Consider the following 60,948-nt stretch of genomic DNA (forward strand, 5'->3'; position numbering starts at 1 on the left):
ACATTTGAAAAGGACAGACCAATTAGTAAAAGGAAAGAAGCGTGGTTATACGAGAAGCTGGCTGGCTGGGGGAAAGCCAGGCATTAAGAGTCTCTTTTATCATTATGTACAGTGAGCCTTGAACTGCAGGCATTCTGCAGAGTCTACTGTGGTGACTTCGTAGCAATGGCTCAAGATTGTTTGTTCTGCTTCATAATGATAATAACCAATATCAACTAAGGAGGGAAATTGCATGTGGTTTGCCAAACAGAATGTGCAATATCCCTAGGAGGAAAGAGTGGAGAGACTGGAAATAACACATGCCTGTATGTTGTAGCCTACAGAGGAGAACCAGCATCATAACTATTAGGGCCCAATTCTAAAAGAAAAGGTGGCATTGGAGACCCCAAAGTGCTTCTATAGAGGATCAACATTGATTCAACCCTAAACGTGTAAACAACTTTCTATTTCTTTCCAATGGCTCCCCTTCCTTCTACTTCCCTCAACCACTTTCCAGATCTGTGACTCAAAGGGCATTTTTACAAAGAGGTTGTCTGCCGAGGTCCCAGAATCTCCAGCTCTCTCTTTTCACACAACGGCTTAAGCGTTTTTCTCAAGCTAGGAGCAGTGCTTTCTAACCAAGCATGGCTAACTTAAACGGAATCCACACATTCCACACTGTGTGTTCCAATCACTAGTCCCTTTCATTTTTTATACAGTCAGCTGAGTGCACTCACATAGCCTACCTCCTCTTCCCTCACTGTCAGTCAACACAAATGACAATATCAAATCAAATTGTATTAGTCACATGTTTCAAAAAACACGGATAAGAATAAGAGATAAAAGTAACAAGTAATTAAAGAACAGCAGTCAAAAATAACAATATATACAGGGGGTGCTGGTACAGAGTCAATGTGCGGAGGCATCAGTTAGTTGAGGTAGTATGTACATGTAGGTAGATAATTAAAGTGACTATGCTTAGATGACAACAGAGAGTGGCAGTGGTGTGGAGGGGGGGGATGTTCAGGAGTCTTATGGCTTGGGGGTAGAAGCTGTTTTGCAGCCTCTTGGACCTAGACTTGGCTCTCCGATACTGCTTGCCGTGTGGTAGCAGAGAGAACAGTCTATGACTAGGGTGGCTGGCTGGAGTCTTTGACAATTTTTAGGGCCTTCCTCTGACACCGCCTGGTATAGAGGTCTTGGATGGCAGGAAGCTTGGCCCAGTGATATACTGGGCCGTTCGCACTATCCTCTGTAGTGTCCTGCGGATGGAGGCCAAGCAGTTGCCATTCCAGGCAGTGATGCAACCAGTCAGGATGCTCTCAATGATGTAGCTGTAGAACCTTTTGAGGATCTGAGGACCCATGCCAAATATTTTTAGTCTCCTGGGGGGGAATAGGTTTTGTCGTGCTCTCTTCACCACTGTCATGGTGTGCTTGGACCATGTTAGTTTGTTGGTGATGTGGACACCAATGAACTTGAAGCTCTCAACCTGCTCCACTGCAGCCTCCGTAGATGAGAATGGGGGCGTGCTCAGTCTTCTTTTTCCTGTAGTCCACAATCATCTCCTTTGTCTTGATCACGTTGAGAGAGAGGTTGTTGTCCTGGCACCACATGGCCAGGTCTCTGACCTCCTCCCAATAGGCTGTCTCGTTGTTGTCGGTGATCAGGCCTACCACTGCTGTGCCATCGGCAAATTTAATGAAGGTGTTGGAGTCGTGCCTGGCTGTGCAGTCATGAGTGAACAGGGAGATCAGGAGGGGGTTGAGCACGCACCCCTGAGGGGTCCCTGTGTTGCAGATTAGCATATACAAGCTGGATTTCTGATGCTATGTATTGGACAATGAGAGGCTTTGAAGCCACCGGTCGGCCATATTGGCACTCCCCAGAAGGAGAAGGGTGTAGCTGCATCCAAATATGGCGACCAGAGTATCAGCGAGTGGGTGTGTCGAAAGGATAGTAGTGGGTGTGTGGAAAGGAGTGGGTGTGTCGAAAGAGCTCTGCTTAGATGGTTTTGATTGAGCTGTTTTTTTCCCGTCCGTTTCTTAACTTGCAACTTTGAGCTACTGTACTGCGAGAGTTTGGACTTCTATTTTTAAGACAGAGGATGAATCTGAGTCGTATTTCACTGTTAGTTTTACACAAATCATTTTAAATGTTCAGTTGTAAAACTGACCATTATTTTTTTTTTCTAAAAATACTGATGATGGGTGTACTGTTGCTTCATGCATTGTATCCCACACTGTTGCCGGACAGTAGTGCTTGTCAAGCACTACTGTCCCGGTGTTGTTGCTGTACATGCCCCCCCATTGAGTAGTAGATAGTATGTACAGTGCATTCAGAAAGTATTTAGACCCCTTGAATTTTTATTTTTGTTTACATTACAGCCTTATTCTAAAATGTATTAAATAAAAACTAATTCTCATCAATCTACACACAATATACAAATGATATACGATCATGACCATCCTACGAACAGGACATTAAAAATTGTAATGTCTTATGTTTCACTGAGTCGTGGCTGAATGACAACACGGATAATACATCTATTTGTCGAAAACAGCTGGTGCCTAATGTCTAATATTAAAGAAGTCTCGAGGTATTGCTCGCTTGAGGTAGAGTACCTTATGATATGTTGTAGACCACACTATCTATATTATCCGTAGCCATCTATTTACCACCACAAACCGAGGCTGGCACTAAGACCGCACTCAACCAGCTGTATAAGGTCATAAGCAAACAAGAAAATGCTCATCCAGAAGCAGCGCTCCTGGTGGCTGGAGACTTTAATGCAGGCAAACTTAAATCAATTTTACCTGATTTCTACCAGCATGTCACATGTGCAACCAGAGGGGAAAAAAACTCTAGACCACCTTTACTCCACACACAGAGATGCACACAAAGCTCTCCCTAGCCCTCAATTTGGCAAATCTGACCATAATTGTATCGTCCTGATTCCTGCTTACAAACAAAAAACTAAAGCAGGAAGTACCAGTGACTGTTTTGCTAGCACAGACTGAATATGTTCCGGGATTCATCCAATGGCATTGAGGAGTATACCACCTCAGTGATCGGCTTCATCAATAAGTGCAGCGACGACGTTGTCCCCACAGTGTCCATACGTACATATCCCAACCAGAAGCCATGGATTACAGGCAACATCCATATCGAGCTAAAGGCTAGAGCTGCCGCTTTCAATGAGCGGGAGACTAATCCAGATGTTTATAAGAAATCCCGCTACGCCCTCAGATGAACCATCAAACAGGTAAAGAGTTAATACAGGATTAAGACTGAATCATACTACACCAGCTCCGACACTCGCCGGATGTGGCAGGGCTTGAAAACAATTACGGACTACAAAGGGAAAGCCAGAAACTCGCTTCGAGGCAAGCTACACTGAAGCATGCATGAAAGCACCAGCTATTCCACATGACTGTGTGATAACGCTCTCCGTAGCAAGACCTTTAAACAGGTCAACATTCATAAAGCCGCAGGGCCAAACGGTTTACCAGGATGTTTACTCAAAGCATGCACGGACCACCTGGCAAGTGTCTTCACTGCCATTTTCAACCTCTCCCTGACCGAGTCTGTAATACCTACATGTTTCAAGCAGACCACCATAGTTCCTGTGCCCAAGGAAGTGAAGGTAACCTGCCTAAATGATTACCGCCTCAGAGCACTCACGTCGGTAGCCATGAAGTGCTTTAAAAGGCTGGTCATGGCTCACGTCAATAGCATCATCCCGGATACCCTAGACCAGGGCTGCCCAACCCTCTTCCTGGAGATCTACTGTCCTGTAGGTTTTCAGTCCAACCCTAATTTAGCATATCTGATTCAACTACTTAAGGTCTTGTTGAGCAGCTAATTAGTAGAATCAGGTGTGTTAAATTAGGGTTGGACTGAAAACTCACAGGACGGTAGATCTTCAGGAAGAGGGTTGGGCAGTCCTGGCCTATACCCACTCCAATTCACATACCGCCCCAACAGATCCACAGATGACGCAATCTCAATCGAACTCCACACTGCCCTTTCCAACCTGGACAAAAGGAACACCTATGTGAGCACCTCCCTCTGCAACTGGATCCTGGACTTCCTGACAGGCCGCCCCCCAGGTGGTAAGGGTAGGCAACAACACTTCTCCCACGCTGATACTCAACACTGGGGCCCCTCAGGGGTGTGTACTTAGTCCCCTCCTGTACTCGCCGTTCACCCACGACTGCGTTTTCACACATGACTCCAACGCCATCATCAAGTTTTCTGATGACACAATAGTGGTAGGCCTGATTATTGACAACGATGAGACAGCCTATAGAGAGGAGGTCAGAGACCTGGCAGTGTGGTGCCAGGACAAAAACTCTCCCTCAATGTGAGCAAGACAAAGGAGCTGATCGTGAAAAGGAAAAGGCGGGCCGAACAGGCCCCCATTAACATCAACAGGGCTGTAGTGGAGCAGGTTGAGAGTTTCAAGTGTCCACACCACCAACCAACTATCATGGTCCAAACACACCAAGAGGGTACGACAACACCTTTTCATCTGTCGGGAAAATAAAAAGACTTGGCATGGGTCCCCAAATCCTCAAAAAGTTATACAGCTACATCATCGAGAGCATCCTAAAGAGGGTAGTGCGTCAGGCTCAGTACATCACTGGGGCCATCCAGGACCTACCTATAGGCAGTGTCAAAATTGTCAAAGACTCCATTCACCCAAGTCATAGACTGTTCTCTCTGCTACCGCACGGCAAGCTGTACCAAGTCAACAGCTTCTACCCACATAAGACTGCTGAACAATTAATCAAAAGGCCACACAGATTATCCCCCCCCCCCCCCATTTGTTTTTACATTGCTGCTACTCACAGTTTATTATCTAGGCATAGTTACTTTACCCCTACCTACATGTACAAATTACCTCCACTAACCTGTACCCCCGCACATTGACTCGGTACCGGTACCCCCTGTATTTAGCCTCTGTCATGCCCTGACCTTAGAGAGACGTTTTATTTCTCTAGTTGGTTAGGTCAGGGTGTAATGTGGGTTGGGCATTCTATGTTTTGTTTTATAGGTTTCTTTATTTCTAGGTTTTGGCCGGGTATGGTTCTCAATCAGGGACAGCTGTCTATCGTTGTCTCTGATTGGGAATCATACTTAGGTAGCCCTTTTTCCCTCCTTTCAGTGTGGGTAGTTAACCTTGTTAGAGGCATCAGAGCCCTGTTAAGCTTCACTGTCGTTTGTATTGGTTCTTGTTGGCGACATTCTAATAAAAAGGAATATGTACGCTCACCATGCTGCGCCTTGGTCCGCTTCTTACGACGCCCGTGACAGCCTCGTTATTGTTGTTTTATTGTGTTACTTTTTACAATGTTTTACTTTCTGAAATTGAGCTCAGGGGCATCCTGTTTCCATTGATCATCCTTGAGATGTTTCTACAACTTGATTGGAGTCCACCTGTGGTAAATTCAATTAATTGGACATGATTTGGAAAGGCACACACCTGTCTATATAAGGTCTCACAGAGCAAAAACCAAGCCATGAGGTCGAAGGAATTGTCCATAGAGCTCAGAGACAGGATTGTGTCGAGGCACAGACCTGCGGAAGGGTACCAAAAAATGTCTGCAGCATTGAAGGTCCCCAAGAACACAGTGGCCTCCATCACTCTGAAATGGAAGAAGTTTGGAACCACCAATACTGCACCTAGAGCTGGCCGCCCGGCCAAACTGAGCACTCTGACAGAGCTAAAGAGTTCCTCAGTCGAGATCGGAGAACCTTCCAGAAGAACAACCAGAGATTGCAGCACTCCACCAATCAGGCTTTTATGGTAGAGTGGGCAGACAAAAGCCACTCCTCAGTAAAAGGCACATGACAGTCCGCTTGGGAGTTTGACAAAATGCCCCTAAAGGACTCTCAGACCATGAGAAACAAAATGATCTGGTCTGTTGAAACCAAGATTGAACTCTTTGGACTGAATACCAAGCGTCACATCTGGAGGAAACCTGACACTATCCCAGTGGAGACCCTTCATTCAGGGCAAGTGTGGCAGAGCCCCACGTGTATAGTTAAACTATATATATACATGTTTTTTTGTTGTTGCCTGTTTTGCATGTTATTTTAGTATTAATACATGACACATGTCAGTTTTCAAGCCATGTAAAATATATATTTTTGTTAATAAAGCAGCATACAAACATGTTCTCTTTTTTTGCTTTCTCGGGTAAGGCAGCTCCAAAATGCAGTTATTTCAGCATAGCTCAGTGCTTTCTGTGGTGGTGGGGCATCCAGCTGAAAATACAAAGCGTAGGGGTTGGCAGTTGGTTCTCTAGTTGCGCTGTGATTGTCTCAGTGTTCTGTCACTCATGGGGACACTACGTCACCACAAAATCTAAGGGGAGAGCTAAAGAATTCAAGCCCCTTTGGTGCTGCCATAGTTACATAGTGCCAATCCAAGAAGGCTCAAGGCCATTGGCCACAGATAAAATGACATCAAATCCCATTATATCTACCGTAGCTTTGATTGTACTGATCATGCCAACATCATACTTTCAAAATCTTAGCTAGCAAGCTAGATAAGCAGTCATCATCATGAATCGGCCATTGGAAACAAACATCACACAAGTTGGAAATCGCAAATTCAATCAATGAGTGATTTGGAAGAAATCAGTGGCTAGCTGCAAGAGTTGCAAAGCAGTCACTGGCCTGCTATTTAGTGGAGTGTGTGTGGTCCAAGTCTGGGTTTAAGGGTCTCTTTTCCAAGCTTAAAAGGATAAACATTCAGCACCATGGGCCATGACTTCTTCCATGTTCAAAACAGTGAGTTCAAGACAACTGGGAACTCCGGAAAAAAACAAGCTGGGAAAAAATGGGAAAATACGTTTTGTATGGCCAAGTCCGGAACATGGACCTCTTTCTAGAGCTCCGACCGGAAGATCACTGACGTCATGATTCAACCTTGTTTTTTTTTTAGTTCCCAGTTGTCTTGAAAGCACCATAAATCCAGAGAATGACAGACTCTGATTACAAAGTCAGATGACAAAATTTGTCCACAAGGACTGCCGCGCCACCTTCCTGTTCAAGTGAGCACAGCAAAACAAGGTGAGTCCAAACATGTATTGTATGCTGCTGCATAAATGATGTAATATGTCAGGGAGATATGTATACTGTAGCTATGAAAGTAATACTAAGTGTATGTTGTGTATTAAGCTGTTAGAAGCCCATGTTCAGAATTCTGTCGCTGTACATTTCAAAAGAGCTGAACAAATAGTTATATTGACTATGTCCGTCCGAGCTCGCTCATTAATGTCTTCATCGAAATAATGGATTATGTCTTTTCCACTCGTCGTCCCCTTATGCCATAGTTTATACATCTCAATTATCAGTAGAAACCACGTTTGTTTAAGAAAGTCAGCCATATCAGCTATGTTTTTTATAAAGGCAGTAAATGAGGCTGAATGAACTGTTTCGCTGCCAGACGAGGCACCGGCAGATGTAGTGGTGGTAAAGACTCCATGGTGCTGAAGGAAAGCTCTGCTGCTGGGACAGCTTTATGTAGACCCTAACAGTTCGTGGGCACCTTTTGTCACCGTTATAGTGCAATTAATGTATTGTTTAGTGTTGTGTTGTGTAGTGTAGTGGCTTGAGGGCATGCATCTAAAAAAAGGTGGAGTAGTTTTCCCGCCCAAGATTTACATGCTAAAATTGCCAATGTACCGTCCCTATGGTGAAGCATGGTGGTGGCAGCATCATGCTATGCTGTGGGGATGTTTTGAGAGGCAGGGACAGGGAGAGTAGTTAGGATCAAGGGAAATATTGACGAAGCAAAGTACAGAGATCCTTGATGAAAACCTGCTACAGAGCACTTACGACCTCAGACTGGGGTGCAGGTTCACCTTCCAATACGACAACGACCCTAAGCACACAGCCAAGACAACAAGGGAGTGGCTTCAGGACAAGTATTTGAATGACCTTGAGTGGCCCAGCCAAAGCCCAGGCTTGAACCTGACCAAACATCTCTGGAGAGACCTGAAAAAAGATGCGCAGAAACTATCCCCATCCAACCTGACAGAGCTTGAGAGGATCTGCAGAGAAGAATGGGAGAAACTCCCCAAATACAGGTGTGCCAAGCATCTAGCTTCATACACAACAAGAATTGAGTCAGTTTCACCATAGCGCTTGATAGTTTTTAGTACTGCACTTAAATAAACTTTCAAAGTTCTTGAAATTTTCTGGATTGACTGACCTTCATGTCTTAAAAAATGATGGATTGTTGTTTCTCTTTGCTTACTTGAGCCGTTCTTGCCATAATATGGACTCTGCTGTTTACCAAATAGGGCTATCTTGTGTATACCACCCTTATCTTGTCACAACACAACTGATTGGCTCAAACGCATTAAGGAAAGAAATTCCACAAATTAACTTTTAACAAGACACACCTTGTTGGGCTCTCGAGTGGCACAGTCTAAGGCACTGCATCTCAGTGCAAAAGATGTCACTGCAGTCCCTGGTTCAAATCCAGACTGCATCACATCCAGCTGTGATTGGGAGTCCCAAAGGGCAGTACACAATTGGCCCAGTGTTGTCTGGGTTTGGCTGGGGTAGGCTGTCATTGTAAATAATAATTTGTTCTTAACTGTAATGTAATTTTTTGGGCAAAAAGTCAAGTGTCTATGGTTTCAATATTAGGTATTTATTGTGCTGGCTGCTATCCTACTTGAAAGAAAATCATGTGAGAAAGAAAAAATGGCCAGGTATCTACCGCCAGCTATATGTCCATGATACCTAGTAGGAAGCACTTCTAGTCGGCAGGCACAACACCGGAGCACTGGTAGCCTGCTTACTATCCACTCGTAGTGCAGCCCAATCAGCTACGCAAAATGCTCTTGAGAAGCAACAAATCTGCCCAATTAGTTGATTCACTTTCCATACACACACTCCTTTTGACACACCCAATCGCTTATACTCCGGTCGCCATATTGGGCTGCAGCTACTTGAAAATAAGCAGTCCTCCAAAGGAATGAATTGAATTCTACAGTATTTTAATTAAATGTTCCAATGACAAAATTACATGTATTTAATATATTATTTTTTTGTAGTTGGGGAGAGTAACATTTGAACATTAAAAAAAATATACTTTAAGGAAAATTGTATTCTATATTTTGTCATTTATTTGTATGTTTAGCTCACATAATATAATTTGAAAGCATACATTAAGGTGTCTGAAATAGAATAAACATGGGAAAATATGCATTTTTATAGCTTCCCAAAAATGTTTTAAGAATGGTGGGGAGAGTGCCAAGATGGAGGCGTGATGGCTTAAAATTAGCATGCCCTATCAATGTATATTTAAGTCATTGATCAATATTGGTTTCCACTCTGGTTTTCACTCTGTCTAACATGACAAAATTAAAAAAGTCAGTCATTGTATAAGTCTACCTTACACCCAAAAACATTAGATGGTAAGAATTGTTATTATACAAGTAGCAGGGTTCTAAATTAAAATTGTATTACTATATCATAAAGAGTCCAAAATGAAGCTGTATCTGCACCAAAGCAAATTGTAAGGTGATTTGCATACACCAGTATCATTGCCTTTTCATATGCATGAGCCACCTTCACTTATTAAGTACTGACATAGGCCTACTGATCTGCAAATAATAGATGTTTACAATCATGCATTGCTAATTTGCCTCCAGTGTGGCACTGATAATCGTCAGGCAGATCCCTGTGCAGTCAGTCACTTTAAAGCGGCAATCAACAATAACAAAGCGTCTTCCCCACCTCTATTTTCGGCAGGTAGCCTAGTGGTTAAGAGTGTTGGGCCAGTAACAGAAAGATCACTGGTTCGATTCCCCGAGCCAGCAAGGTTATGCCCTTGAGAAAGGCAGTTAACCCCCAACAACAACTACACCCTAGGACCTAGGTGCTGAGGATGTCGATTATAGCAGCCCCCTCACCTCTCTGATTCAAAGGAGTTGGGTTAAATGCGGAAGACATATTTCGGTTGGATGCTTTCATTTGTGCAGCTGACTAGGTATCGCCTTTCCCCGGTTCTGTAAAAAAGTGGCAGGTTGGGGCACGATAAATTGAACCACTCTCAAATTCAAAGACAGAGCTATGGATGCAAGGACTGACCATCTATGATATCAACATGATAGTTTTAATCATTTTTGGAAGATATACATTGTTTGTTTACATTTGCTTTGTTTACAAACATTGGAGTAAAAAAGCTTATAGTTTGGCTTTTGATAGAGTATGTCAGTTCAACTAAGCTCATGAGGTATTTATAAGCTAGGCTACATTCTTCAAGAATCAACTTAACTCAATAAGTTACAAGTAGAAAAATAGATGTAACAACTGCTGATTGCCCCTTTAAGAGCCAAGCATAATATGGAGTTGGCTTTGTAGCACTTGCGCGGACAATAAACTGGATCACTTCTACTCCAACTTCCGAGACATATACAAGGCCCTCCCCTGCCCTCCCTTCGGCAAATCCGACCACGACTCAATTTTGCTCCTACCGTCCTATAGGCAGAAACTCAAACAGGATGTACCCGTGGCAAGAAGCATTCAATGCTGGTCTGACCAATCGGAATCCATGCTTCAGGATAGTTTTGATCACACGGACTGGGAAATGTTCCAGGCAGCCTCAGAGAATAACATTGATTTATATGCTGATTCAGTGAGTGAGTTTATAAGGAAGTGCATTGGAGATGTTGTACACAATGTGACTATTAAAACCTACCCTAACCAGAAACCATGGATAGATGGCGGCATTCGCACAGAACTGAAAGTGCCCCATGAACTAAATTACTATCGCCCCGTAGCACTCACTTCTGTCATCATGAAGTGCTTTGAGAGACAGGTCAAGGATCATATCACCTCCATCTAACCTGCCACCCTAGACCCACTTCAGTTTGCATACCGCCCCAACAGGTCCACATCACACTGCACACTGCCCTATTCGCCATCTGGACAAGAGGAATACCTATGTAAGAATGGTGTTCATTGACAACAGCTCAGCATTCAACACCATAGTTCCCTACAAGCTCATCATTAAGCTTGAGGCCCTGGGTCTCAACCCTGCCCTGTGCAATTGGGTCCTGGACTTTCTGATCGGGCCGCCTCCAGGTGGTGAAGATAGGAAACAACATCTCCACCTCGATGATCCTCAACACTGGGTCCCCACAAGGGTGCGTGCTCAGCCCCCTCCTGTACTCCTTGTTCACCCATGACTGCATGGCCATGCAAGCCTCAAACTCAATCATCAAGTTTTCAGACGACACAACAGTAGTGGGCTTGATTACCAACAACAACAAGACAGCCTACAGTTAGGAAGTGAGGGCACTCAGAGTGTGGGGTCAGGAAAACAACCTCTCACTCAACGTCAATAAAACAAAGGAGATGATCGTGAACTTCAGGAAACAGCAGAGGGAGCACCCCCTATCCACATCGATGGGACAACATTGGAGAAGGTGGATAGTTCCTTGGCGTACACATCACGGACAAACTGAAATGGTCCACCCACACAGACAGTGTGTTGAAGAAGGCACAACAGCGCCTCTTCAACCTCAAGAGGCTGAAGAAATTTGGCTTGTCACCTAAAACCCTCACAAACTTTTACAGATGCACAATTGAGAGCATCCAGTAGGGCTGTATCGCCGCCTGGTACGGCAGCTGCACCACCCTCAACCGCAAGGCTCTCCAGAGGGTGGTGCGGTCTGTACAACGCATCACCGGGGGCAAACTACTTGCCCTCCAGGACACCTACACCACCCAATGTCACAGGAAGGCCAAAAAGATCATCAAGGACAACAACCATCCGAGGCACTGCCTGTTCACCCTGCTACCATCCAGAAGGCAAGGTCAGTACAGGTGCATCAAAGCTGGGACCGAGAGATTGAAGAACAGCTTCTATCTCAAGGCCATCAGACTGTTAAACAGCCATCACTAACAAAGAGAGGCTGCTGCCTACACACAGGCCTGAAATCATTGCCACTTTAATAAATGGATCACTAGTCACTTTAAATAATGCCACTTTAATAATGTTTACATATCTTAAACTACTCATCTCATATGTATATACTGTATTTTATACCATCTATTGCATCTTGTCTATGCCACTTGGTCATCGCTGATCCATATATTTATATGTACATATTCTTATTCCATCCCTTTAGATTTGTGTGTATTAGGTAGTTGTTGTGGAATTGTTAGATTACTTGTTAGATATTACTGCACTGTCAGAACAAGAAGCACAAGCATTTCGCTACAGTCACATTAACATCTGCTAACCATGTGTATGTACATGACCAATAAAATTTGATTTGAATTGTACCACCGGAGGTTGGTGGCACCTTAATTGGGGAGGACGAGCTCGTGGTAATGCCTGGAGCCGAATCAAGGGAATGGTATAAAATATATCAAACACATTGTTTCCATGTGTTTGATGCCATTCCATTTGCTCCATTCCAGCCATTATTATGAGCTGTCCTCCACTCAGCAGCCGCATGTGCTTTGTACCCTCAGGAGAAGCAACAGGATATGTTTTTGTGCACAGCAGTGAGCATAGTCAGGTTTGAGGCAAAACAGTACATTGGTTGAGGTGATCAGGTTTGTTTACAGAGCACTGAGCATGAGTTTGGCTGATCAAAACATCGGTGACAACCGCTAGGAGCAGGGCGCACGTACCGCACGCCTGCAGAGGCGTTTGGATATTCATAAAACATGGAACCAGCAAAGGCTCCAAAAGCATTGGATTGTTTCCACTCTTACAACTGTATTCGTGTGTCTCTCAACATGTCAGAAATGTCAAATACTGATATAAAAACGCTTATTAATACAAATTAAATCTACACTGTTAAAGTGTTGTATTCTGTATACTTATAGCCTACCTTAACAGGGCATCTCATTGTCATTCTTAACATTATGATTCAGGATAGTTGATTCTGTAATTATAATTATGAAGGTTGATAAACTCGTGGATAACACATCCACGCGTATCCTAATGATATAGTTTTATGAATTGGTACATGTATAGATCCTGGACAGTTTTAGGAGTCAATAGATAGCCTAATAATCTGTGCATTTGGTCATTTTCTCACCTCTTTGCGCAAAATTGGGGAACAGCTTCTATGCATGTTGAACTTTCCAAAGCTGTGAAAAGTGAGTTCATGTTTTCCCACTCTTGCCTTAAACAAAAATAGCTGCAATGAGGTAATGTGCCTCGATGTTTCTGCTGTGAACGCGGAAGGCGATTGGGGCGGGAGGGTGGCGAAGGCTCTGCTCCACATTTTTTGCGATCCTGAATCCAGACTTTCGTCTCGTCAGATTCAAGATTTGGCTCGCTCCGCCCATGACTGGTTGTATAGTATATCAGCACTGGGCGAGGGCGCTTGAAACAGTTTTTTATTTTTTTCTGAGCTTAGGTTGAAAGTACGCTATCTTGGTTTTCAGAATGCACAGTGTTCACTGAGTTGGGACTACATATCGCATAAACTGGACTGATATAGTTACTCGTGTTGTGCTGACAGCGGAACCACATCCAAGGGATCCAGTCAAGTTTTGTGTATGGACAACAGCCTAGGAGTGACCTGCGGGAAATTTATACACTGAAAAAAAGTAATTACAATATCACGGGAGACATTTGATACAACCTTGCAGCTCTGTTATTATTGTGAACCAGTCTGCAGTTACGTTTTATACATAGTGTTTAATATTAATGTTTTGCATGGGAAGTATGCTTGTAAATACTTTGTAATTTGATCATTTGAAGGCTTTAACAGCAAGACTATTTACTGGGTGATAATCCTTTCCACTTTCATTGTGCGTAATTTATTGGATAAACTAATGATGTGTGTCTTATCCTGTCGATGCAAATGTAATTTTATTTTTTAATTTGTGACAGCTTGGGGAATGGTAGACCGCATGATGGCAATGAACCATGGACGATTCCCTGAAGCTATTAATGGTCTCCACCATCACCACCCAGCACGCAGAATGGGCATGGGGCAGTTCTCGAACCCATTACACCATCAGCAACAACAACAGCAGCAACAGCAGCATGGCTACACTACTGGTATTATGGGAGATCATTTGCACTACGGAGGGGGAAGTGTAACATCTAACCACGGAATTCGACATTCTGTGGGTTCGGGGAATGCAAATGTAAACGCTGGACACCCAAACGGAAACATGCCTCCCGGTGCGCGCTATAGCTCTCAATTTGTGGGACCCACCGCCGCCGTCCCCACTCAAGGACAGCTCGCGGCAAGTATGCAGTTACAAAAGCTCAACACGCAGTACTACAGCCACCATACACATCCGTCTCATCATCATTATATGCATGAGTTGCATCCTGCGAATCATCAGCTTAACGGGACAGGACAACAGTTCAGAGATGGCAACGCGAAACACAGCACGTCCAGTTTGCCTCCACAGGCGCACCATTTGCCTGCTGCAATACTGCCCCCCAACGTCATTGACACGGACTTTATTGATGAGGAGGTCTTGATGTCTCTGGTCATTGAGATGGGCCTGGACCGAATAAAGGAGCTACCTGAGCTGTGGTTAGGACAGAACGAGTTTGATTTCATGACAGACTTCGTATGTAAGCAACAGCCAAGCCGAGTGAGTTGTTAAATCTCAGCAAGTGGACTTATCCAGTCATCTACTCAAACAGACTTTAAATCATTCCTGTTTGTCTCTTAAACTCAAGCATTGGAGAGAGATCTGCAATATACCAATGGAGAACCATTCAAACATGTAGGCTATACTTCAATACATTCCTCTAATATTTGGAAGGTAACAGGCGTACACTGCAGACATCATGGAAATGAGTCTGTTTGAGTAGGAATGCACTACAATCTCAATCGAGTCTGTCAGAAGGAAAATCTTCAAATCCATGAAATGCATCCTTACCTAATTTAACAACTGAACATGGGAAATCAAGAAAACCTACCCGAGTAGAGCTGTCTGCTTATTTGAATAGTCCTCAAAGAAAATAGAGATGTACAATGGTGTGCTTGGTATATTTATTTTCCTGCCTCATTCAAACATTTTGGATGACAGAAGATGTTGAATTATTATGAATTGCAAATGAACCATATTCTAAATGATCTAAGTGGTTAAGAAACATGCTTCTAGACAAGTGCTGTGTCATTGTTCCCTACAATAATATACTGTAAAATTTTGTTGCGATATACTTATCAGATATCTGTAATGTAAAATGATTTGTCTATCATGGAAGAGAACTGCAACTTGTTTTTTTTCTCTTCTCCCCTGCAAATGTCTTTCTAACATTGCTTGTATCCCAGCCAGGATGCGGTGTGAGTGAACTTGGCTGTCTTGGTTATTGTAAAGGTTAATTGTAGGAGAGATGTGGATCCTTCAATAACAGAGGGAGTGATGTGTTGAGGTGTGCGTATTGTCCACATGCTTAAATGGGACCTGTCTGGTAGAAAGAGTGAGACAAAATATTGTCTTTGGAAAAAGGATACTTCTTGCCTGAATACCCGGCCCCCTCCCCCCTGCTCTTTCCTTTGTGGACAATAAATGGTGTGGAATGTTATCAAGGTAGAGAGTATAATTTCACAGGATGTTTTCTTCCTCATCAGTTCTGAGAATTGACACCACTGTGCTTATTTAGTGTATGCGATACATGGCAATACTACTGTGTTGAAGCTTTCCAGGAAAGTTGGACAGTATTTTTGTAATTTATTCTATTTTAATTTGCAAACATTAATAAAGCAGGTGAAGTGCAATACTGAAGTGAACATGGTGTGATTGTGGGTGTTGGCATCCGTTCCATGTGTTTTCAATTTGTGGGGTTTGTTGTTGCATACTTTTGCATAGTGGCAGGACAAAAACAACTATCCTTTTACATTCAGATTTCAGTTTGGTTCACATGGGCCCAAAGTTGTAGTTAAGGAAAGGGGGAGACCTAGTCAGTTGTGCAACTGAATGCATTCAACTGAGATGTGCCTTCTGCATTTAACCCAACTCCTCTGAATCAGAGAAGTGCGGGGGGCTGCCTTAATCGACATCCACGTCTTTGGTGCCTGGTTAGTGTTGTTGTGAGGAAATACTACACTCTTAGGTTCTAGATAGCACCTTTTTGTTCTACGAGTGTAGTTCTGAGACTAACCACTAATGATGCATACAGCCTAAAAATGCCCAACCACCAAACAATTCTAGTACTTATTAAATAGGTATTACAAAGAAGTCTAGTGTTTTGCATCCCTGAGATTGAAACTATGCATGCATAGAAATACAGTGCAATGAGAGTTTCACTTTGTCCTTGAAACCAAGATAACACACCTGTGTTATTTATTATTTACAATGATACGACTGCAGATATTGGACAATGATCTAATGTGATACTGTTTTTAGTTATGCTTGATATGCCATGTAAGAAGGCACTGCCATTGAATGCTGATTGTAAAAGGTCGGTCTTATTTTCAAGCTAGTTAATAAGTACACTCTTATTGTTTTCACCAAACTGTAAATAAGATTTAAAAATTAAAAGATTTAACACTTTCCTTGGATGACAATGAACTATGAAATGACATTTAGACTTTTCAGTCCATAATACCTGTTTCTATGGATCCTTAATGGTGCGAGAGAGAGAGGAACCAAACACATACAAACGTCCTCCAGTGATTTGTAAACATTCACTGTTGAAAAGCGATATAAATACAGTAAAGCACACACACACACACTACAGGGTAAAAAACTATATATATTTTGAGCAAAATGGTCTTTTAGACACAACTGCAAACTTCAAGGAGTTGGTTTGATGGGAAGTGCTTGAGGAACAATTTAGGAGCAACAGAGAACCCCCCCCACACACACACACACACTTGTGCTATGTCATGACTTACCTGGACCACCTATTGAGATGTGCCTTTTGTTAAGTAAATCAGGTGTTAAATGAGGTGAAAATGAGACTGGAGTGCCACTAGGAAGTACTCAATGAGATTATGGAATGATCCCTGAGATGTTACACTGCAGGCGTCTAACCTTTACCATGCTAATGTTCGGTGGCTTCATCTGTTGAGCTCTCTCTCACTGTCTGATGAGACCTGAACCGTTTCTCAGCTAAGGCAATTATACTACTGACTGTTCACTCCTAATTTATGTATCTATTACAGGGAGTTAATTTGAAGAGAATTTTAAACATGGCTTAAATCAATAATTGAGACTAATAAAAGTGCAGGGAGATGAGTCCCAGGTGAGATTTTTACAGAATATTGAAGTGGAGACTCATTCATCCCAGAGGCAATCTACCCTGTATTGTCCTTGAGTTTTTTCCCCCATTTCCAAATCAGTCATCCCTTTCATAACAAAGAAAGGATTAGATTCAGAGGACACACTTTTAAAAGAAGCTTGAATTGTTAGCAGGGAGAGACTGAATAGTTGAAGGGTTATCAGTAAATTGCATTGCAGTAATTCCTGAAATTGGTGTCAGACTATAAAAAACTAAATTGACACATCAATACACTAGGTTAGCAATAGACACTTGTCTTTGTGAAGTGTGCTGTGCAATCCCTTTAATTATACTGAACGAAAATGTAAACACAACATGCAACAATTTCAAAGATTTTACTGAGTTACAGTTCATAGAAGGAAATCAGTAAATTTAAAATGAATTCATTAGGCCCTAATATATGGATTTCACAGGGGCGCAGCCATGGCTGGGCCTGGGGGGGGCATAGGCCCACCCACTGGGGAGCCAGGCCCAGCCAATCAGAGGGAGTTTTTCCCCACAAAAGGGCTTTAATACAAACAAAAATACTCCTCAGCAACCCCCCACCTCCACCCCACACCCCTCCTTAGATGATCCTGCAGGTGAAGAAGCCGGATGTGGAGGTCCTGGGCTGGCGTGGTTACACATGACCTGTTGTTGTGAGGTCGGTTGGATGTACTGCCAATGACGGATGCGGCTTATGGTTGAGAAATGAACATTCAATTATCTGGCAACAGCTCTGTTAGACATTCCTGCAGTCAGCATGCCAATTGCATGCTCACTGAAAACTGCAGACATCTGTGGCATTGTGCTGTGTGACAAAACCACACATTTTAGAGTGGCCTTTTATTGACCCCCCAGCACAAGGTGCACCTGTGTAATGATCATGATGTTTAATCAGCTTTTTGATATGCGACGCCTGATAGGTGGGTGGATTATCTTGGCAAAAGAGAAATGCTCGCGAACAGGGATGTAAACAAATTTGTGCACAACATTTGAGAGAAATATACTTTTTGTGCATATGGAACATTTCTGGGCTCTTTTATTTCAGCTCATGAAACATGGGACCAACACCAACAACTACAAGTTGCGTTTATATTTTTGTTAAGTATACAGTGCATTTGGAAAGTATTCTGACCTCTTGACTTTTTCCACATTTTGTTACGTTACAGCCTTATTCTAAAATTGATTAAATCGTTTTTAGCAAATGTATTACTAATAAAAAACTGAAATATTACATTTACATAAGTATTCAGACCCTTTACTCAGTACTTTGTTGAAGAACCTTTGGCAGCAATTACAGTCTTGATTATTCTTGGGTAGGACACTACAAGCTTGGCACACCTGTATTTAGTGAGTTTCTCCCATTCTTCTCTGCAGATCTGCTCAAGCTCTGTCAGGTTGGATGGGCAGCGTTGCTGCTCAGCTATTTTCAGTTGTTTTCTCCAGAGATGTTCGATCGGGTTCAAGTCTGAGCTCTGGCTGGGCCACTCAAGGACATTCAGAGACTTGTCCCGAAGCCATTCCTGCATTGTCTTGGCTGTGTGCTTAGGGTTGTTGTGCTGTTGGAAGGTGAACATTTACCCCAGTCTGAGGAGCATTTTCATCAAGGATCTCTCTGTACTTTGCTCCATTCATCTTTCTCTCAATCCTGACTCGTCTCCCCGTCCCTGCAGCTGAAAAACATCCCCAAAGCTTGATGCTGCCACCACCATTCTTTACTGTAAGGATGGTTCCAGGTATCCTCCAGACGTGACGCTTGGCATTCAGGCCAAATAGTTCAATCTTGGTTTCATCAAACCAGAGAATCTTGTTTCTCATGGTCTGAGAGTCTTTATGTGCCTTTTACTGAGGAGTGGCTTCAGTCTGGCCACTCTACCATAAAGGCCTGATTGGTGGAGTGCTCCAGAGATGGTTGTCCTTCTGGAAGGTCCTCCCACCTACACAGAGGGACTCTGGAGCTCTGTCAGAGTGACCTTTGGGTTCTTGGTCTCCTCCCTGACTAAGGCCCTTCTCCCCTGATTGCTCAATTTGGCCGGGCAGCCAGTTCTAGGAAGAGTCTCCCACTCTGCAGAAATGGAATTTGAACTTCTTCCATTTAAGAATGATGGAGGCCACTGCGTTCTTGGGGAGCTTCAATGCTGCAGACATTTTTTGGTATACTTCTCCAGATCTGTGCTTCGACAAAAATCTTGTCTCGGAGCTCTATGGACAATTCCTTCGACCTCATGGCTTGGTTTTTGCACTGACATACACTGTCAACTGTGGGACCTTAAATAGACAGGTGTGTGCCTTTCCACATCATGTCCAATCAATAGAATTTACCAAAGGTGGACTCTAATCAAGTTGTAGAAACATCTGAAGAATGATCAATGGAAACAGGATGCACCAGAGCTCAGTTTTGAGTCTCATAGCAAAGGGTCTGAATACTTATCTAAATAAGATATATCTGTTTTTTATATTAATACATTTGCAAAACATTCTAAAAACCTGTTTTCACTTTGTCATTATGGGGTATTGTGTGTAGATTGATGGGAATTTTATTTTATTTGATCCATTTTAGAATAGGCTGTAAAGTAACAAAATGTGGAAAAAGTCAAGGGGTCTGAAAACATTTTCCGAATGCACTGTATATTAATTTCACTTAGACAAAATGAGAAGCTCTATTGGCTCCCAACATTCCAGATTTACCTCAATATACCTCAGCTTCAGACCGACCATGATTCTTCATATAGACAAAGAACTGTCTTAGGGACAGTTGGCAGGGATGTATTACAGTGAAGAGGAGTATCATTATGCCAAAACCCATAGCTATTGCTCTGCTGGTCAGTCTGTGTGCCATTAACACCTTGTCGAGTGTGCAAACAAGCCCTGATTTGTATGTTTACAGTTTCTAGTAGAAGGAATACAATTACCTGTCCTTAAAAAAGGCTAAATGGTTTGTGATTAATTTTGCTCACAGGTGTGCACAGATTTTTTGTTGAAGACTTAATCCCCACCATTTAAAGAACCAATCTGTACTTTCAACACCCTAACCCTGCCACTGTTTGGAAACTGATGGGTTATGCTGGGTACAAATAGAATTAAAGGCAACCCGGAGGGATCTGCACTATCCAAGGTACTCTCTCTCACCCTGGAGGCATAGTGCTCAGGAGGAGCACTATGCCTCTTCTTCTTTCCATCCCAAGGTGAGAGAGAGTACCTTGGATAGTGCAGATCCCTCTGGTTTGCCTTCAATTCTATTTGTACCCAGCACCAGCAATATTTAATGTATTGTATCTCCACTGGTCTTAGATGTGGCAGATATGTACATGCTTTTTCATCTTTGGGATTTTTATACTGTGTATCTCTCTTGATCAATGTCAATCTACATTCTGTTTCTGAGGCATCATGTTGGAGAGGAGTCACGTTGCAGAGGAGTTATACATTCAAAATACACATGGAGAACTGCATAACAGTGCCACTTTCATCTTGCACATACAAGATACACTGTCAAGGAAGTCAGTGGAGTGTATCTCTCCAACTTATCTTTCTTTAATGACATGTTCAGGTTCTCTGGAGTGTTAAAGCAGGAGAGTGTCTTGGTTCCCAATGAATCTGATATGAGAGGAGGAGGAGAGGAGCAGCTAGGGCCTGTAATGCTGTAGGAGACAGAAACAGAATGTAGATTGACATTGATCAAGAGAAATACACAGTTAATATCCCCAAAGATGAAAAAGCATGTACATATTTGCCACATCTAAGACCAGTGGAGATAAAATACATGAAATACCAGATCAAACATATAGTCAGCTTTCATGGTCGGATCATCTGATTGTTGGTCTACATTATGTTTGATTTAAACAAGCAATTGCTTTCTGTCCCAAAGTTTTTCTGAAATCATACCACAAAGCTTTCTTTGCGCTTCATTTACAAATTCACTGCACATACTGCAGGACTCCAACTCAACTCCATGAAAAGGAAAGAGTCACCTTGGGTCAAATTAAAGCACTGCTTTAGATCTCTGTTGCTTATGTAACATGCACTCAGGGTATCCTACCTTTTATAACAGCTACTGCAGCACTGGAATATGAGTTGGCAAGACGGAGCAGGTCCACAGTTGACTACGGAATGTTTGATTGTGCCAATTATACTGGTGCCGAGCAGTAAGTAATGTTGTCATATAGTGTCAGTCGGAGCAAAGCGAATATGAAAGCAACCTTCTGAAAAGTACATGGAAGACATAATGGATTTTGTTAATGAATAAACTAACCACAGATACTTAATAGTTTCTGGTCTATTACAGACTTTTGACATAGATAAATAAATGTATAATATTTATTTATAGCACATTATTTTGTTTCTGGGCTCCCTATACATTGAATCAGTTTAATATGACAAACGCCTTTGATCAATCTAACAGAAAGATGGTTAAGTGTGACGTTAAATCTAGACTGAACAAAAATATAAATGCAACAATTTCAACGATTTTACTGAGTTACAGTTCACAAGGAAATCAGTCAATTACATTTACATTTCATTTAATCTAACAGAAAGATGGTTACAAATTGTGAATGTTAAATCTGACACTTAACAAAAGTATAAAGGGATAAACAATATGTACATAAAGATATTGAATGAGTGATTACAGTTCACAAATGCAGTAGAATCAGTCAGTATATACATATGAGATGAGTAAAGGGTATGTAAACAAAGTGGAATAGATATATTAGGCCTTAATCTATGGGCCGGGGAGCCAGGCCCAGACAAGCAGAATGAGTTTTTCCCCAAAAAAGGGCTTTATAACAGACAGAAATACTCCACAATTTCATCAGCTGTTTGGGTGACTGGTCTCAGACAATCCTGCTGGTGAAGAAGCCGGAATCAGAGGTCCTGGTCTGCGGTTGTGAGGCCAGTGTCTAACGACATTAGAGGCAGCTTATGGTAGAGAAATTAACATTCAATTCTCTGGCAACAGCTGTGGTGGACATTCCTGATGTCAGCATGCCAATTGCACACTCCCTCAAATTGAAACGTCTGTGGTATTGTGTTGTGTGACAAAACGGCACATTTTAAAGTGGATTGTCCCTAGTACAAAGTGCAACTGTGGAATGATCATGTGTAACAATATTGCTTCCGTCCCTCTCCTCGCCCCTACCTGGGCTCCTCTGCACACATCGACAACAGTCACCCTCGAAGCATCGTTACCTATCGCTCCACAAAAGCCACGGATCTTGCAGAGCAAGGGAAACAACTATTTCAAGGTCTCAGAGCGAGTGATGTCACTGATTGAAACACTATTAGCACGCACCCCGCTAACTAGTTAGTCATTTCACACTGGTTACACATGCTGTTAATCAGCTATTTGATATTCCACCCCTGTCAGGTGGATGGATTATCTTGGCAAAGGAGAAATGCTCATTAACAGCGATGTAAACAAATTTGTGCACAACATTTGAGAGAAATAAGCTTTTTTGTGCACATGGGCAATTTCTGGGATCTTTTATTTCAGCTTATGAAACATGGGACCAACACTTTACATATTGAATTATAATTGTGTTCAGTATAGATGAAAAGCTACAACCAAGGTTAATTTGCTGTCTACCAATACATCATCCAATACATCTTTTCTTTGAGGTGGAGGACATTATAAACAATTGAGCTGCAAGCACTCATTGATATAATTAAGCCTTGAGCGCAATGTAAAAATCTCTCTCTCTCTCTCTGTGTTGTAATTAGTGAGACATTTATAAAGTACTCAATCCATGGAGGACATTGAGAGTTATATTTCCCATTATACAGACTGATGGCCTCCCTAAGATCAGTATTGCTATCGCAATTATCTCGCATTAGCAAGTACATGTGAATGCTGGCTTGGTAGATTTTCTGATGCTCTCTGCTGATGGCTACAGTGCATTCAGAAAGTATTCAGATCCTTCCACATTTTGTTACGTTACAGCCTTATTCTAAAATGGATTAAATTGTTTTTTTGTCCCTCATCAATCTACACACGATACCCCATAATGACAAAGCAAAAACAGGTTTTTAGAAATCTTTGCCAATAATAAAACAAATCTGAAATATCACATTTTCATAAGTATTCAGACCCTTTACTCAGTACATTGTTGAAGCTTCTTTGGCAGAAATTACAGCCTTGAGTCTTCTTGGGTATGATGGAGGTGTCATAACTTTCCCTCCTAAGTAAGGATCATAGAGAGCCCCGACTCCACCACCAGAGAGGAAGGGGGGGAAGTTGGCCAGTTTTATGACTGTCATAAATACCTTGCAGGAACTCTCTCTCCCACTCTGCAGAAATGGAATTTAAAAATCCCTTTGTTACAACAGAGAGAGACTTTGCAGTACTGTAACATCAAAAGGCTGAACTTTGAGACAATATTCCCAACACAAATAATGTGGGAATTGGTCGGGAGGGAGTTAAAGAACAATTATGTCAGATCAGTTGTTGTTGTGTGATATTATTAAGGACAGTATAACCAAATAACGGTAAATCTACAAATGTATATGTCCCAGTTACATCTAAATGTTGTGGAACTTATATGATTAAATATGAAACTATTTGTGAAAAGATGAAATGTGATTTTAGCCTTCTAAATGAGATAATTGTTTTTCATGTAAAGTTTTACCCAGTCAGTAAGCACGCACATGTGAGCACAGACCTTGTGGCAGCGTGATGGAACCGCCCTCCAAGACAAGGGCATAAAAGGACAGCTAACAAAATTTACATTAGACCAGAGAACGTGAGGACCATCCACACGTAGAAATGGTTGGAATCTCTATAGACCAGTATACGGACGGTAAGCCGGACGTTTAAAATGGTTAGACTCTACATTAGACAAGCGTGCCCGATGAAAGGTACGAATGGTTAGAAACTCTGAAACTTTCAACAGAGAAGAAGAACATTTCTACCAGACCAGATAGTGTGAAGAGGTGGCTACACTGCTGAGAAAAGGTTTAAAACTAAAGACCAGTCGAACTACAGCGCGAGCGGAATATGGCAAAATGGTTTGAAACTACAATACCAGAAAATGGTAAGACCCTCTGAAACTCTCTCTCAAAGAAGAAGGCTACACAGGAACATTCAGTCTGCAGCTGTTAGCCTAGGAAACTCGATCTAAGACGAGAGACAAAGAACAATTTCCTCTCACCATTATAGGTCTCTCTAGGGTATCTATTCTAAACAAACAGAGTGAAGGACGAGACCAGCTGAATACCACGTGGTACACCTCTGGAAGATCTGTTCTAACAGACACTCATAGACCAACCTACTACAACTACAAAGGACATGGTGACCTCTGGTGGACAACCAGAGACTTACACAACCAGAGAAGTTCTATTGACTGACTCCACAGACTGATCGGGCATTTTCAACAGAGAGAGACGACAAAGACATACAAGCATAAATATGTGTTGCAATCCTAAATCCAAATGAGCGGTTGTTAGGGTGCTAAATATCCACATTTACGATGAGCATATTATACAACTGCATGTATGACAGCTGAATTCCTTTGTCTCTCCTTCTCCTGCACTTTTGTTCCCCACCCCCTTTTGTTGTGTAACCAGACATCATATTGGGTTAGTCCACTAGGGACTTTTCGTTGCATTATGTTAATATTCAATACTATACTGTGTGTGTGTTTATGTATTCCTGTGTGATTATTTCATTAGTTAGTAAATAAACAATTAAGCCAATTTCTGTAAGCTGATTCATCATGGAGACTCGGGTTCATGCAGATTTATAGGATATTACAACGTTCAGACTGAAATAGGAGCAAATGATTGATGGATGACGGGAGAGTATATCGTGATATTCTAATATTTTAGTTAATTGGGGAAACGGTAACTCGTTAAAAAAAACTTTCCCCGTGGTGCCGCAGATTACTACTTAATTAATTGTTATATGATTAATTTAATTGCGTAATAATTGAACGTGGTATGTAATTATTCAATGAATAGCCATCATCGCATTAATGATAGCAACGTCACGACAGAGGCCACATGCCTAGTTAAATAAAGGTTGAAGAAAATAAATAAATAAATGGCGCTACAAGCTTGGTATTTGGGGAGTTTCTCCCATTCTTCTTTGCTTCACAGTACCCGCTGTTCCATAAGGTGTATTTTTATATTCTTTTTAAATCTAATTGCACTGCTTGAATGAGTTACTTGATGTGGAATAGAGTTCCATGTAGTCATGGTTCTATTTAGTTCTGTGCGCCTACCATAGTCTGTTTAGGACTTGGGGACTGTGAAGAGACCTCTGTTGGTATGTATTGTGGGGTATGCATGGGTGTCTGAGCTGTGTGCCAGTAGTTCAAACAGACAGCTCGGTGCATTCAACATGTCAAAACCTCTCACAAATACAAGTAGTGATGAAGTCAATCTCTCCTCCACTTTGAGCCAGGAGAGACTGACATGCATATTATTAATGTTAGCTCTCTAAGGGCCAGCTGTGCTGCCCTGTTCTGAGCCAATTGCAATTTTCCTAAGTCTCTCTTTGTGGCACCTGGCCACACAACTGAACAGTAGTCCAGGTGCAACAAAACTAGGGCCTGTAGGGCCTGCCTTTTTGATAGTGCTGTTAAGAAGGCAGAACATTGCTTTAGTATGGACAGACTTCTCCCCATCTTAACTACTATTGTATCAATATGTTTTGACCATGACAGTTTACAATCCAGGGTTACTCCAAGCAGTTTAGTCCCCTCAACTTGCTCAATTTCCACATTATTCATTACAATATTTAGTTCAGGTTTAGGGTTTAGTGAATGATTTGTATCAAATACAATAATTTTAGTTTTTGAAATATTTAGGACTCATTTATTCCTTGCCACCCATTCTGAAACTAACCGCAGCTCTTTGTTAAGTGTTTGCAGTCACTTCACTTGTTGTAGTAGCTGACGTGTATAGTGTTGAGTCATCCGCATACATATACACACTGGCTTTACTCAAAGCCAGTGTGGCATGTCGTTAGTAAAAACTGAAAAAAGTAAGGGTCCTAGACAGCTGCCCTGGAGAATTCTTGATTCTACCTGGATTGTGTTGGATGGGTGTCCATTAAAGAACACCCTCTGTGTTCTGTTAGACAGGTAACTCTTTATCCATAATATAGCAGGGGGTGTAAAGCCATAACACATACATTTTTCCAGCAGCAGACTATGATTGATAATGTCAAAAGCTGCACTGAAGTCTAACAAAACAGCCCCCACAATATTTTTTATCATCAATATATTTCAGCCAATCATCAGTCATTTGTGTAAGTGCTGTGCTTGTTGAATGTCCTTCCCAATAAGCATGCTGAAAGTCTGCTGTCAATTTGTTTACTGTAAAATAGCATTGTACATGTTCAAACACAATTTTTTCCAAAAGTTTACTAAGGGTTGGTAACAGGCCGATTGGTTGGCTATTTGAGCCAGTAAAGGGTGCTTTACTGTTCTTAGTAAAGGGGGCTTTACATTTGCTTCCTTCAGAATTGAGATCTGTATGTTAAGCATAGCTACCTCATTCCTGTAGTCCTCCGCTAGCAAACAACTGCCGCATTGGAACTCCAGATTGTCAATATTGTCACAGACAAGTACGTAAAAGACACTGCGTCTACAGCGCTGGAAACATTTGTTAGTTATAATCCAGGTGAAGCGGGATCCATTGCAACCTAGTTAGCTAGCTAGCTGGCTGGTTGCTAGCAGGTGTTGACACAGGTATCTGAGTTCTTGAGTTCCAAAGTTTTCAGTGTTGAGTTTTGTCTCCCCACAGCAGATTTTGTTCCTTTGTTCTCCATTAGATCCAGAGTTCCGTTGTTTTCCACACATCTTCATTCATAGCTAAATTAAACTTTCAGAAACAATGCAAAGCTTCTGAATACTTTCCAAATGCACTGTACATTTCATTTGTGGTCCTTTAGCAGATGCTCTTATCCAGAGCGACTTACACTTACTGCATTCATCTTAAGATAGCTAGACGGGACAACCACATGTCACAGTCATGGGAAGTAAGTTTTCCCTCAATAAAGTAGTTATCAGCAAAGTCAGAGCTAGTAGGGGGGAAAATTCAAGTGGGAGTTCACGAAAGGCTTTAAAAATATATATGTTGGGTTGGGGTGCAGGGTTTGAGCATAGCCTGAATGTAGGGCACTAGTGAAGTAGGATACTGTGCAGTACAACAGACAAGCCATGGCTTTCACTATCAACCTCAACATACTGTCAAGCTGCTGAGATAGTGCCCCATCCCCCACCCCAATCCTGGCCACCTCAATCATGTTCTGAATAATTAGATTTAGGATTCTAATCCCAGTCCAGCAGTAGGATTCAACATATTCTTCTGCTCAGTCAATCCACATCAATCAGATGAATCTGAATTGCCATTTAGCCAGTCATTGAATATGACCATATAGAGGGTTCGGGGTCAGTAGCTACATACAGTTTATTTTAAATATACAGTTCAGTGCTGGCCTATGAAATAGATGGTGCAGAGGCAAAACTTCCACATGAAATCCATGAAATGAAATAATTAACATTTATGACTTGGCAAGAAGTAGAAGTAGTGTTGCAGCTGGTGGTAAATCAGGGCGCCAACGCAGTTACAAAATGCACTCTGGAGCAGTTAAATGCTCATCATCGGGAGTCATTCCATAAAAGTTTTAATTAAAAAGAGGTCATTTAGATGGCCCAGTGCCATTTTGGCTGCCTCCTGTAAATGTTGATAGCTGATGTCCATCATATATTCCATTGGATTAAATGTATACACATTTGTATGAGTCCTACAAACAGCTCTATTAAATACTTCTATATAACATGAGACATGGCCGTTTTTACAGCGGTCGCAACACAACATAAGCTTTAACTAGTGCCAGGGGAGGAGGTTATCATGACCACATGATGCACTACATGACCACAATTATGTGCTCATCGAACATCTCATTCCAAAATCATGTGCATTAAAAATCAAGATGCTGGAACATTGCTATGGGGACTTACTTCCATTCAGCCACAAGATCATTAGTGAGGTTGGCCACCGATGTAGGGTGATTAGGCCTGGCTCGCAGTCGCTGTTCCGATTCATCCCAAAGGTGTTTGATGGGTTTGAGGTTAGGGCTCTGTGCAGGCCAGTCAAGTTCTTCCACACCAATCTTCACAAACCATTTCTGTATGGACCTCACTTTGGGGGCATTCTCATGCTGAAATAAGAAAGGGCCTTCCCAAAACTGTTGTCACAAAGTTGGAAGCACAGAATTGTCTAGAATGTCATTGTATGCTGGAGCGTTAAGATTTCCCTTCACTGGAACTAAAGGGCCTATCCGAACCATGAAAAACAGACCCAGACCAGTATTCCTCCTCCACCAAACGTTATAGTTGGCACTATGCATTCGGGCAGGTAGCATTCTCCTGGCATCCGCCAAACCCATATTCATTGGTCAGACGGTGAAGCGTGATTCATCATTCCAGAGAATGCATTTCTACTGCAGTCCAATGGCGGTTGCTCGGCCATGTAAACCTATTTCATGAAGCTCCCGACGAATAGCTCTTGTGCTGACTTTGCTTCCAGAGGCAGTTTGGAACTCGGTAGTGAGTGTTGCAACCGAGGACAGACAATTCAGTACTCGGCTGTCCCCTTCTGTGAACTTGTGTGGCCTACCACTTCACGTCTGTGCCGTTGTTGCTCCTAGGTGTTCCACTTCACAATAATAGCACTTACAGTTGACTGGGGTAGCTCTAGCAAGGCGAAATTTGACAAACTAACTTGTTAGAAAGGTGGCACCCTATGACGGTGCCACGTTGAAAATCACTGAGCTCTTCAGTAAGGCCATTCTATTGCCAATGTTTGTCTATGGTGATTGCGTGGCTGTGTGCTCGATGTTAAACACCTATCAGCAATGAGTGTGGCTGAAATAGCCAAATCCACTAATTTGAAGGGGTGTCCAAATACTTTTGCATATATAGAAAAACTGGGCCCTTTATGAGCCATCTAGGTGACATGGTAAGGAAAAACTCAGTGCCCTAAACAAGAGCTATAATAACCAGACAATCCAAACTTGCACAGTAAAACTGCATCAAACCTTTCTTTAAAAACAGCCCCTGGAGATTCCAGGAAGGACAGGCAAGGGTGGGCCTTTGAGCTGCCCTCCAGCAAAGCCTGATCAGAAAGGCTATTATTGTGGCCCCCCATACGCTGACAGCTTCTCCACTTGATGTGAGCAGAGTTGAGTTGCAGGAAGTTATTTTGAGGTGCTTGCCTGTCACAGCTGTTGCCTCAGTCACCAGAGTCCTGTTGGACCCTCTTCACTTTTCTCTTTCTATCCCCTGGACCTGGTAAGTGGATTTCCCAAACACTTTTACACACTGTTCAGGTACAGAAATTCTATGTAAAGTTTGAGTTTTTGGTGGACTTTTCTTTGAGCTATGTCTATCTGCTCTGTTTAGTTCTGATGATTAGTAAAACACTGCTTCATGATGTGTGGTGACAAAGTTGATGAGTTGTCTTTGGCGTTAACTTCAGATCATAGTGACAAATGTGTTGTGCTAGTGTGACATGTGTAACTTATGTAGTGTAAGCTAACTATTCTGTATCATTATGGTGAATTGAGTTGGTGGTGAAGTATTCTCCTGTGTTAGTTTGGTCTGAAGTCACATTGAATTATTCAGTGTTTTTTGATTTGTATTGTTTATTCAACATTATCAGAGGAGGTTATGATCTATTCGAAATCATCAACTGAAACACATTGTCTTTAAAAATATATATGTCATCTCATCAGATGTATTATCAGCTAACAAAGAATGAATGTTGACATTTAGAACATAATGTCAACTGTGTTTTTCACACTTCTACATTAAAAGTGCCGTCATCGACATCAACAGTTACGTGGCTGGAATAACAAATAGCTTGACCATATTTAGAGACTCCTAAAATAGAGTGAGGCCTCAGAACAGGTGCCATGTGCCTGGTGCCGCTGGAAGCAGGGAGGGTGGGAGAGGGAAAGGGGCTGCAGGGGGGGGGACTAGGGCTAATTTTATCCTGATAAGCAGGGAGCAGTCATGTACCAATAGAGCTGAGGGATAAACAACCTCTGGATGCTTTAAATTAATTCTGTATTAAATCAAATAGAGAAGTGGGAAGGGAGGCTGCTGGGCCTGAGGTCTATTTGTGACAGGGCAGATTTAAATCCTCACATTGGTATTGTTTCCTGACTCCTGACAGGCTATTGGGTTTTGTGCTATTTTTCACCACCCACAGTGATTTGTTCCACATGCATCAGACTGAAAGTTACTTTACCGAGAATTAATACTATACCTAGTATTCAGTCTAAGAGAAGCTTAAACATCAGATTAAATATTACAAATGTACATTTTTTTGTTTTGTTTCAGAAAATGTTCATCTTTTAGATTAACAAAGAGATATTGCAGTTTGGAGATTTTTTTTTAGATTTAGGCAAGTGGTACACAGGTCACCATTGCTGTTGATTCTAAGCAATATTGTGCTGCTATTTTTATTCCATTCTTCTGGGCCGGCTAAGGAGTATTGGTGTCTCTGAGGGGTCTTTGGCCTGGTTTGCTAACTACCTCTCTCAAAGAGTGCAGTGTATAAAGTCAGAACATCTGCTGTCTCAGTCACTGCCTGTCACCAATGGAGTACCCCAAGGCTCAATCCTAGGCCCCACGCTTTTCTCAATTTACATCAACAACATAGCTCAGGCAGTACAAAGCCCTCTCATCCATTTATATGCAGATGATAGTCTTATACTCAGCTGGCCCCTCCCCGGATGTTGTGTTAAACGCTCTACAACACAGCTTTCTTAGTGTCCGAAAGCTTTCTCTGCCCTTAACCTTGTTCTGAACACCTCCAAAACAAAGCTTATGTGGTTTGGTAAGAAGAATGCCCCTCTCCCCACCGGTGTGATTACTACCGCTGAGGGTTTAGAGCTTATACAAATACTTGGGAGTATGGCTAGACGGTACATTGTCCTTCTCTCAGCACACATCAAAACTGCAGGTTTAAATCTTGACTTGGTTTCCTCTATGGTAATCGCTCCTCTTTTACCCCAGCTGCCAAACTAACCCTGATTTAGATGACCATCCAACCCATACCAGATTACTGAGACGTAATTGATAGATTGGCAGGAAAAGGTGCTCTCGAGCGGCTAGATGTTCGTTACCATTCGACCATCAGATTTGCCACCAATGCTCCTTATAGGAAACAACATACCAGTCGCAAGACCCACATACCCGTCGCAAGACCCACTGGTTGATGCCTATTCTAAAACCCTCTAGGGCCTCACTCCCCCCTATATGAGATACCTACTGCGGCCCTCATCCTCCACATAAAACACCCGTTGTCAGCTCGGGGATTTGAACTTGCAACCTTCCAACGCTCTAACCACTAGGCTACCCTGCCGCCCCAATGATGTCCTACCAAAAGGCAAAAGACTCCTGTGGGGACAGGGGGCAGAGATATATATTTGTTTTTATATAGGACAAAACACACATAACAACACTACATAAAGCTACATAAAGAGAGACCTAAGACAACAACATAGCACGGCAGCAACACATGACAACACAGCATGGTAGCAACACAACATGACAACAACATGGTAGCAACAAATGGCATCAGCACAAAACATGGTAGAAACATTATTGGGCACAGACAACAATACATCAGGCGAAGCAGCCATAACTGTCAGTAAGAGTTCATCTCTCCTTCCTGCACTGTATGATGGCTGCGTGGTCCCATGGTGTTTATACTTGCGTACTATTGTTTGTACAGATGAACGTTGTACCTTCAGGTGTTTGGAATTTGCTCCCAAGGATGAACCAGACTTGTGGAGGTCTACATTTTTTTTCTGAGGTCTTGGCTGATTTATTTTGATTTTCCCATGATGTCAAGCAAAGAGGCACTGAGTTTGAAGGTAGGCCTTAAAATACATCCACAGGTACACCTCCAATTGACTCAAATTATGTCAATTAGCCTATCAGAAGCTTCTAAAGCCATGACATCACTTTTTAAAATTTTTCCAAGCTGTTTAAACGTACATTCAACTTAGTGTATGTAAACTTCTGACCCACTGGAATTGTGATACAGTGAATTATAAGTGAAATAATCTGTCTGTAAATAATTGTTGGAAAAATTAATTGTGTCATGCAGAAAGTAGATGTCCTAACCGACTTGCCAAAACTATAGTTTGTTAACAAGAAATTTGTGGAGTGGTTTTAATGACTCCAACCTAAGTGTATGTCAACTTCTGACATCAACTGTAGGCTATGCACTTCATTAAAATGATCGATGTCATGCCTGCTCCCACTCCCCCTTCCTGGCACTCGAGGGCGCCAGGCTGCCCATCATTTTACGCACATGTCACCTTCTTAACGTGCATCAGCGCTTCATTGGACTCACCTGTACTCCTTCACGTTTTGATTGCCTTCCCTATATCTGTCTGTTCCTCTGTTTCATACCCGTTTCAGCATTAATGGTTTTTATGTCCAGAAGCTCTCCTGTCCTGCTTCATATATGTTTATTAATTAAATGTTCACTCCCTATACTTGCTTCTCGTCTCCAAGCGCCTGTCCTCACAGAATGCTGACACCACAATTTGAGGCATCAGGGAGTTTTTGTTTTTGCTTATTTTGGTAATGTCGGGTTCGGGTGCCGCTGCCGGGGGGCCTCAGTTGGCTCGTCGGGCTTCCACACCTTAGCTGGCTCGAGAGGTTTCCTTGCCTCGGTTGCCTCGGCAGGTTCCCATCCCACGTCATGCCTCAGCCGGATCATCAGCCTCCCATGCCTCAGTCGGCTCATTGGGCTTCTACGCCTCGCCCAGGTATCACGCCTGCCCCCGCTCCCCCTCCCTGGTGCTCAAAGGGGCCAGACTGCCCATCATTACGCACACCTGTCACCTTAATTACGTGCATTAGCGCTTCATTGGAATCCCCTGTACTCCTTCACATTTTGATTGTCTTCCTTATATGTGTCTGTTCCTCTGTTTCATCCCCGTGTCAGCATTAATGTTGTTATGTTTTTCATGTCCAGACGCTCTTCTGTCCTATTTTATGTCTGTTTATTAATTAAATGTTCACTCCCTGTACTTGCTTCTCGTCTCCAAGCATCTGTCCTTATCATCAAATCAGTTATTGTTTTCATGCTCAAACCGTGAGCAATAGGCTACCTGTCAAACTCAGCTATTTCTCTTAAAACACAGGGATGTCGATTGGCACGGGGCTAGTACTATCAGAGGACTTTGGAGTTTGCCAGAAAAACAGTAGGTTATTCTGGTTAGTCAATGCCAGATTTCAGTTTTCATTTAACCAATCTAAACAGTATGCTACTGTTCCCTTTACATGCTATAGGCCTATTTGAAGTTCCGTCTTGTGACTGTCAGATTTGTTTAGCGCCTCACAATCATGACACATAACATAGCTGGCAAGGCTGTCATCCTCTTTTACCACTTCACCAAATGTTTTACAACCATTACTTTTCTGGCCCTCCCTTCTCATTATTTTCAACTCTCCTTTCTCAGCTTTTGTCTTATTGAATTAAACTTGGACAATGTCCGCTTTGCCTGCAATTAACATTAAGTTTTTCTGCCCGTTCCCAAAAGCATTATTTGGATTGGCTGTGTAGGCTATTTGATGCGTTTACAGCCCTGAAGTTTAGGCTTATGCACTAATACCAGATAGCCTAAAATAGTGAAAGAAAAGCCTCAATGAAGCCTATATAAATTGCACAATAATTATCCATTTATGGATTTTTTTAAAGGCATTGCTTCTCTTTATTCAAACCTGAATGACCCTAAAACTGTCCGCCCTGCGGATATGAGTCATCCTGTGCATCACTAATACACAGGTTCCTTTTTAGTATAGTTAGTATTATTAGTATAGTTGTCAGTTTGTTTGTTAGTTTTCTAATGTGTCTCCGTATCTGCCACATGGGTAGAAGTACACTATCTTACCAAAATTATGTGGACACCTGCTCATCGAACTTTCCGCTAGACGTTGGAACATTGCTGCGGGGACTTTCGGTTTCCATTCAGCCACAAGAGCATTAGGGAGGCCGGCCACTGATGTTGGGCTATTAGGCCTGGCTCACAGTCTGCGTTCCAATTCATCCCAAAGGTGTTCGATGGGGTTGAGGTCAGAGCTCTGTGCAGGCCAGTCAAGTTCTTCCACACCGACCTTGACAAACCATTCTGTATGGACCTCACTTTGTGCACGAGGGCATTGTCATGCTGAAACAGGAAAGGGCCTTTCCCAAACTGTTGTCACAAAGTTAGAAGCACAGAATCTTCTAGAAAGTCATTGCTGTAATGTTAAGATTTCCCTTTACTGGAACTATGGGGCTTAGCCCAAACCGTGAAAAACAGCCCCAGCCCATTATTCCTCCTCCGCCAAACTTTACAGTTGGCATTATGAATTTGGGCAGGCAGTGTTCTCCAGGCATCCGCCAAACCCAGATTTGTCTGTCAGACTGCCAGATCGTGAAGTGTGACTCATCACTCCAGAGAACGTGTTTCCACTTCTCCAGAGTCCAATGGCGGCAAACTTTACACCACTCCAGCTGACACTTGGCATTGTGCATGGTTATCTTAAGCTGCTCGGCCATGGAAACCCATTTCATGAAGCTCCCGACCAATGGTTCTTGTGCTGATGTTGCTTCTAGGGGCAGTTTGGAACTCGGTAGTGAGTGTTGCAGATGATTTTTACATGTTAAGTTCACTCGGTGGTCCCATTTGTGAGCTTGTGTGAGCCGTTGTTGCTCCTAGATGTTTCCACTTCAATAATAGCACTTACAGTTGACGGGGGCAGCTCTACCAGTGCAGCAATTTGGTGAACTGACTTGTTGGAAAGGTGGCATCCTATGAGAGTGCCACGTTTAAAGTCACTGAGCTCTTCAGTAAGGCCATTCTATTGCCAATGTTTGTCTATGGAGATTTCATAGCTGTGTGCTCGATTTTATACACCTGTCAGCCACGAGTGTGGCTGAAATATCCACTAATTTGAAGTGGTGTCCACAGACTTTTGTTTATGTAGGACATCTAACATCCTATATCTCTGTCCCCTCTCAGCCACATCTGTGAGAATGGAGATCAACGTCCAGTCTGTTGCAGAGGTCATCCCAGCCCGGACCAGTGTGACTCCACCACCGTCCCCAGTCACAGCAGAGACCCCGGTCCCTCTACCCCAGGAGGGCCAGCACATGGACCCCATGGAGGAGTTTGGTTGTCGGCTGGACGAAATTATCAACACCTATGGCTCCGCAGCCAGCCTGATAGAGAAACAGTGCATCATCCTGGAAACGGATAAGGTGGAAGAGGAGGCAAGCGGAGAGGAAGCTGATGAAGTCACAGCCGCCAAGAACGCCAGCACGGGCAAGGATGCAAAGAAGTTGGTGAAAGGCCTAGGTAGGTGGATTTAAGGAGGTCCATGTTTTGTTTTCCTCATGCATTACTTGGATTGTGCAGTTTTGTTTTTAAAGACAACATCAACACTTTGATATATATAGAAAACATAGTCAAGTCCCACAACCTTACATTCAGCAGCAGAATGGTTTTATATTTCAACACAGCTATGTTATAATCTGTTGTTGTCTGACAACAGTATCTGTGAGGGCAAAGACGGGGCAGTATGCTAATGAGATAGACCAGAGGAGGTATTCTAGTTACCACTCAACAAGCATTCAATTGACAGAACATGTGTTAAAAGAAATGATTGGACACATAATGATGTATATCGCTCTTAAGAATAGTTTTCATTGACTTCAAATATATACTGAACAAAAATATGAACGCAACATGCGACAATTTCAAATATTTTACTGTTACAGTTCATTTAAGGACATCAATCAATGAAAATAAATTCATTAGGCCCTAATCTATGGATTTCACATTACTGGAAATACAGATATGCATCTGTTGATTACAGATACCTTAAACAAATGGGCCTCACAATGGGCCTCAGGATCTCGTTGCGGCATCTTTGTGCATTTAAATTGGTGGACATTCCTGCAGTCAGCATGCCTATTGCACACTCCCTCAAATCTTGAGACATCTGTGACATTGTGTTGTGTGACAAAACTGACAATTTTAGAGTGGCCCTCTACTGTCCCCGGCACAAGGTGCACCTGTGTTATGATCATGCAGTTTAATCAGCTTCTTGATATGCCACACCTGTCCAGTGGATGGATTATCTTGGCAAAGGGGAAATGCTCACTAACAGGGATGTAAACAAATGTGTGCACAAAATTTGAAAGAAATAAGCTTTTGTATGGAACATTTCTGAGATATTTTATTTCTGTCATGAAACATGGGACCAACACACTTTACATGTGTTTATATATTTGTTCACTATAAATGGGGTGGCAGGTAGCCTAGCAGTTAGTGTTGGGCCAGTAACTGAAAGTTTGCTCGTTTGAATCCGTGAGCTGACAAGGTGAAAAATTTGTCAATGTGCACTTAAGCAAGGCACTTAACCTTAATTGCCCAGGAGTCGCTGTTAATAATGGAAGATCATGGCCATGACCCTACTCTCAGGGGGAGTTGGGATATGCAAAAATATATATATATAATATAAAAATATAAGCATCCACCAAATTATTATTATATAGTCAGAGGATACATTCCTTCATCTTCTTTTGAATCTAAGACTTACTGTATAAGTGGGCAAGATCATTTAAAATCATGACTGCTTATCCACAAAGGAACAAGCAGACATGTTATGTGTCATATTATTGTATCTCAACATCCATCCAGGTTGTGCCCCATGTTCAGACTGTGTTTTGAGGACAGGTTACACAAGTTATGGGGAAAGGCCTGCTTCAGAGCAACACACAGTGTATTTTCTAACCAATAGCAGATGTTGGAGATAGTTTCTTTGCCTCAACATGAAACCAGGCCAGCAACAGAGGGTAATACAAATATTGGTTACGCATTTTCAGCCATTTGATTTTATTTGCTTGTCCAAAGCCATAGGTGTCAAGATGCAAGAGCTTTCATGCAGGGGAAATTGCTTCAGAAAAGTATTTATTTTGAAACCATTTATAGAATGATCCCTGTTGGCCTTTTTTCATCTGTCTTTTTCTAGTGCCTGTCCAAATGGAAACAAACACTACATGATTTCTCTCTATCCACACAGGAAAGGAGGGCACGCTTCTAATGCAAAGTTTGAACAAGCTGTGCACGCCAGAAGAGAAACTGGATGCTCTACTCAAGAAGTATGCCGAACTTGTGAGTGTTCTCTTCTCCCCTCTATCAGCACACCAGAGAGTAGAGTCCTTCAGCACAGCAGGAACCAGCAGCAATAAAACAGACCAGGGAAAGTTAAAAGGAAACAAATAAAAACACACATGAATCAACAGGGAGTGCCTAGTGAGATCTTGAAAGTGGTTCAGTCTCGTACCGTGATGACCTAAATATTCTGTGCCTCTGGCTGCAAAGGCGAATATGAACGCAAAGGCCGTATTCCATAATAAGACAGCTAGCTGCAACATGGCTCTGTAATTCCTCAACAAGGCAACATCACGAACACTAGGCATTATGAATAATATTACCAAAGACATCGCCTACCAGTCTGCTTCATGTGTAGTAATTGGACAGTTCCTACATATACAGTGCATAGTATCACTAGGAAAAAGAAAGAGACAAACCTAAAGAGATGTCGAGATGAAACAAATATATACCCATCCACCCACCCAGCCATACCAAATCCTCTTAGGACATGTTTTTATTATTTTAGTCAAAAGCAGCTTAGACAGGCCAAGTCTGAACAGAGGGCAGAGGCTGAAAGGCAGTGCAGTGTATATGGCACATCTGTCTGCATGGTACACAGCTGGAGGAGCGGCGAGGTGAGCAGAAGCAGCTGAGGTTCCTGCAGAAGAAGCAGGGCCACATGGGGAAGGAGAGGGACCAGCTCCAGTACGAGCACAGCAGAGCCATCCTGGCCCACAGCAAACTGGAGGGCCTCTGCAAGGAACTCCAGAGGCACAACAAGACCCTCAAGGTGGGTGATAACTGTTCGGCTCCATCACTACACTAATCTACTCGACATTATGGGTTCAAGACCCTGAAGGTGGGTTGATGCTCACTGCTCGGCTCTAAAATAACTCAAGAAATCTGTCATTCATTTTGACGTTTTCACAGAGGAGATCTTAGTCGCGCAATTTTACATATCTAACTAAGATGTTTGGTGCAGTATTTCTCAGGTGAACAAAATTTGCATGAAAATGAGTTGACGAATCCCTACTGTTGACCAATGACAGATGAAGTGGCGTAGACTTTGGCTCCAAACTTCAGCTTGCCTTGAGAACATTGTTTGTGTATATAAACAGCCGAAAACCCTTACCAAAGACCAAAATGAACAAAAATGCTACAAAATGTTGTCTTAATATACAGTACCAGTCAAAGGTTTGGACAGACTAACTCATTCAAGTGTATTTCTTTATTCTTACTATTTTCTACATTGTACAATAATAGTGAAGACATCAACACTATGAAATAACATATGTAGAATCATGTAGTAAGCAATAAAGTCTTAAACAAATCAAAATATATTTTATATTTGAGATTCTTCAAAGTAGAAAATTCTACTTAACCCCAGTGTCATGGCTAAATTCCCAATCTGGCCTTCATACCATCATCGCCACCGAATCATCCCCAGCTTACAATTAGCTCTTTCATCCCCCCTACTTTCCCCTGTAACCATTCCCCAGGTCGTTGCTGTAAATGAGAACGTGTTCTCAGTCAACTTACCTAGTAAAATAAGGGTAAAATAAAATAAATAAATAAAGCAACCCTTTGCCTTGATGACTGATTTGCACACTCTTGATATTCTCAACCAGCTTCACATGGAATGCTTTTCCAACAGTCTTGAAGGAGTTCACATATATGCTGAGCACTTATTGACTGTTTATCCTTCACTCTGCGGTCCAACTCATCCCAAACTTTCTCAATTGAGTTGAGGTCGGGTGATTGTGGAGGCCAGTTCATCTGATGCAGCACTCCATCACTCTCCTTACAGGTCAAATAGCCCTTACACAGCCTGGAGGTGTGTTGGGTCATTGTCCTGTTGAAAGACAAATGATAGTCCCACTAAGCACAAACTAGATGGGATGGCGTATTGCTGCAGAATGCTGTGGTAGCCATGCTGGTTAAATGTGCCTTGAAATCTAAATAAATCACAGACAGTGTGACCAGCAAAGCACCCCCACACCAGCACACCTCCTCCTTCATGCTTCACGGTGGGAACCACACATGCAGAGATCATCCATTCACATACTCTGCGTCTCACAAAGACACAGCAGTTGGATCCAAGAAACTCAAATTTGGACTCTTCAGACAAAAGGACAGATTTCCACCGGTCTAATGTCCATTGCTTGTGTTTCTTGGCCCAAGCAAGTCTCTTCTTCTTAGTGGTGTAGTGCTTTCTTTGCTGCAATTCGACCACAAAGGCCTGATTCAAGTAGTCTCCTCTGAGCAGTTGATGTTGAGATGTGTCTGTTACTTGAACTATGTGAAGCATTTATTTTGGCTGAAATCTGAGGCCCAGTTAACTCTAATGAACTTATCCTCTGCAGCAGAGGTAACTCTGGATCTTCTGTTCCTGTGTCGGTCCTCATGAGAGCCAGTCTCATCATAGCGCTTGATGGTTTTTGTGACTGCACTTGAAGAAACGCTAAAATTTCTTGACATTTTCCGGATTGACTGACTTTCATGTCTTAAAGTAATGATGGACTGTCGTTTCTCTGACATTATGTTCTTGCCATAATATGGACTTGGTCTTTTTCCAAATATGGCTATCTTCTGTATACCACCCCTACGTTGTCACAACACAACTGATTGGCTCAAAAGCATTAAATTAACTTTTAACAAGGCACACCTGTTAATTGAAATGTATTCCAGGTGATGACCTCATGAAGCTGTTTGAGAGAATGCCAAGAGTGTGCAAAGCTGTCATTTAAAAAAATATATATATTTCACCTTTATTTAACCAGGTAGGCCAGTTGAGAACAAGTTCTCATTTACAACTGCGACCTGGCCAAGATTAAGCAAAGCAGTGCGACACAAACAACACAGAGTTACACATGGAATAAACAAACATACAGTCAATAACACAATAGAAAAGTCTATATACAGTGTGTGCAAATTAAGTAAGATTAGGGAGGTAAGGCAATAAATAGGCCGTAGTGGCGAAATAATTACAATTTATCTATTAAACACTGGAGTGATAAATGTGCAGAAGATGAATGTGCAAGTAGAGATACTGGGGTGCAAAGGAGCAAAACAAATAAATAACAATATGGGGATGCGGTAGTTGGGTGGGCTAAGTACAGATGGGCTATGTACAGGTGCAATGATCTGTAAGCTGCTCTGACAGCTGATGCTTAAAGTTAGTGAGGGAGATATGAGTCTCCAGCTTCAGTGTTTTTTGCAATTCGTTCCAGTCATTGGCAGCAGACAACTGGAAGGAAAGGTGGCCAGTTGGTTTTGGGGATGACCAGGGAACTATACCTGCTGGAGCGTGTGCTACGGGTGGGTGCTGCTATGGTGACCCGTGAGCTGAAATAAGGCGGGGCTTTACCTATAAAAGACTTATAGATGACCTGGAGCCAGTTGGTTTGGCGACGAATATGAAGCGAGGGCCAGACAATGAGAGCATACAGGTCGCAGTGGTGGGTAGTATATGGGGCTTTGGTGACAAAACGGATGGCACTGTGAAAGACTACATCCAATTTGCTGAGTAGAGTGTTGGAGGCTATTTTGTAAATGACATTGCCGAAGTCAAGGATCGGTAAGATAGTCAGTTTTACGAGGGTATGTTTGGCAGCATGAGTGAAGGATGCTTTGTTGCGAAATAGGAAGGCGATTCTAATTTTGGATTGGAGAGTTTAATGTGAGTCTGGAAGGAGAGTTTACAGTCTAACCAGATACCTGGGTATTTGTAGTTGTCCACATATTCTAAGTCAGAACCGTCCAGAGTAGTGATAATAGACGGGCAGGTGCGTGCAACGATCAGTTGAAGAGCATGCATTTAGTTTTACTTGCATTTAAGAGCAGTTGGAGGCCACGGAAGGAGAGTTGTATGGCATTGAAGCTCGTCTGGAGGATTGTTAACACAGTGTCCAAAGAAGGGCCAGTGTAGGTCATCAAGGCAAAGGGTGGCTACTTTGAAGAATCTCAAATATATTTTGATTTGTTGAACACTTTTTGGTAACAACATGATTTCATATATGTTATTTCATAGTTTTGATGTCTTCACTATTAATCTACAATGTAGAAAATAGTAAAAAAAATAAAGAAAAACCATTGAATGAGTAGGTGTGTCCACACTTTTGACTGGTACTGTATGTACAAACTGTTCCGAACTGTTTCGGATGGGAACTATACGGATGCCTTTAGTTGACTCCAATACACAGCAGGGGAGCAGAGCAACAATCTACCAGCCTCTTACTGTATGTTTAATCAACTGATCTATTGATGTCTCACTGTTGGTAGCTGTGAGTATTGAAACTCAAATAGACTTGATGAGTGAAATAGGACATCAAATGCAGGAGAGAGAAAATGTTACTGTCAATGCTTGTCAACTATACTTACTGTCCACTGTACATTTGATTTTGTTTCTTAAACTACTGGTATTTTCATTCTAAAAGTTAGATGGCTAAAGGGGCCACTTCCAAAAGGCCTTGACTCTCTTCCCTGAGTCAGAGTGCTCTCAATGTGAGAGGGTCATAGCTCAATTAGCCCTTACATGCTTGAGTGTCCTGTTACATCTATAAATAATAGATTGACAAATGTTTAGTCATCCCATTATAAGCAGTTTGTCTGTAAGGTTTCAAAGAAAGTCCATGACCAATAGCACTACCTAATTTGGCCACATGCTTAAGCAAAGGTCACTGGTTTAGCATAATCAAAGATGTATATTGTGTTGCCACTGCTGTTAGTCCTCTTAATGTGAAACCTCTTCAGCTAAATCTCCGGTTTTGATTAAGTTTATCCCTTAATTCAGCATCACTGAACCCAGTGTTCACGTATTCTTTGATTCACAGCCAACAGTTATGTACACAGTATGATTAAATGGGCATTTGATTTGTTTATGAATCATTTATAAATCACCCTATTGGTCATTAATGGCATAATGCTCAATGATCTGTAAGCAAATGGACCTTTTTCACTGGATCAGTATCCTGTCTATTGTGTACCACTTTCACAACCTCTGGGACATATTTCATCTCCTGTTCTCCCCTGGGGAGGTAATTGGACACCCCGTCTCTCTACACTTGGAGGACCTCTGTTGTCTCTCACTGCCACACTGCGCCGTGTGTGTGTTAGTGTGTGTGTGATTCACACTCAGGCCTTGGGAGGAGACCCCTCAGACACAGGGCACCGGTGTCGTGGCTCTCTGACAAGAGGGATGGTCTCATTGGTCTTTTGTGGCATCTGCCCTTCGACTATAAATCAAAGGCAAGAGAAAAGGGCTCAGAGGCACAAGCAGAGGATGGGCGCGGCCCTCCCCTGATGGGCTAAAGCTCTAAAGCCTTGACACATCCATATCTTTCCTTCTAACATCTTCACATTTCAATGTCTAAAGGAAATCAGAGTGGAAGCAGAGTTAGGGTTCTCATTTGACTATTGGGTATAATCAATTGATATGCAGCAATCATTATGCAAAAATGAACATTGTTAGTACATGCAAAGTGAATCAAAATGTGCCGATTTGAATGGGAATGTGACAGCTGTAGAAAGTGGAACATCATGTCTTGTCATCTGGTAGCAGAGTCTGAGGAGGAGTGGCGTTAATGTGCTTTGCTACTTCAGTGGTAGGAGCTCTGTCTTTGAGCACTTAGCTGCAGGTTGAATTGAGTTACATTTCCCATGTGGGAGCTTACGCCTGTGTCATTTGTAAAATAAACAGCAATGTCTTAATATAGAAACTCTGGCAATGCTTGGCTTGCTTCTCAGTAAGCTGAGTCTGGAAACTGGCATTTCACAAACCTGACCCAAGCAACTTTATGAGACGGTTGTGTTGGAGGTTGACTAAAGTCTGAATGTCTCTCTCTCTCCCTCCCTCTCCCTCAGGAGGAGACCCTTGCGCGTTGTCGTGAGGATGAGGAGAAGCGCAGAGAAATCACCACTCACTTCCAGAGCACGCTGACAGACATCCAGGCTCAGATCGAGCAGCACAGTAACCGCAACAACAAGCTGTGTTCGGAGAACACCAACCTGGCAGACAAACTCAAACACATCATCAGCCAGTATGAGCAGAGAGAGGAGGTACACGACAGGGACACTTAAACTCACTGTTACATGTCTGTATATCTGTACACCCTCATCCCCGGCCTACTAACCCCATGCATGCAGGCTCCAGTCAGAGAGTCATTTGATAACCAAAGACGTTATTGATGATGATTCATCTACAGGAAATGAACACTTGTATGTAAGGTTGAGTGAGATAGCTGTGACAAAAGAGTTCAGTCAGATAAAGACACTCAGAGACACTTAGAGGCATGTCTGGCCGCGGGAAGATGTTTAGAGGTGGGGGTGCTGTCGACTGGGGGGGGGGCAGATTTTCTCTGCTCTGCTGACTGCTCATACAGGAGTAATAACATCCTAGTGCACAAATGTTGTTGTTTTTTTATATACAGTATGCAGCCCCCTCAGCACCCTTACTACCCGCTGCTATGCTTAAAGCTATTATTGCTTCCTACTCACATCAATACTTAGAGTTATAGCCAGCAAGGGCTCCTTATTTGTGTTGTATACATGACAAATTCATACCCTTTTTAAGGTTGAATCTCACTCATTGAGTGACACTATAGCATGTACAGTATAATCACACAAAAACACACTTAATATGAGGGCACGCACTTAATATGTTGTGAAATCTGTTATGAATGTATTGTATTGTAATGTTTTTCAAATGTATAGTAACATTCAAAAGTTTGGACACACCTACTCATTCAAGGGTTTTTCTTTATTTTTACTATTTTCTACTTTGTAGAATAATAGTGAAGACATCAAAACTATGAAATAACCCATATGGAATCATGTAGTAACCAAACAAATCAAAATATATTTTATATTTGAGATTCTTCAAAGTAGTGACCCTTTACTTAGTAGCAATGCAAATATCATGGTACAGCTGCATAGACACGCAATCATCATGTTACTTCTTAATGGTACGTTTATAAACATATATTATGATGAATAGAATTTAAACTTGTCTCATTAAATAAGTGTAGCTAGTTATAATTGTAAAGGCTCAGCAGATAATATGAAAAGACGATCAATATTTACCTGGCTAAAAGAGAAGGAAGATAATATCTATTGTTTACAGGAAACTAATTAAACAATTTTAGATGGAGTTTTGTGGAAAAGGGACTGGGGGGGGGGGCAAATATGCTTCTCCCATTGGGCAAAAAAATTCAAAAGGGGTGATGATATTAATTAACTGTTATTTTGATCCAAATGTGAAAATTGTCCAAACAGATCCTCAAGCAAGATGGATGATTTTAAATATGTTTATTGGACCATAAACAGATATGACTTATTAACCTATACGGTCCAAATAATGGTGCTCCACACTTCTTGAAAATGTACACTACCATTCAAAAGCTGGGGTCACTTAGAAATGTCGTTGTTTTTGAAAGAAAAGAACATTTTTTTGCCAATTAAAATAACATCAAATAGTTCAGAAAATACAGTATAGATAAACATTGTAAATGACTATTGTAGCTGGAAAAGGCTGATTTTTTATTAAATATCTACATATGTCCATTATCAGCAAAGGTCACCATGTTCCAATGGCATGTTTAATTTTCCGGGTTGGATGCGCGCTGTGTTAAGAAGCAGTGTGGCTTGGTTGGGTTGTGTATCGGAGGACGCATGACTTTCAACCTTCTTCTCTCCCAAGCCCGTGCGGGAGTTGTAGCGATGAGGCAAGATAGTAGCTTACTAAACAATTGGATACCACAAAATTGGGGAGAAAAAAGGGGTAAAAATAAAAAAAACATTTAAAAAAAAAGAAAAGCAGAACTTAATATTTGGTACAGAAACCTTTGTTTGCAATTACAGAGATCATACGTTTCCTGTAGTTCTTGACCAGGTTTGCACACACTCCAGCAGGAATTTTGTCCCACTCCTCCATGCAGACCTTCTCCAGATCCTTCAGGTTTCGGGGCTGTCGCTGGGCAATACGGACTTTCAGCTCCCTCCAAAGATTTTCTATTGGGTTCAGGTCTGGAGACTGGCTAGGCCACTCCAGGACCTTGAGATGCTTCTTACGGAGCCACTCCTTAGTTGCCCTGGCAGTGTGTTTCGGGTTGTTGTCATGCTGGAAGACCCAGCCACGACCCATCTTCAATGCTCTTACTGAGGGAAGGAGGTTGTTGGCCAAGATCTCGCGATACATGACCCCATCCATCCTCCCTTCAATATGGTGCAGTCGACCTGTCCCCTTTGCAGAAAATCATCCCCAAAAAATGATGTTTCCACCTCCATGTTTCACGGTTGGGATGATGTTCTTGGGGTTGTACTCATCCTTCTTCTTCCTCTAAATACGGCAAGTGGAGTTTAGACCAAAAAGCTATATTTTTGTCTTATCAGACCACATGACCTTCTCCCATTCCTCCTCTGGATCATCCAGATGGTCACTGGCAAACTTCAGACGGGCCTGGACATGCGTTGGCTTGAGCAGGGGGACCTTGCGTCCGCTGCAGGATTTTAATCCATGACGGCGTAGTGTGTTACTAATGGTTTTCTTTGAGACTGTGGTCCCAGCTCTCTTCAGATCATTTACCAGGTGTAGTTCTTGGCTGATCCCTCACCTTCTTCATGATCATGGATGCCCCATGAGGTGAGATCTTGCATGGAGCCCCAGACCGAGGGTGATTGACCGTCAAATACTTGTTCACCCCAATGTATATGTCACTCCCTTTGGTTTCATTCCCAGTCGTTATTGTTGTTGTTGTTTCTGTTCCTGTTTCATGTCGGTGCGCTGTTTGTGTTTCTTGTTTTGTTCATTTATTAATTAAATCGTTTCACTCCTTGAACTTGAATCCCGACTCTCAGCGCACTCGTTACACACCACATGTTTCAAGAATGGCCATTATCCCTTTATTCAGATTACAACCGCTCACTTTCGGTTATTTGAAAACATCTCCAAAATATGGTTATTTTTTAAACAAGCCATAGAAAGTTGGTTGCAATTTCAGTTTAATCCACCTGAAAAGGCAGAACAAATAATTCAACAAATATTGTGGTTAAACTCAAATTATTTTGTTATTTTATTTTGTTACTGTCGATGTGTAGCTCCTTTTTGGTCACAGGTCCAGGAATGGCTGAAGAATTGCAATACTTACCTAGCGCTAACGCTGCAGATAGCAGTACTTGGTGATTTGAAAAGTCATAGTCAATCGATCAATAATATAATAATTCTTTTAAGAAAATGTTTATCTTTAATTTACAATCTTCAGAAACTATGAGAATAGAAAGGTTCAGTAATATGTGAAGCATCACAGCACAATTGAAAAATATGGCAAATAGAAATCGCACTGGGTGGACCTCAGAAATAGAGGAAGGCCAGGACTAGAAACAAACAAAATAGAACTATTGTCAAATAGATTGTGTCTATAAAATGCGTATAGAATGTATATGCTGAAAGTAGAAGCCTAAGTGTTATTGTTGATTAGTTTACTCCGATTGGAGGAGCGGTGGTTGAGTTTACGGGGAATAAAAAAGGAAGGTTTATTCCAAAAAATGTGTATATATGTACATATGTATGTGTATATATGTGTATATGTATGAATGTTTATATATATATATGTGGGTATGTGCATGTACAGTTGAAGTCGGAAGTTGACATACACTTAGGTTGGAGTCATTAAAACTTGTTTTTCAACTCCTCCACAAACTTCTTGTTAACAAACTAGAGTTTTGGAAAGACAGCTGGGACATCTACTTTGGGCATGACACAAGTAATTTGATCAACAATTGTTTACAGACAGATTATTTCACTTATAATTCACTGTATCACAATTCCAGTGGGACAGAAGTTTACATACAGTAAGTTGACTGTGCCTTTAAATAGCAGAAAATTATGTCATGGCTTTAGAAGCTTCTGATAGGCTAATTGACATAATTTGAGTGAATTGGAGGTGTACCTGTGGATGTTTTTCAAGGCCTACCTTCAAACTCAGTGCCTCTTTGCTTGACATCATGGGAAAATCAAAAGAAATCAGCCAAGACCTAAAAAAAAACTGTAGACCTTCACAAGTCTGGTTCATCCTTGGGAGCAATTTCCAAACTCCTGAAGGTATCACGTTCATCTGTACAAACAATAGTACGCAGGTATTAGCACCATGGGACCACGCAGCCGTCATACCGCTCAGAAAGGAGACACGATCTGTCTCCTAGAGATGAATGTACTTTGGTGCGAAAAGTGAAAATCAATCCCAGAACAACAGCAAAGGACCTTGTGAAGATGCTGGAGGAAACAGGTACAAAAGTATCTCTATCCACAGTAAAAATGAGTCCTATATCGACATAACCTGAAAGGCTGCTCATCAAGGAAGAAGCCACTGCTCAAAAACCGTGATTAAAAAAGCCAGACTACAGTTTGCAACTGCACATGGGGACAAAGATCAAACTTTTTGGAGAAATGGTAAGTAGGGGTGGTATACAGAAGATAGCCCTATTTGGTAAAAGACCAAGTCCATATTATGGCAAATAGTCCATCATTACTTTAAGACATGAAGTCAATCCGGAAAATATCAAGAACTTTGAAAGTTTCTTCAAGTGCAGTCGCAAAAACCATGAGGCGCAGTGATGAAACTGACTCTCATGAGGACCTTCACGGGAAAGGAAGATGCAGAATTACCTCTGCTGCTGATGATAGGTTCATTCGATTTACCAGCCTCAGAAATGGCAGCCCAAATAAATGCTTCACAGAGTTCAAGTAATAGACACATCAATATCAACTGTTCAGAGGAGACTGTGTGAATCAGGCCTTCGTGGTCGAATTGCTGCAAAGAAAACACTACTAAAGGACACCAATAATAAGAAGAGACTTGATTGGGCCAAGAAACACAAGCAATGGACATTAGACCAGTGGAAATCTGTCTTTTTGTCTGAAGAGTCCAAATTTGAGATTTTTGGTTCCAACCACCATGTCTTTGTGAGACGCAGAGTAGGTGAACAGATGATCTCCGCATGTGTGGTTCCCACCGTGAAGCAAGAAGGAGGAGGTGTGAAGGTGTGGGGGTGCTTTACTGGTCACACTGTCGGTGATTTTATCAGACCTCAGGATAAGACCCAGATGCAGACAGTTCGGAGCAACAGAAGTTTTTTACAAAAAACAGGGGGCAGGCAAACGACAGGTCAATGGCAAGCAGAGGTCAGTAATCCAGGGCAGTGTCACAAGGTACAGAACAGCAGGCAGGCTCGGGGTCAGGACAGGCAGAATGGTCAAAACTGGGAAAACGAGAAAACTGGAGTACGGGAAAAACGCTGGTAGGCTTGACGTGACAAGATGAACTGGCAACAGACAAACAGAGAGCACAGGTATGAATACACAGGGGATAATGGAGCAGATGGGCGACACCTGGAGGGGTTGGAGACAACCACAAAGACAGGTGAAACAGATCAAGGTGTGTCAGATTTATTTAGAATTCAAGGCACACTTAATCAGCATGGCTACCACAGCATTCTGCAGCGATACACCATCCCATCTGGGATGCGCTTAGTGGGACTATTTGTATTTCAACAGGACAATGACCCAAAACACACCTCCAGGCTGTGTAAAGGCTATTTAACCAAGAAAGAGAGTGATGCAGTGCTGCATCTGATGACCTGGCCTCCTCAATCACCCGACCTCAACCCAAATTAGATGGTTTGGGTTGAGTTGGACCGCAGAGTGACGGAAAAGCAGCCAACAAGTGCTCAGGATATGTGGGAACTCCTTCAAAAGCATTCCTCATGAAGCTGGTTGAGAGAATGCCAAGAGTGTGAAAAGCTGTCATCAAGGCAAAGGGTGGCTACTTTGACTAATCTAAAATATATTTTGATTTGATTAACACTTTTTTGGTTATAACATGATTAATTTGTGTTATTTCATGATGTCTTCAATATTATTCTACAATGTAGAAAATAGTACAAAAAAAAGAAAAACCCTTGAATGAGTAGGTGTGTCCAAACTTTTGATTGGTACTGTATAACTGCCTTAATTTGGACCTTAGGAAGAGTAGCTGCTGCCTTGACAGCAGCTAATGGGGATCCATAATAAATACAATACAGGACAAGCTGCTGCTGCTGCTTTTGCTGCTCACATACACAGCTGGGAATGGTGTATAAAAACCATCATGATTTAAATGTCCTATTTATTTATTTTTTGTTTTTTTACTGGTGGAGTTTCTAGTCATTTGTCTCAAGTGCCATCTGCTGGTTGTAGTCAGCATAAACACTTAAGAGGCAGCGTGCCAGAAAGAAATGTGATTATTTGACATCCAAATAACATCTAATGTGTCCTATTAAAATAAGTGATTAGAACCACACATTGCAATGATGAACAATCCATTCTGACATCAGCAGTTGCATAAAATGGACACAAGTTGACATTTGATAGTTGGCTAAATGCTGAGATGGATTCATTTCCAGATGGACATTAAATGTTCTCCTTTTGGCAGAGAAATTGTGGATTATTCCACACTGTTTACACATATGGCTATTTGCCATAGTAAAGAAAATACACTGAACAAAAATATAAACGCAACATGCAAAATGTTGGTCCCATGTTTCATGAGCTGAAAAAATGTATCCCATAATTGCTCCATACACACAAAAAGGTTATTTCTTATTTATGTCTCTGTTAATGAGCATTTATCCTTTGACAAAATAATCCATCCACCTAATCAAGCTGATTAAAACAGAATGATCATTACACAGGTGCACCTTGTGCTAGGGACAATAAAATGCCACTTTAAAATGTGCAGTTTTGTCACAACACAATGCCACAGCGCTGGTTTCAAGTTTTGAGGGAATGTGCAATTGGCATGCTGACTGCAAGAATGTCCACCAGCGCTGTTGCCAGAGAATTTAATGTTAATTTCTCTACCCTGCCTCCCGGGTGGGGCAGTGGTCTAAGGCACTGCATCACAGTGCTAGCTGTGCCACCAGAGACTCTGGGTTTGAGCCCAGGCTCTGTTCCAGCTGGCCGCGACCGAGAGGCCCATGGGGCGATGCACAATTGGCCCAGCTTCGTCTGGGTTAGGGAGGGTTTGGCCGGCAGGGATATCCTTGTCTCAATGCGCACTAGCGACTCCTGTGTTGGGCTGGGCACAGTGCACACTGACCAGGTCGCCAGGTGTACGGTGTTTCCTCTGACACATTGGTGCGGCTGGCTTCCGGGTTGGATGTGCATTGTGTCAAGAAGCAGTGTGGCTAGGTTGGGTCGTGTTTTTGAGGACGCATGGCTCTCGACCTTCGCCTCTCCTGAGTCTGTACAGGAGTTGCAGCGATAAGACAAGACTGTAACTACCAATTGGAAACCATGAATTTGGGGGAAAAATATAACAAATCTCTACCCTAACCTGCCTCCAATGTTGTTTTAGAAAATTTGGAAGTACGTCCATCCGGCCTCACAACTGCAGACCACATGTAACTATACCAGCCCAGGATTTCCACATCCGGCTTCTTCACCTGTGGGATTGTCTGAGAGGGTTGTGGAGGGGAGCTGAGGAGTATTTTTGTCTGTAATAAAACCCTTTTGTGGGGAAAAACTAATTTTGATTGGCTGGGCCTGGCTCCCAAATGGGTGGGCCTGAATGCCAAGTGGTCCCCCATGGCTGCACCCCTGCATACTCATGTGAAGTCCATAGATTAGGGCCTAATTTATTCATTTCAATTGACTGATTTCCTTATATGAACTGTAACTTAGTCACATTTTTGAAATTGTTATATTTTTGTGCAGTATAGATTAGTCTCATGCGTAAAAATACATAATATCTATAGAAACAAATGTTTATACCAATTGAACTAATCTGGGGTCAGTTTTCTTATCAGAATTTGTGCCCTGATAATAATAATCCCTTTATGAGAGGGTTGTATGAAAAAGTATGAAAATATATGCACTCACTACTGTAAGTCGCTCTGGATACGAGTGTCTGCTACAATGACAAATGTAAATGTAAATCCTACAAAAGACAATACTTAAAAAATATATATAATAAAGCTTTTGCATTTGTCCTCCTGTTAATTGTGAAACTGTAATTAAAGTCCCAGGTTTTATGAGTTCTCCACCCACTATTTTGTCTGTTTTCTCAGGCATCATAAAACTTGTCTGAACTTTCCAATGAAATACTGTGCGCAAACAACAATGGCCTTAATTACTTTTCAAGGCACATGTTAATGACAATTTCTCATAGACAGACAGGATGGCAGTGGTGGTTTTAGAGAAATGTATCCTAATGGATGGATTCATAACCTGTACAGAATGTCTTAGAAGCCCTTCTTAAAACTAAGTGTCTAATCTAGTATGTCATCTCACCTTGTCTATCACTCAGAGCTTGGAGAAGATCTTCAAGCACCATGATCTGCAGCAGAAGCTGTCTGATACCAAACTGGAGCAAGCTAATGCACAGCTGCAGGAGGCCGAGGAGAAGCACAAGAGAGAAAAGGAATACGTGAGTCACTGTACTTACATTTTTTGTCATTTAGCAGACGCTGTTATCCAAAGCAAGTGCATACATTTTCAGACGGGTCCCCCATGGGAATCAATCCCACAATGCTGGCGTTTCAAGTGCAATGTGCTACCAACTGAGCCACACAGGAGCACAACTTTTACTGACCTTACCCACAAAGTACTGTAAAGCAATGTAAATATAGTTGAGTAACTTTTGTCTAATAAACGGTATTAAGTTTAAAACCAATCATGTTTATTGTGCATTTGATGCTCACAGAAATGAGTATTGTAACCATCCACTGTCTCTGTTGTTAGCTACTTAGGGAGGCAATTGACAAAACAAAGAAATGCTACACATTGAAGGAGCAAGAGTTGCAGTTGAAGAAAAAGGTAAATTTGTGCTTTACGTGTGTTTTGTTTTTAACCAGTTACTGGTACATGCAGCTGAGTGGAAACTACAAGCTAAACTTCTGAGAGAGCAAGAGACTGTCATGCAGGCTCAGGTGAATATATCCAATGTGGTGCCAAACACCCTTATTCACTACATTTATTTCAGGGCTAAGTCTATGAAAGGCAAGTCCAATCCTACCATTAAGGTCCTCTGGATTGCTCCATGTGTGTTAAAGACAACTAATATTTCAGTATATACTGAATTAAGTTAATTTGGATCTATAGTAATGTTTTTCAATATCCTCACCATGGCAAAAGTGACCATCAAAAATTAGATTCTCCTCTCATAACTAGGCTATATGGCTTGATATACTTGGTACTTGATATGAAAGGAAAATTTGTCAGCTGTACTGTACAGAGCAGCCATTATTCCCATGATAGCAGCAGGCAAGAGAAACTCCCTCTTCCTGAACCAACAGGATGACACAGCATCATGGGAATATTAAAAAATGTGATGCAATGCCACACAGTACCACATACTCCAGTATCATTGATCATTCAATTCTAAAATTATGATACAATTGCAATTGCTATGTTTATTGGACATGGCACAATTATTGTATGGTGCAAGCAAATTATACAATGAAATGAGTTGGTCTGACGCACAAAGATAAATGCTTCCCTGCTGGATTCAGAAATTATAGCTGACAGTTGATATGGTTATAATTAATTGCAGAGAAACCTTGCCATTATTTAAAGCCTTGTGTTTTCTCAGTAGAAACATTACCCTGACTCCCAAATGACAAAGTAACAATAAAACAAATTATGTTAATACTGCATTTCAGTACCTATATAATCATAACACAAGGCGAGACCCAGATGCAGACACAGGAGGCAGATGATGCAGACACGGGAGGCAGTATTTATTAATCCAATAGGGGAAGGCAAGAGAATGGTCGTGGACAGACAAAAGGGTCAAAACCAGTTCAGAGTCCAAAAGGTACCGAAGGGCAGGCAGAATCAAGGTCAGGGCAGGCAGGATGATCAGGCAGGCTGGAAAGTAGTCCAGAGTCAGGCAGGGGTCAAAACCAGGAAGACTATAAAAAGAGAATAGCAAAAGGAGTACGGGAAAAACACACTGTTTGACTTGATTAACATACAAGACGAACTGGCACAGAGAGACAGGAAAAATGGGGATAAATATACTGGGGGAAATAAGCGACACCTGGAGGGGGTGGAGACAATCACAGGAACAGGTGAAACAGATCAGGGCATGACAATATGATTCATCATGTATTTGTACCAGGCCATGTCATATTTCCAATCCAATTAACTAGGAATGTCAACCTTATTTGTCTCTACGATACCAGGCGTAGATTTAGATCACACAAGGAAACGGCCAAAGCAGTGCAGCCAGCAAGAAAAATCTGTTAGAAAGACGTGAGGCAGAAACTGATCTGTATCAAGTGAGCTTTTCTGAAATACAACACATAACCAAGCAAATGCCTTTCCTCTTTAATAGCGCATGTCAAATCAGTTGTTTTCAAATAAAGACAGTTGATCTCAACGGGGTGTCTAGCAGATAGACAGGTTTGAATACGGGAGACTGGCGGTGTGTGCGATGTGGTTTCCCCTGAGGGCCTCCGGAGATTAGCCTGTTAACTCTAGCTGGACCGGCTGCCACTGAAAAATGTATAGAGCCGCTCATTAACATAGCTCTGCCAACACTGAGCAGAGGACTGCTAAAGGGAAGCCCAGGGAGGCCGCCTGAGTGTAGAGCATTCACACCGAGGGCCCTAGGACTTGGAATGCAATGCTCTGTAATTAGGCCCTGAAGCAATGAAGAAACCAGGCAAGGCATACCAACAATGTGTGGCCTTGTTTGTCAGGGAAAATATACATATTTGAGTCAGTCGTGAATGACTAAATGTTTGGTGAAACCGGTTGGCTCTTCCTCTCACCACACCTCATCTCCGTCTAAAGTATAACAAATTTGTTTCTGGGTCAAATATGGTTCAAAGCATAGATCTGATTGTTCATGAGGTGAATAGATGCATATGAATGCTACATGTGAAATCAATTTCTGGAGTTCTCTCCTGACTGTCCCTCTGTTTTTCTGCAGCTTGCTCTGTACTCCCAGAAGTTTGAAGAGTTCCAGACTACGTTGTCTAAGAGCAACGATGTGTACGCCAGCTTCAAAAATGAAATGGAGAAGGTATGTGGCATCCTTAAAATAAAATCATCCTTCCTTTAAATATACTGTTTATTTTTAGGGCCAAGTGCATGGAGGTAATATAAGGTCGACATAATTCTGAAATGAGAAAGCAGCTTTATGTTGGAGAGACTGTTTTCTATATTAATCATATTCAGAATGATGGTTACATTTTCACATACGTTTTAACCCAACAAACATTTTGCTTCATAGATGACAAAGAAGATGAAAAAACTTGATAAAGAGTCGAATGTTTGGAAGACCAGATTTGAGAGCACTAACAAGGCTCTCTCAGAGATGATTGAAGAGGTAAATACTCATCTATAACACATGCAATAGTGTTAGACTTTATTCAAATGCACGACAACAAGTTAGACTCTCTTTTCCACAGAGGACTGTAAAGGAGAATGAGTATGAGATGTTCGTCGTGAAGATTGACAAGCTGGAGAGGCTCTGCCGAGCACTCCAGGATGAGAGGAAGATCCTGTACTCCAAGATCAAAGGCATTCGCCAAACGCCTGACTCCACCGAGGGGACACCCAAGGACGAGACACAGGAGGTGGCCACTGAACCAGTCCACAGCCTCATGGACATAGTTGAGGAGCCAGAGATGACAGAGGAGATGGCCCGTCTGAGGGCTGAGCAGAACAGGCTGGCGGAGTTTGCAGCCTCCCTACTGGCCCCGTCTACAGGAGACGATGATGACGATGACTCTGACAGTGAGGAAGAGCCAGAGTCTACAGAACCTGCTGAGGCCCAGAAGATCCCTGAACCAACAAAGGCCCCAGTACAGGTAGTGGTAGAGGCACCAGCACATGCAGAGGAACCAGAACCAACATATGCAGATACACCAGCGCAGGCTCCAGCACAGGCAGAGGCACCAGCACAGGCTCCAGCACAAGTAGAGGCACCAGCACAGGCTCCAACACAGGTAGAGGCTCCAGCACAGGCAGAGGCACCAGCACAAGCTCCAGCACAAGTAGAGGTACCAGCACAGGCTCCCGCACAGGCTCCAGCACAAGTAGAGGTACCAGCACAGGTGGAGGCACCAGCACAGGCAGAGATGGCTGCCCCAGTCCAGCCAGAGACCCCAAAACAGCCAGAGCCCTCCGCCAAGAAGCAGACGCCAAAAAAGGAGAATGCAAATAAGACTAGCTGAACCGACGAATGTGTCATTTTGTGAGCGTTAGAACTATCGTCCCTGTGCCTTGTGTTATGGTTGAGTTGAGATATCCAATCCAGCTTGGTTTGTCTATATACTGTTTTATCTGAAGTGGTGTGCAGTAGAAGTATGTTTAAGTCGTATACCAGATGAGGACAGACATAGATTTACTGCATAACCAAAGAATAGGTAGAAAGGTTATTCAGGACAATGCACCCTCAAAACTTTCCAATGCCGAATGTTGCCTTGCGCAAACAGCATCAGAACAGTCACTGTCTTTTTTTGACTTTTTCCATCTGAACCCCTATAATGTAACTTCAATAAATATCTCATTGTAGACTATGTAGACATGTCTGTGCTCTTTGGAATGTATTGCTTAGACCCTTCACACTGTTTTACGCAATATACATCTCATATCCAACCTTATATGACCAAATATGGGAAGATGGACCCATATATCTAGATAAAGGCCTGATATTGAATCCAAGTCCCTTTTTATTTTGACTAATGTCTTATCTATATGGATTGTTAACTTTTAAGCAAATAGTTAACTGGCCAGTCATTCACAATGATTTAGAGATGGATCCTTACAGTAGTTTCCATGGCAACACTCCCCCCATCCGGTGCACATTTCCTTTTTTAACACAATCTGTATCAGACCGTCTCTATCCACAAAGTGGGTTGTTCTGGCCTGGCCGTGGTCGGTCTGTGTTCTGGCAAAATAACTGAGTTACACAAACTCTTCTCCACCAAGGACACAACAGGACATTAGACTGACAGGCACTGAGTCGCCATAGCAACGCCATCTGCGAATCTGTTGAGGACAGCACTAATGTATGAGTGATAATAGTAGTGCAGAGGACCCTGGGTTTTTAATAAATACAGATCAGTGTTGAGTGCCACAGGGAAAACAAATTAGACCTGCTACCGATCCCTGTGAATATCATGTTTATGTTCTGGATTGTATTACTGGTTGAGCAGATTGCACACCAAAAATGGAAAACAATTTATACTGTTATGAACTAGAGTAAAGGACAAAAGGACTGAGCTGTCACTTAATGAAGAAACTGACATTGTCATAAAGTATCATCATATTACCACCAACCTATGGGAATCATCAGTCAGCAGGCAGAAAGAGACACTGCAAACATACAAATTCGTAGGGAAACAGGCTACACGTAATTCCAAAACCTGTTTCAAGAAGAGTATGGCAGAGGTTCTTCAAAGCTTTCTGGTCACAGTTATATTTCACTTCATTGTTGTGGCCACCAGATGGGGCCTTTGAAACACATTCAAAATTTCACCAAAACCCTCATACTGACATTCCTCTCATTTTTAATCCCATGCTGGATTGATACAGTATGTCTAGAAACACTCACATCAACTTTAACAGTCTTGGGAAAATGTTGGTGGAATAAATTCATTGCATACCTCATATTTTAGGAGAGCTTGCACTTCATACAGTCAGAATCTTAGAGATGAATGTATCAACCAACAGCCTATACAATTAATTTTAGCCTGAAGATTAAAATAGGTATCCACTTTTTTTATAGGCCCAGATACCACATGTTCATGTTGCCCATACCAAATATCTAGTCATAACATTTTTTATAACCTTTATTTAACTACGCAAGTCAGGGGTAGAACGTCATATTTTTACGTTGCCAGCCGGGGATTCGATCCAGCAACCTTTCGGTTACTGGCCCAACGGCTCTCCTTTTCCTGACCCGCTTCATCAGCAGCTTCATCAGCAACTTCATCAGCGGTTATTGACAGTGAAATGAGAGCAGGGAGTCTGGGTTCGGTTCACTCACATGGAAACTGAACGAGACAGTCTGCTGTTCCCACATGCTTCAAGAGGGCCACCATTGTTCCTGTTCCCAAGAAAGCTAAGGTAACTGAGCTAAACGACTACCGCCCCGTAGCACTCACTTCCGTCATCATGAAGTGCTTTGAGAGACTAGTCAAGGACCATATCACCTCCACCCTCATGACACCCTAGACCCACTCCAATTTGCTTACCGCCCAAATAGGTCCACAGACGACGCAATCTCAACCACACTGCACACTGCCCTAACCTATCTGGACAAAAGGAATACCTATGTGAGAATGCTGTTCATCGACTACAGCTCGGCATTTAACACCATAGTACCCTCCAAGCTCGTCATCAAGCTCGAGACCCTGGGTCTCAACTCCGCCCTGTGCAACTGGGTACTGGACTTCCTGACGGCCCGCCCCCAGGTGGTGAGGGTAGGCAACAACATCTCCACCCCGCTGATCCACAACACTGGGGCCCCACAAGGGTGCGTTCTGAGCCCTCTCCTGTACTCCCTGTTCACCCACGACTGCGCGGCAACGCACGCCTCCAACTCAATCATCAAGTTTTCGGACGACACAACAGTGGTAGGCTTGATTACCAACAACGACGAGACGGCCTACAGGGAGGAGGTGAGGGCCCTCGGAGTGTGGTGTCAGGACAATAACCTCACACTCAACGTCAACAAAACTAAGGAGATAATTGTGGACTTCAGGAAACAGCAGAGGGAACACCCCCCTATCCACATCGATGGAACAGTAGTGGAGAGGGTAGTAAGTTTTAAGTTCCTCGGCATAAACATCACAGACAAACTGAATTGGTCCACTCACACAGACAGCATCGTGAAGAAGGCGCAGCAGCGCCTCTTCAACCTCAGGAGGCTGAAGAAATTTGGCTTGTCACCAAAAGCACTCACAAACTTCTACAGATGCAACAATCGAGAGCATCCTGGCGGGCTGTATCACCGCCTGGTACGGCAACTGCTCCGCCCACAACCGTAAGGCTCTCCAGAGGGTAGTGAGGTCTGCACAACGCATCACCGGGGCAAACTACCTGCCCTCCAGGACACCTACACCACCCGATGTTACAGGAAGGCCATAAAGATTATCAAGGACAACACCCACCCGAGCCACTGCCTGTTCACCCCGCTATCATCCAGAAGGCGAGGTCAGTACAGGTGCATCAAAGCTGGGACCGAGAGACTGAAAAACAGCTTCTATCTCAAGGCCATCAGACTGTTAAACAGCAACCACTAACATTGAGTGGCTGCTGCCAACACACTGACTCAACTCCAGCCACTTCAATAATGGGAATTGATGGGAAAGGATGTAAATATATATCACTAGCCACTTTAAACAATGCTACCTAATATAATAATATAATGTTTACATACCCTACATTATTCATCTCATATGTATACGCATATACTGCTGTTTAACAGTCTGTTGGCCTTGAGATAGAAGCTGTTTTTCAGTCTCTCGGTCCCAGCTTTGTCCCAGCTTTGATGCACCTGTACTGACCTGAAAAGTAAATAAAACAAAAACAGTATGGGGATGAGGTAGGTAGATTGGGTGGGCTATTTACAGATGGACTATGTACAGCTGCAGCGATCGGTTAGCTGCTCAGATAGTTGATGTTTAAAGTTGGTGAGGGAAATAAAAGTCTCCAACTTCAGCGATTTTTGCAATTCATTCCAGTCACTGGCAGCAGAGAACTGGAAGGAAAGGCGACCAAATGAGGTGTTGGCTTTGGGGATGATCAGTGAGATATACCTGCTGGAACGTGTGCTACGGGTGGGTGTTGTTATTGTGACCAGTGAACTGAGATAAGGTGGAGCTTTATCTAGCATAGACTTATAGATGACCTGGAGCCAGTGGGTCTGGCGATGAATATGTAGCGAGGGCCAGCCGACTAGATCATACAGGTCGCAGTGGTGGGTGGTATAATGTGATTTGGTAGCAAAACGGATGGCACTGTGATAGACTGCATCCAGTTTGCTGAGTAGAGTGTTGGAAGCTATTTTGCAGATGACATTGCCGAAGTCATGGATTGGTAGGATAGTCAGTTTTACTAGGGTAAGTTTGGCAGTGTGAGTGAAGGAGGCTTTGTTGCGAAATAGAAAGCCGATTCTAGATTTGATTTTGGATTGGAGATGTTTCATATGAGTCTGGAAGGAGAGTTTACAGTCTAGCCAGACACCTAGGTATTTATAGTTTTCCACATATTCTAGGTCGGAACCGTCCAGGGTGGTGATGCTAGTCGGGCGGGCAGGTGCGGGCAACGAACGGTTGAAAAGCATGCATTTGGTTTTACTAGTGTTTAAGAGCAGTTGGAGGCCACGTGTTGTATGGCATTGAAGCTCGTTTGGAGGTTAGTTAGCACAGTGTCCAAGGAAGGGCCAGAAGTATACAGAATGGTGTCGTCTGCGTAGAGGTGGATCAGGGAATTCCCCACAGCAAGAGCGACATCATTAATATATACTGAGAAAAGAGTCGGCCCGAGAATTGAACCCTGTGGTACCCCCATGAAGACTGCCAGAGGTCCGGACAACATGCCATCCGATTTGACACACTGAACTCTATCGAAGAAGAGGTTGGTGAACCAGGCAAGGCAGTCATTAGAAAAACCAAGGCTATTGAGTCTGCCGATAAGAATACGGTGATTGACAGAGTCAAAAGCATTGTCCAGGTCGATGAAGATGGAGCACAGTACTGTCTTTTATCGATAGCGATTATGATATTGTTTAGGACCTTGAGCGTGTCTGAGGTGCACCCGTGACCGGCTCGGAAGCCAGATTGCACAGCGGAGAAGGTACAGTGGGATTTGAAATGGTCAGTGATCTGTTTATTAACATGGCTTTCAAAGACTTTAGATAGGCAGGGCAGGATGGATATACAGTGCCTTGCGAAAGTATTCGGCCCCCTTGAACTTTGCAACCTTTTGCCACATTTCAGGCTTCAAACATAACGATATAAAACTGTATTTTTTGTGAAGAATCAACAACAAGTGGGACACAATCATGAAGTGGAACGACATTTATTGGATATTTCAAACTTTTTTAACAAATCAAAAACTGAAAAATTGGGTGTGCAAAATTATTCAGCCCCCTTAAGTTAATACTTTGTAGCGCCACCTTTTGCTGCGTTTACAGCTGTAAGTCGCTTGGGGTATGTCTCTATCAGTTTTGCACATCGAGAGACTGAAATTCTTTCCCATTCCTCCTTGCAAAACAGCTCGAGCTCAGTGAGGTTGGATGGAGAGCATTTGTGAACAGCAGTTTTCAGTTCTTTCCACAGATTCTCGGTTGGATTCAGGTCTGGACTTTGACTTGGCCATTCTAACACCTGGATATGTTTATTTTTGAACCATTCCATTGTAGATTTTGCTTTATGTTTTGGATCATTGTCTTGTTGGAAGACAAATCTCCGTCCCAGTCTCAGGTCTTTTGCAGACTCCATCAGGTTTTCTTCCAGAATGGTCCTGTATTTGGCTCCATCCATCTTGCCATCAATTTTAACCATCTTC

At 42.4% G+C, this 60,948-nt stretch overlaps 2 protein-coding genes across 3 annotated transcripts; both read left to right on the top strand.

Moving 5' to 3' along the window:
- Positions 1–13,349: 13,349 nt before the first annotated feature.
- Positions 13,350–15,737, top strand: cited2 (Cbp/p300-interacting transactivator, with Glu/Asp-rich carboxy-terminal domain, 2). The gene is made up of 2 exons (XM_064925271.1): positions 13,350–13,584; positions 13,871–15,737. Exon 2 carries the CDS (start codon positions 13,879–13,881, stop codon positions 14,602–14,604), a length of 726 nt encoding a protein of 241 aa, XP_064781343.1. The 5' UTR covers positions 13,350–13,584; positions 13,871–13,878; the 3' UTR covers positions 14,605–15,737.
- A 13,647-nt stretch (positions 15,738–29,384) lies between these two features.
- LOC135505967 (beta-taxilin-like) lies at positions 29,385–55,941 on the top strand. 2 transcript variants are annotated; one of them, XM_064925272.1, is made up of 10 exons: positions 29,385–29,505; positions 35,247–35,582; positions 37,312–37,403; positions 38,005–38,175; positions 43,248–43,442; positions 51,725–51,844; positions 52,159–52,233; positions 54,356–54,448; positions 54,659–54,754; positions 54,837–55,941. In XM_064925272.1, the coding sequence occupies exons 2-10, from the start codon at positions 35,261–35,263 to the stop codon at positions 55,602–55,604; spliced, it is 1,932 nt and encodes a 643-aa protein (XP_064781344.1). In that variant the 5' UTR covers positions 29,385–29,505; positions 35,247–35,260; the 3' UTR covers positions 55,605–55,941. The 2 variants fall into 2 exon arrangements, with proteins under 2 accessions (XP_064781344.1, XP_064781345.1); XM_064925273.1 differs by lacking the exon at positions 52,159–52,233 and adding an exon at positions 52,272–52,346.
- The last annotated feature ends 5,007 nt before the right edge of the window (positions 55,942–60,948 follow it).

Source organism: Oncorhynchus masou, chromosome 19, assembly GCF_036934945.1.
Source record: "Oncorhynchus masou masou isolate Uvic2021 chromosome 19, UVic_Omas_1.1, whole genome shotgun sequence".
Taxonomy (NCBI): Eukaryota; Metazoa; Chordata; class Actinopteri; order Salmoniformes; family Salmonidae; genus Oncorhynchus; species Oncorhynchus masou.

Excerpts from the sequence above, each read along its gene's own strand:
- cited2 (XM_064925271.1), top strand. The coding sequence starts at position 13,879 with ATGGTAGACCGCATGATGGCAATGAACCATGGACGATTCCCTGAAGCT.
- LOC135505967 (XM_064925272.1), top strand. The coding sequence starts at position 35,261 with ATGGAGATCAACGTCCAGTCTGTTGCAGAGGTCATCCCAGCCCGGACC. Across the intron at positions 38,176-43,247 it reads GGCACAACAAGACCCTCAAG|GAGGAGACCCTTGCGCGTTG; the intron begins GTGGGTGATAAC and ends CCTCTCCCTCAG. Across the intron at positions 54,755-54,836 it reads TCTCAGAGATGATTGAAGAG|AGGACTGTAAAGGAGAATGA; the intron begins GTAAATACTCAT and ends TCTTTTCCACAG.